This window comes from Lactuca virosa, chromosome 5 (assembly GCF_052849685.1).
Source record: "Lactuca virosa cultivar CGN04683 chromosome 5, Lactuca_virosa_CGN04683_v6, whole genome shotgun sequence".
Taxonomy (NCBI): Eukaryota; Viridiplantae; Streptophyta; class Magnoliopsida; order Asterales; family Asteraceae; genus Lactuca; species Lactuca virosa.
This window is the reverse complement of record NC_136430.1, coordinates 389,461,149-389,533,237: the sequence shown is the minus strand read 5'-3', so window position 1 is coordinate 389,533,237 and position 72,089 is coordinate 389,461,149. Positions and strand designations below refer to the sequence as shown.

At 36.3% G+C, this 72,089-nt stretch overlaps 3 long non-coding RNA genes and 1 pseudogene across 9 annotated transcripts; 2 read left to right on the top strand and 2 right to left on the bottom strand.

The window, feature by feature from the left end:
* Nucleotides 1–26,273: 26,273 nt before the first annotated feature.
* LOC145115819 (uncharacterized) lies at nucleotides 26,274–29,232 on the bottom strand. 6 transcript variants are annotated; one of them, XR_013711716.1, is made up of 9 exons: nucleotides 28,650–29,228; nucleotides 28,174–28,234; nucleotides 28,029–28,049; nucleotides 27,720–27,777; nucleotides 27,507–27,616; nucleotides 27,328–27,431; nucleotides 26,923–27,028; nucleotides 26,762–26,804; nucleotides 26,274–26,667 (listed from the first exon to the last, which is right to left on the bottom strand). It is a non-coding gene; the product is annotated as an uncharacterized LOC145115819 (long non-coding RNA). The 6 variants fall into 6 exon arrangements; XR_013711718.1 differs by lacking the exon at nucleotides 28,029–28,049 and having other exon boundaries at nucleotides 26,274–26,552; nucleotides 26,646–26,667; nucleotides 28,650–29,227; XR_013711719.1 differs by lacking the exon at nucleotides 28,029–28,049 and having other exon boundaries at nucleotides 26,274–26,465; nucleotides 26,646–26,667; nucleotides 28,650–29,227.
* Nucleotides 29,233–39,197: 9,965 nt separating this feature from the next.
* Nucleotides 39,198–39,866, bottom strand: LOC145117730 (uncharacterized). The gene is made up of 2 exons (XR_013712784.1): nucleotides 39,737–39,866; nucleotides 39,198–39,623 (listed from the first exon to the last, which is right to left on the bottom strand). It is a non-coding gene; the product is annotated as an uncharacterized LOC145117730 (long non-coding RNA).
* A 235-nt stretch (nucleotides 39,867–40,101) lies between these two features.
* Nucleotides 40,102–42,619, top strand: LOC145117729 (uncharacterized). Of its 2 annotated transcripts, none has more exons than XR_013712783.1 (3): nucleotides 40,102–40,212; nucleotides 40,700–40,817; nucleotides 41,547–42,619. It is a non-coding gene; the product is annotated as an uncharacterized LOC145117729 (long non-coding RNA). The 2 variants fall into 2 exon arrangements; XR_013712782.1 differs by having other exon boundaries at nucleotides 41,508–42,619.
* Nucleotides 42,620–46,773: 4,154 nt separating this feature from the next.
* On the top strand, nucleotides 46,774–48,291 carry LOC145115361 (anthocyanidin 3-O-glucosyltransferase 2 pseudogene; annotated as a pseudogene).
* Nucleotides 48,292–72,089: the final 23,798 nt, after the last annotated feature.

Genomic DNA, 72,089 nt, shown 5'->3' with positions numbered 1-72,089 from the left:
GCCCTCTGGTTTGCTTCAGCAACCGGATATATCCGAATGGAAGTGGGAGCGGATAACCATGGACTTCATAACCAAGTTACCTAAGACGACAGGTGGACTTGACACCATCTGGGTGATCGTTGACAGGTTGACAAAATACGCACATTTCCTACCAATAAAGGAGACCGACAAGATGGAAAATCTAACAATAACGTACATTAAAGAAATCGTGCGACTGCATGGGCTGCCAATATCTATCATTTCCGACAGAGATAGTAGGTTCACCTCGCGGTTCTGGCAGTCGCTACAAAAGTCCTTGGGAACCAAACTCAACATGAGTACAGCTTATCACCCTCATACTGACGGACAAAGCGAAAGGACCATTCAGACACTCGAAGACATGTTGAGAGCATGTGTGATAGACTTTGGTAAGGACTAGGATACCCACTTACCACTTGCCGAATTTGTTGGATTAGGTGTCTAAGCCCATAACTATAATTGGTATGTACTTGACCCGAGAGTAGCATGGTCCTTTTGGGTTGCCTTCACCAAAGCAATTTGATAGGATGTACTTTTGAGAAAGAGGTTATTTATGATTTATTAATATATATTACAAGTATAAAATATTAATATGAAATCATGTTATTTAATTAGTATTGATCAAGAATTAATTTGGAATTAATTTAGTGATCAAAAGAGACTAATTAAATTTACGGGGACTGATTATGTAAATCAGTGATATATATATATATATATATATATATATATATATATATATATATATATATATATATATAAGGTTTGGTCTATTGATCCATGATGGGCTAAGTTTATGTAAGTATCCACGAAGAGTTAGTCCACATGAGTTATGGATCATAACTCAAGTGTATGGGTTAGGGTTTACCCATGACTCTTGGATTCCTACACTATATATATGACATCCATTTGGCCTAAAAATTATTGTACATGTATTCTTGGAGAAGCATAGCCAAATTTTAGTGCTCCATACTCTCTCTCAAAAGTCATCCATTTGTTCATGGTGTTTGTGAACCATTTGAGGCATCACATTTGAGGTGCTAAGTTCTTAAAGGCCAAAACACAACAAGCTACAACAAGAGGTAATTCTATAACTCACTTTTATGTTGTTTATGTGAATTGTATGCTAGTTGTAGGATTAATGCTTTGGAAACAATATTTCATGTATAATTAGAGAAAACATAGATCTAAAGCATTTAGGGTTGTATGTGTACCATAGGATGTTGTAGTATACTAAAACCTAACAGTGGTATAAAAGACATGGGTTGTTTTCTATTATATTTGATGCTTGGTTATTTTTCAAAGCTAAAAAAAATCGATTTTCTGGACTCTGACTGATGAACTCGCCGATTCCACTGACTGACTCGACGAGTCCACACAGTAAAATGGCAACTCGACGATTCCAGTTCATGTAGTCGTCGAGTAGGTGCTTCTGGTTGCAGAATTTCGATTTTTGGCCAGAATTAGACTAGGATCATTACCACAAAATGTTTTGTATTCATAAAAAATATATTTTCTGATTTGGTAATGATGATCCTCATCCAATTAAAGGATAATTGTCAAATTTTAAGATAATACGATAATTATTTGTATTATTTGATATGAATTGATGTTAGGTCCCAAATCTGTGGGATCTATCTAATGATCAATCAATTGCAATATAAATGAAGAAGAAGAAGATTAAACAACCAAGCTTGCATACAATTCAACTATGAAATGTCGGATACAACTTGGATAGACCGAAAACTTGCTAGAACGACTAAACTTGCCTCTGACAACCTGCCAACAATTTATAGCAATACATATCAGACCGAAAACAGGTTTTCGGTCAAAGCCTGACCGAAAACCTACCTAGACCGAAAACTCATACAAACACAAAAGATGTACAAAATACATTAATAACAGCCCTAAACCATCCATGCATTAATGCCTAGCCCAAACCAAATATATTGGCCCTTCAATCTCCCCCTTAGTTTGGGGCTAGCATTATTCAGTCTTTATCAACCACAAGCACATCTGACGTTCCCATAGCTCCATACCACATCTCCTTCTGTATAATGTCAGCAACCATGGCTGTGTATTCCTTAGCAGCAGGCTCAAGAATATCTTCAGCCACCATGATCTGATGAATAGAAAGTTGATGTATATCCCACTTTCCGAATTGTAGCAAATTGTTTTTGTCATATAAACGAATACATCCATTTTTAAGTTTGATGACAGCAGAAGCTGTAGTTTCATCAAACACCCAGTATAACATGGATTTCAGAGATCCATCTGGATGATTCTGAAGGATAGGAATCTGCTTTACTTGATTGGTTGCGGGCCACATCACAGATCGAAGAGGCTGATTGGTTTTGGGATCTATGACATTTGGATAAATCTTGATGATAGACGATGTTGTTATCATAGAGGGAAAGCCCTTTGCCACTTGACCTTCTAAAAACAACCTGAATTGTGTTGCCTTGGGTTCATTTGCTGGATTTGAAAATGGGGCTTTAGACAATTCCGTAAGATCAACCCTGGTCCAAGAATTGAAATCGTGAGCATCTTTATACAGTTCGGTATTTCCACTCTTCCTTTTAACAATCCACATTTTCAAAGGGTCATGGAATCCCCATGAGACGATCCCGGACCTATCACCATAAATATCTCTGAAGCGATTTTCTCCAATGTCAGTAACGGTGATCTCTGGTCGATTTACGGGAGCATTCTGATCCGAGTTCTTCTTGAACAACAGTTGACCCTTCTCAGCAGCTTTGGCTTGTTTAGCACGTTTTAATTCCACGATATGAGGAGCCTGCACTGGTTCTTTTTCAAAACGGTTGACAAGCCTGGTTGATTTTGTAGGAGGTGGAACTACGGGAGCGTCTTGATTAGGAAGATAGATTCTGGGCTCACTGACGGATGATTTAAACTTGTCACCAAATTCTTCTTCCAACTTCTTCTTTAGATCATAATAACTGGCGGTCAACATACCAAAGTGTGTCTGAAGATCGGTAATCTGCTTTGATTTCTGAGCGTTTTCCTTGAGAAGATCAGCAACTTGATTATTGAGCTTGATGTTCTCAGTTTGAAGATCTGCAACTTTGATATCAAGCTCGATATTTTTCTGGTTTAGCACACTAATCTCCTTTCTCAAATCAGGCACTGAGGCGTCATCATCTCCAGATATATTCTCCTCAAAGGATATACCTTTTTCGCGTGAGGAGTGTGTTGGACTTAAATTCTGAGCCAAATGCATGGCAAGCCTTACAGAGGCAACGTCATGATGAGGCCTTGGAGGAGACAAACTCAAGCCAGCAGATGAGCCACCAACTTCATGAATCGATCTGGGGCCTTCCTGAATGGGCATGGATGAAGAAGAGGTAGCAGTTGTGAGTGGAGGAGTCTCTGTGGTTTAAGTTAGGTCAGGAAAAATAACTCCCACCCTTGGATCAGTTCTTTCTGTTTTCATTGGGGGCTGGGAGGTCAGGTCTGTCTGGGATTCACTCACAATTGGCTCAGATGTAGAAATCACCCTTTCAAGGGGAGGAATCCCTGAAGAGGTGTCCATTTGAATTGAAGAATCAGCCGCTTGAACGGGAACAGGAGGCTCAACTTCTTGATTGTCAACATTTTTCCTTATCTCCGGTGTTGGATTGGCACCATCATCGATATCATTGAAGATGTCGTCGAGATCTTCATTTGACAAAGTGTACTCAAGTCCAGTGAATTGTACAGCAATATCATCTCTGTCATAGCCGAACAGATCAACTCTTTCATTCTCTTCTCCTTCCTCAAATTCGGTGAATTCTTCTGTGGAACCTCCATCAAAATCACTTTGAACTGTCACATTTGTGAAATTATGCTCTTCAGCCACACTGACAGTTTGAGCAGCAGCAGTTTCTTCCTCATGGTCTGAAACATCGATTACATCATCATTTACATTTGCATAATCTGATGATGCATGATTAGTTGAAGTCTGCTCAGGTGACCCATGGGATTCAGAAGAGTCGGTCAGCTCGGCAAATTTTCCAAATTTCTCGAAAGGGTACTTTCCTTGGAACATGATTTTCCCTTTTCGATTTTGCTTCATCAGACTGATTGTGTTTGGTCCAAAAGCCTTCATGTCGAGAATCTCTCCCGTCTTGGCAAGGTCTGGAAAGAGGCAGTTGAGAAAAATCTGGATGAACCGAGGGTAAAGCAGGAATTGGTCCTTCGCCTTCTTTTTTAGATTAGTGACCATTTATTCTAAGATAAATCTTGAGAAGTTGAAGTCGATTCTTGCTGCCAGTGCAATAATAGCTTGAGTATTCCTTGAAGAGATCTCGTCCGCTCCACCCTTACGCCCTGATATACAATTAACAAACACATGAGCCAGAAACCTCCAGTATGGAGGTAGCAGCTTCTTGAGGGTCGGTGGGAAAACGCCTTCAGATCCAATCTTTTCAAGGTACTCATCAACAACTCGCAGATCAATGTCGGTAGGATAAGTAGCCTTGTCATCAATCTTCAATGTGTCTCTGATAAACTGCTCAGTGATGACAATTTTACGTCCTTTGACAGTTGCTTCGATTGTCTGCGCTCCGTTACCTTCATTTCTGATGCTAGCTGAACTCCAGAACTCGTTGATTAAATCCAAGTAGATTATGGGGTTCCAAGTGAGTGCTGAGAAAATGCAGCATTCACGCAACCTGAACATCATTGACTTGAATTCACTGTGTGCCATAGGAGGATCATCAAGCAAAATGGAAACATTGTGACTTTCTGCAACCTTGAAACTTGCCATTTTATCTGCACAAAACAGACCAGATGAGAAATCTTTTGATTAAAATGCATTGATTTTATTTCTCAATTTAATTCCTTTAGTTTAGCCATTTTAATTAATTTTATAAGTCAAAAATTAGGTTCTCGGTCAAGAAAGTCAACCCGAAAACCTAAGGACCAACACACAAGTCAAGACCGAAAGCCAGATTTCACACCGAAAATGAGCTAGACCGAAAGCCAAGAAGAGCAATTCTCAGCTGGACCGAAAGCCGTCTGAGCCGGCTCGACCGAAATCGGCTCGACTTGGACCAAAAGCCGTCTGGACCGAAAACGCCGACAGTTCATATATTTGCGATTTCCCATTGATGTCACGGTCGTTTTTCGAATAAAAATGCATATCAGTGGTCGGAATTGCAATACCTTTGATGATTTGAAGTCGATTGAACCAAAGAACACACCAAAATTTTCGAGATTTTAGAGAGGAAAAAGAGGTTTTCGGTATTCTTGAGAGAAGGGGAACCGAAAATGATTTCATTTTGTTCTTTAAATACCCGGTTCAAGACCTGGTCCAAACCCGGATCCCAAACCCGATTTCCAAATCTTAATGGGCTGCAACATTTTTATTTAAAAATTGGTCCAATACTCAACACTTTATTAAAAATAATACTCTTTGAGGATTAATTCAGAAAAATAAAATAAAATAAAATTTCCTAAGATTTATAAATCCTAAAAGAATTAAAAACAGAGTAAAAATTGAAATAAAATTTTAAATGCTAAAATTTTAATTCAAACCTAAAAGTCAGTCTTTAACTAAAATTAATAATTTTCGTGATTTTGGGATCATAGTTGTTAGACAATCATTTGCCATTTATCAGTACCTCTCCTTTCATGAATAGATCTGGTCGATCACCAGTATTGTGGTCCACTTAAGCACGAAAAATTATGACAAATTATGGACCTGCTATAGATGACAAGACAAGTTGATCCTATGTTCCTAGATAATATTTCCTAAGGAGCATTCATCTGACGACGACCAAGCATATTGTTGTCCACCTAAGTTGAGCAGCGAGATCTACAGACAATCTAGAATTGTTCAGTTTTAGATGTACTAGAACACGTTTCCCGCTTCCTGATATACTCCAATAATCAAGAACTTCCGAGATACTCCTTACTTTAGGTGAGCAGACTATTATTCATAGAGAGGATAGATTTAGATTATTATTAATTATAGTTTTTAGAGGGATTGAGAAGTAGAAGGTTGCATATGCTGTGTACCAGGTCGGATTGTTAATCACACAAAGGAGACAGCATATGGCTAACAGATAGGAAGAATTTTATAGATATAATATGCAGAGAAATAGATTTGCATATGTTGCAGTCCAGGTCGGATCTCTTCCAATCACGTAAAGGAGGCAACATATGACTAACAGTAAGAAAGAAAGAAAATACTTTTCTACAGACCTACTTTATCGGAATTCCCCAGTCGCCCTATCAATACCGGAATTAAGGACAGAATCCGTACATCGAGGAAAAGTTAAACCACAGTTCTAGATACGGGTTCTCTTAATGTGACTGGTGGATTCTCATGTATATCTCCCTGCTCAACCTATCCGAGCGTCGTATTGTTAGGCTAAACGGAACTATCTAGGTCAAGATTTATCAAGTCTCTAGATTCCTTAAGTTCATCTGCACCTAGTCAAGTCCGTTAAATTCTTCGTGCCTACCAGCGCATCGAACACAGAGCCTAGACAATTCAGCTTTGGAACTTTACACAGACTCAGATTGCCCGTTATCACTTGTTGATATCACTTCCCAAACCGTCACTTAACAGAGAAATATTATTATTATATTTTTTTATTTTTCTGATTTTCTATTGTTTTTGGATTTTTAATTTTCTAATGTTTTTTGGATTTTTTAATTTTCTAATTTTTTGTTTGGTTTTTGTTTATTTCTCCCCCTAAATTTGTGCATGGGTGAGAATGAAATAAAAATGCGTAAATTTAACCTAATCTAAACAAAAATTAATCCTCGAAGCGAATCATTTTCAAAAGATTGACCAGCATATCGAATCGAGCTTTGTTGAACGGCTTGGTGAACATGTCTGCCACATTATTAGCAGTGGGGACCTGTTCTAGCCGAATGAGCGAGCGCTCATAACAATCTCGGATAAAATGCACTTTGATATTGATGTGCTTGGTCTTTGAGTGCTGGACCGGATTTTTAGCGATTTGGATCGCAGCCTCATTTTCACAAAATATAGGGGTTTGTTGAAAATTCAAACCGTAGTCCAACAGTTGATGTTGGATCCATATAATTTGAGAACAACAGGCAGATGCAGCGACATATTCCGCTTCTACTGTTGAGGTTGAGACGGTATGCTGCTTCTTACACTGCCATGAGACCAGTCTATCTCCCAGAAATTGGCATCCTCCTGAAGTTGATTTTCTATCAAGCTCGCACCCGCCATAGTTGCTGTCTGCAAAAGCATAAAGGTCAAATTCGGGATTTTTCGGATACCAAAGACCCAGTTTTGGGCAACCTTTGAGATACCGAAAAATCCGTTTAACAGCAATAAGATGAGAAAGTTTAGGATTAGCCTGGTAGCGTACGCATTGACAGACCGCAAACATTACATCTGGGCGACTAGCAGTCAGATACATGAGCGATCCGATCATTGATCGATAGTACGTCTGATCTATGGATTCGCCTTCAAGACTTGGGCTCTATCTGAGAAATAAAGCAGGAGTAGAGACACGTATTGACGTCTCCACTCTGACTTCGCGTTTGAACACCGTCGCCCAGCTGGCCAATGACGTTCTCTATAGGATGGTCGCGCTGAATGCGAGCAGGGATCTCGTGGCTGATGTCATTGATAAAGACTGGAAGATTATGGATGTTAACCACTCCTTCATTTGCTGAATGATCCACGGTAGATGAACTAGGTTCGTTTGTCGGATCTGCTACAAACTCATCAGCGATTCTTTCCGGAAAGAGAAGTTCCATCAGATTTGAAGTTACAGCGGAAGTCTCTTGGTTCATGAACTCTCTTTCCACCGGAGTTAGAGGAGTAGCATCAGCATCAGGAGAAGGTTGTTGAGGGGAGGACTCAGAAGAATCAGTTTGAACAGAGGACACCACCAGAGGATCAGAAGAAACCAATGGTGATATGTAGACAACTTCTTCCTCTTCGTCCTCAAAAATGATTTTCGAACTAGACATAGACCCTGCTTGATTATCCGACGACACATTGAATGATTTGAAAAGAGATGTGTAATCAAATAGCCAATCTGCACTCTAGCGTTTGTCTCATTCTCTTCAAGTCAACGAACATCGAAAGACTCCACAATCTATTTCGTCTTCTTGTTATAAACCCTGTATGCAATACGAGCAGCGTATCCGACAAAATAGCAGTCATTGGCTTTTGCATTGAATTTGGGGTTGGATTCCAAGTGGAGAAGAGTGTAAGGGAAGCCAAATACTCTGAAATGGCTGACAGATGGCTTGTGTCCGTATAGAATTTCGTACGGTGTTTTCATTTTGGCTTTGTTGATCAGCACGCGATTCTGAACATAGCACGTCGTGTTAATCGCCTCCGCCCAAAAGAACACAGGAAGTTTGGAGTCACACAGCATCGTCCTTGCGGCATCTTTAAGAGTTCGATTCCTTCGTTCAGCAACACCGTTTTGTTGTGGTGTGCGAACAGAACTGAATTGACGCACAATCCCTTTCTCAGCGCAAAAATGGTCAAGAACAACGTTCTTGAACTCCGTTCCATTATCAGTACGCAGCGCTTTCACTCGGTTGTTGGTCTGATTCTCTATCATCACAATGAACTTCTTGATGAGGTCAGCGATCCCAGCTTTGTTGGACAGAAAGAAAACCCAAGTGAAACGAGAGTAATCGTCTATCACAACGAGGCAGTATGAATTGCGGTTGATACTGAGAACGTTAACCGGACCAAATAAATCCATATGTAACAACTGGAGCACTTGACTGATGGAGTTAACCTGCTTTGGAAAGTGTGGTTTCCGATGATGTTTTCCTTGAGCACATGAAACACACTTTTCAAACGTAATGAAATCTCTAACAGGCAGACCTCGGACCAATTCTTTCTTTGCAAGCCGATTCAGATTCTTTGTATTTGCGTGACCGAGACGACGATGCCACAACATCGCAGTTTGTTCTGAGACTTTGGAGAATAGGCAAGTGACTTCGTCGGGAATATTGTTGTTCATGTATATGATGTAGGCATTCCCATCCCGCTTAGATTTTACAAGAATCCACTCCTCCGGAATGACAATGCCCCGCTTTAAAATAAGACATTATTTGTCGGTAAAGTGTGTCGAATACCCTTTTTCGCAAATCTGAGAGACGCTCAACAGACTGTGCTTCAATTCAGGAGCATAGTTGACGTTTTCAAAACTAAGCACTCCGTTCGTCACTGTTCCTTTCTGAGTTATTTTTCCACCTTCACCGCCCGCAAACGAGACATAGCCCCCATTAAATGTTTGAATGTCATGCAGTTGGGAGATATCTCCTGTCATGTGCCGGGAGCAGCCACTATCGACATACCAAGGTCTGACGATATTCCTCCGCGACTGTCCCTGCACAAGGAGCGAATTTATTCAGATTTGGAAACTCGGGTCATCACAATCCTGGGTTTACCCTTCACTTTCACAGATTTTTCATTTGATTCTTTCTTTTCATTAGGTTTAGAGGTTAATGGTGACTGATCTGAATTCAATTTTGGTACCCACTTAAAGTTAGGTTTTGAAACTTTGATAGTTTGCTTCGAGCCGGTGGATCTTCTACTCAAAGAGTTTGAAGATCCGGTCCTGCCCTTTGACAACATCGACTTAGGATTAGCCTGAGTTGATTTTGGCAAACTATTATTGAATTTATGGAAAAACCTATTTATTCTTTTGAAAATTGGCCATTTTCTTGTTTGGATTTATGCTCAAGTCACCATCCCGAGAATGAATTCTGGGGGATTTTCTAGTTAAAGATCGTCCCCGAAATTCATTCTCTCCTCTTTTTGATGTGTGAGATACAAATATCCGGTTTAAACAGTTTCTTGCAATGTGTCCAGCAGTGCCACGGTTAAAACAGATTTGTTTATTATCATTGGTTTTGACACTGCTTTTGACAGATTTCTTTCTTTTGTTTTTATTTCTACCACTTTCACATTTGCAAGAACAATCACAGGATTTTGAAGCAAATGTGGAAGGTGTAGAAACATTTGAATCATACAAAGATACATTCTCAGACAAAGCATTATCAGTTGCAATCTTATCATCAGAAAAAACAATACCACCAGACACAAAATTGTTTAAATTCGAATTTAATGCAGACTCATTACACAGACTGACACCAAACTTTGACACATCATCATTATTAGACTTAAGAACATCAGACTTTTCATCTCTCTGCTCCCCCTGAGATATGGACTTATCTGCACTCAAATTTGAAACGTTAGTATCCAAAACCTTTTCGTTTGAACATGTAACTTGTTCAGAAGCAGGTTTTCCATATACAAGAAAAGGTTATCGATCTATTTCTTCCTGAGATAATGGAATAGCGGTATATTTGTGATTGTAAGGAGGAGGGACACTCTCAAAACCTAGTCCTACTTTCTTTTGGTTTCCACAAGTGACATCCTTCCACTGCATTTGGTTTTCTATCATTTTTGCAACAACTTCGCTTGACCCATCAAATTTTTTAAAACTGAATTCAGCATTTTCAAAACGTGTTTTCAATGAGTCAAGTTCAGCAGTCACAGCTTCAAATTTTCGTTTGATATGGTCATAGTTCTCACATTTGTTGCTATAATCCTCTTGTAATTTCCTAAAGTCCTTTATTTTATTTTCTAGTTGAGTCTTTAAGGGTTTTTGGTTTTTCCTAAGTGTGTATCCCTCATATTTTAAGTCCTCGTTCTCTCTCTTGATTAACTCTATTGATTCTCGCAAAAATTTCATAGTTTTAGCACAAGATGGAGAGCAACCAGATTCACTTACCTCGGGCTTAGATGGCTCAGAAGTAGTTTGCACCATGAAGGCAAACTGGAGGTTCATCATATCTTCTTCGGGATCTATCTCCGCCTCTTTCTCTTTGCAATCCTCGATCTGGGCCAAATAAGTATTTTCAGGTCCTGAAATATTCAGGGCCTGAATTTGATCTTCCCAATCAAAGGATTGAGCCACCATTGCTAGATTTGCAGATTGATTGGTTGATGAGGATCCTCTGCTGTTGCTGTGGACATAGGTAACTGGCACCACGGTTCGATCAGCATTTTCCCTTCTGTCAGGCTTTGGACATTCCCTAGCAAAGTGCTCTGGCTCATGGCAATTGTAGCAGCGAAGTTTGCCTTTGTTGAATCCGACCTTTTTGTCGGAATTCACACTCCAGTTGTTTTTGCCAGTTTTCTTAGAAAACTGCTTTGCCCTGAACACAGCCATGGCCATCTGCCAGGTTATATCCATCTCTTCTACATCTTCAGGATGAATCTGATCAAGGTCGACAAACGAAAGTTGTGGGGAGAGTTCTCCAGCCACAAAAGCATTGTAGCAATTTACCAAACCCGTGGCAAGAGCCATATTTTCTTCTTTTTCTTTCATGGTTGACATCTGAGAACTGAAACCATGAGACTGAGGAGGTACAACATTAGATGAGCCAACACTGGGATTAACTTGTTGAGAAGTGATCTGAGGTTGAGAGACTTGAACTTGTTGCATGGAAGGGATAACATAGGATGTAGGTTGAATCGGTTGATGAGTCATGAAAGGTTGAACTTGTGAAACATGTGGAGTTGGAGTAACTTGAGGAGCTTGCGCAACAGTGAAGCTTGAAAATGCATTGTTGTTTGTGGCTTGGATCCCTAGATTTGCAGTGGAATAAGAATTAACATGATTAATCTCCCTCTGCTTGTCATCAATATTACAAGCCTTGATGATAGCCATAGTTTCTGCCAGACTCAGCCTGTTTAAGTCTTTTGTTTTCTTTAACACTGAGACATTCATATCCCAGGATTTTGGAAGGGAGTTTAACAACTTCTTGTTGATTTCTGATCTTGTTACCGAAACACCTGCAGAACTTATTTCTGTGGTGAGAGTAATGAACCTCTGGAGCTGGTTCTCAAGAGTTTCGCCCAGGACATAGTTGAACATGTTGAACTTTTGTCGAAGCATGTCCTGACGACTCTGCTTCATATCCTCATTACCCTCATAAACTTCTATTAGTGCTTCCCAAAGTGCTTTCGCAGATGTATACTCACGGAAACCCTGAGCGATTTCTGGAGATAATGCCATTGTAAGCGTAGCAAGGGCTTTCTCCTGCTCTTCGACCTTTTCGAAATCCTCATCCGTATAATTTTCAATCTGTTTGTCGACAATTGTGTCATCTACTGTAGTAGTAATTCGAATTGGTCCCCTAAGTATACTGCGCCAAATCTTGAAGTCTTTCATTTTAATATACTTCTCGATCCGGTATTTCCATTCCGGAAAGCCTTCAGCATTTAAAGTCGGGGAATTCGAGAAGTTGTTCCCATGATGGTGTCAAGTTCCTGATGTACTGTCATGCTTTGAGAATCCATTTTTTTTTTATGATTTTGTTTGGAAAATTAAATTGAAAGAAAAATAAAAATGATCAAAGACAGGTTTTCGGTGAAAAAGTTAGACCGAAAACTAGAATCAAGTGAGTTTTCGGTTTCCTAAGATTGATGAAAGGTTTTCGGTAATTGTAAGATGTTTGGATTTTCGGTTTCTGAAGAATGCTTGGGTTTTCGGTTTCTGAAGAATGAACAAAAATAGTTTTCGGTGTCTGAAGATGAACCGAAAATTGAGGATTTTTCAGTGAAAACGTTGATTCTTGATCTGATCACTATTTTTCGCACAGCCAAAACTTCCAAAAATGCTTCCAAATACACAGATCTGAACAGAATACAAATGACAATGAGTTTTCGGTGTAGATTCAACCGAAAACTATAAGAATTCAATCACAAACTTAAATCTGATGCAGATCTTGATTTTAATTAAAGCAAACAACGATCCAGTCTTCAAACTAGAGCAGATTCGAACTTGCCAATGAACCGAAAATAAAGATCACGAGAATGTTGATGAACCGAAAACAGAAAACACAATTGATTGACACTAGAAGTGCTCTGATACCAATTGTTAGGTCCCAAATCTGTGGGATCTATCTAATGATTAATCAATTGCAATAGAAATGAAGAAGAAGAAGATTATACAACCAAGCTTGCATACAATTCAACTATGAAATGTCGGATACAACTTGGATAGACCGAAAACTTGCTAGAACGACTAAACTTGCCTCTGACAACCTGACAACAATTTATAGCAATACACATCAGACCGAAAACAGGTTTTCGGTCAAAGCCTGGCCGAAAACCTACCTAGACCGAAAACTCATACAAACACAAAAGATGTCCAAAACACATTAATAACAGCCCTAAACCATCCATGCATTAATGCCTAGCCCAAACCAAATATATTGGCCCTTCAATTGCCTTGCTTTATGAGTTAATTTAGATCATAAAAAATTATATGATAATTTTGCTTGGTAAAATTGATCTTAAATGTTTTAAAGTCTTCCATAACTTGTCCTCAAGTTATGGAACGTGAAAAGTTTTTTCATAAAAATCACATTAACTCATAAGTTATGGCAAACCAAAAGTTTTGAAGAGTTTCAAAACTTGCCCTCAAGTTTTGAAATTTGTAAAGTCTCACAAATGTAAAATTTAATTCCAAACCCTAGAATTTTAAAAGTTAAAATTCAACATTTGGGTTCATAACCTAAAAAATTAATTAAATAGTCTTTAATTTTGAATTTTTATGATTTAGAACCTTGATGATTTGAATAGTTCAAATTACACCTTATGGACTTTATTAAATTAATTAAAGTGTTTAATTAAAAGAGATTAATAATTTCATAATGACATGGTTTAAGTTTAATTAAATTAAGAGTATAATTCATTAATAGATTAAACCATCTAGTATTTTAATTAAATTAAGGGTGTATTTTAAAAGTTTAAAATACACCCTTATACTATTATAATATTAAAAGTTTAATAACTATATATATATATATATATATATATATATATATATATATATATATATATATATATATGTATAAGACAAGTCAGTCTTACCGTTAGTAGGCCTCATTCACGAAGTCAATCTATAAAGGGGTATAAGGTTACTGCCTATAAAATGGTGGTTTAAAGGGTGTCCACTCTCACCCACCGCTTCCTTGATTGGTGGAGGGTCGTTAGCCGAACGGGGAGGATAGGACATTCTCATTAAAAGTATAATGAATATTTTTAAATAACTAAATGTCTTACAAATTCCCAATCTTAGTTACTTAGGAAAAATGTGAATTTGATGCTAATCCATGAAATTGCACTTTGCACCTTGCCAAGTCGTTAGTGGAGCGTGTGTGGTTAACCGGCATACTAACTTGGACTAACAAGGGTGGTAAAGGGTAGCTCAATGTTTTTCATAGATCAATGGAGCGTGTGTGGTTAACCAACACACTGATTAGGTGATAAATGACATCGAGAATACCAAGCTAATTTGCATGGTTATTCACACCTTATTTGTGATCCTCGGTATCCCAGTCACAAACTTGAAGGGCATAATTGAGATTAAACATGTCATTGAAAAGTTCAATGAATCTCAAAGGATCTAGGAATTTTAATTCATTTAAAACCTAAAGTTCATTTTCGTTTTTCATGGTGGAAATTGGTAAATCGTCATTTACCTACCTTCAAATATTTTGCAATTGGATTACAGCATCCCTCTTCCAAATTGTAAAATATTGTGTTGGGTCGTAGCCTTAATATTTCATTTTGGGTGTTATATTAAGGACTTAAATCAACTAATATGAATTTCTCCCTTGTAGATGTCTAGTTCTGACAACTATGGTCTACCTTATCCTTTTGGAAAAAGTTTTCCTCTTGAAGATGATGTTCCACGATTGGATAGTGGAAATGGAAATCATGTTTCACTTCCTCCTCCTCCTCTAATAAATTCTCCCTAACCCACAAGTTCAAAGACTTGAAAAGTTCAAGGTCACTCAAGCCCTATTGGCTAGCAAACACCAAGATGGAAGGTATGTGTGTACTCACGTCTTGGAGATGAAGTCACATATTGATAGGCTGAGAGTATTCGGTGTCGTTGTCTCGAGGAAGTTGGTTGTTGACTGGGTTCTTCATTCACTTCCTGAGTCATATAGTGAGTTCATTAAAGATTACTATATGACAGAGCACGACATGACCCTTATCGATCTTACCTATTTGCTAATTGCGGCTGAATCAACAATGATTTGGGACAATGGTAAAGCAAACTTGATTGGAAGATCGACTCCCCAAACTTCCATGAACATTGACAATAGCAGCATTGGAAGTCCAGAAAAGCTTTCTCTTCCCAATGGAAAGGGATCGGCCATGGTCAAGTCATTTGACAAAATGGTAAAGAGAAAGGCTAAGTCTGAGATAGTCCCGTGTACCATTCCCAAAGAGTCCATTTGTTTCTATTGCCAAGAGAAGTGGCATTGGTTGCGAAGCTGCCATATTTACCTGAAAGATCGCAAGGATGGTAAAGTCAAAATGTTTGACTCTACTTCAGGAAAGTCCACTATCTAACTCTATTAAGTTCCTATTTGGAGATTCTTAATACATGATGTAATGTAATTACATTTTGATGTTTTGTAGAATCGAAGAAAAGAAAAGAAGCTTAAAGGAAGAGTAAGCTGATTCTGATCGTGAAGAGATGGATTTCGATCGCATGGTTCGATGATCAGAATTTTGAGTTGCTGCTTAAGAGTTATGATAGATTGCTTAGGAATAGATAACAACATACTTTTCATATGTATTTGCAATGTAAGGATAAGTTTTCCGCAATTTTATAAACAAAAGAAAATTTTTGTTTTTATTTTAAGATTCCTTACAATGGCATTTGTGAAAATTGTTGTTTATATGTTTCCGTTGATAGCAATATTGGAAAATGGATTTGATTCTTTCATTTGTGGTAGAGTCAAAATTTACCAAATAAGGAAAGATTCTCATCATCCAAGTTTCAATTGGATAGAAACTTGGAATCATGGAAGATGTATTGCATGATGAATGAGAACCTTCATCTTTGGGAAATTAAGACTAATTGCTTGTTCACATGTATATGTGAGTCAAGTGAAGGACTAGGGGATCAGGTACACTTGGTTGTGCGCAGGTCAGGTCCACCACAAAGAACGATAAGACTATTCGTAATGATTTACTAAAGTTTAGTAAATATGGTTATACTTAAAAGATTAAGTATAATTCTGAATCGTTGAAAAAGTTTCAATTTATAGCAGAACGAATAATAAGAATCAAATTAGGCAGAAAGATAAAAGTTTCTCCAATCTGAAAAGAAGGGAGAGTACTTGAGTATCGCATTTTATGATTATCTTAGTGATTATGAAACCATATCATAATTCATCATCTAAGGACATCTTAGTGCATTTTTATGGCTAAGAAGAGGAATCGTGAATTATTGAAATGGTTAAATCAAAAGGTGAATCATACTTCGTTCAAAAATTGAGTCTTAGAGTAACACTCCGAGATCGAGCCTTGAGTGACAAAATCTTAAGAAAGGTTTATAACACTTGTCAAATGTAGAGTAAAATGTTTTCTACTCTTGGAGATTTGAAATTGGTAAGTTGTGATGTTTTGGATAAAACAAAGACCAACTAAGACCAAGTGTGTGAAATGTTTGTCTTGATAAGAAACCGCACTAACTATTGAATATTTGTTTGCCAAGAATGTTTCTTGACAAAGATAATCTTATATGTCAAAAGGTCAGTGGGAGTCTTAAAGATCTTGGAAAAATTTCAGGAACTAATCAAGAGTAACCTGTTGTTAAACACCGGCACACGACTTGAGGTTTGTAACCTATCGTGTTGACATATTCTAGTTTCTATGCCTATTCCAGTTAAAGTTGATTATGCATGTGAGTTCTATGAGTTCTCAATTGTTTGCATAACAACCTGGAAGCAATGACAGGCCCTTGTGCTGCCAGGTGGCAAGAAATTAAGATTGAACAAGTTCAGTGTGACAACCGTCAAAATTCGACTCGGTTCTAGATTTGAATAAACTTAGTTGCACGTATAGGCACGACACATACTAGACTTAGTAACTAGAAGTTAAGATATAACCTATTAGAAACTTGGAAATAATTAGAAACAATGGATAATGTGGTTGGATTTCACATTGGTATGTGAATTCTACAACTAGTTAACTGTAGTGACTATCCACACTCGGGTCATTCCTTGACTTGAACACCATTTCATCAATCATATAAACCCATAATGCACTTGACCTAATAGTAGAAATTAGGTCAAAGTCTCATAGAAACTTAAGTCAAAGTTGAAGACTAGGACTAGTATACTTGATTCCTCAATTTCGCTTGAATTTCAGAATCACTACATAGAATGCCAATAAAACGGTAAAAATAAATTACAAACATTATTTCTAATTTGAATAAGAGTTATGAAACTCAAAAATAATTTAAAAAGTCTCACAATTTAATTAATTTTGATATCCAAATATTTATTAAATCTCAAGACCCTAAAAGCCATAAAAACTCATATTTATAAACTTTAACCTTAAAAATTCTATAAAAATAATTATGAAACTTATAATATGATCTTATAATAATTAAAATTATGACAATGCATTTAAGGAAAATAAAATTTAAGTCATTAACAATTACCCTAAATTTATAAGTCAAAAATCAAGGTTTCATGAGCAAAAACTTGGTTAGGGTGTATATTTTATAAAAAGTTTGATATTTTTATAAAAGAATTGAATTTTTTTATAAAATTAAAAGAGAGGGAGGGAATTTTACACTCAAAACCGTCCACCCTCTTCCCAAGACACTTCTCTTCCCAAAACACATAATCACTCCTCTCTCACACTCCATCTCCTTCACTTCTCTCTCTCTCTCTACACTCTCTCTCACACTCCACCATTTACCACACTCAAACTCTCTCTTTCTCTCTCTAAAACCACGAAATTCTCCAGCCAAGAACATCTCTTAACCTTCAAATCTTCATCTTCTAGGGTTGTTCTTCATGGTAATCACGAAAATCCTTCAATCTCCTTCACTTTTCTTTCTAGTTTTAAAGGTTTTTCTTGCACTTGTCCTTCTTCTACACCATTCTTTGTGAACATTCATGATCATAGCCATGAATGTCGAGTTTGATGATGATGGTGGTAGTGTTTCACCCAAGAACAACATGCATGTTGTTTGATGGTGAAATCCAAGGACCAAAACCTATGTCAAACCCTAAAATACGGATTTTTACAAGTTTTAGAGGTTCATCTACCTTATGCATTCAAGTTTTTCCTTGAAAAACATCACTATGAACAAAATATATCCATGAATGGTCTTCAAACAAACATGCATGTGATTATCTTCAAGCTTAGAAGCTAGATCATCAAAGTATGTTGTTAAAAGCTTTCAAATATGTTCATGAAGGATTTATTTCCAAATAAATATCTAAAACTCCTTTTCTGACCAAATCCGATTCTTCCCAAATTCCCACCAACAAAATGAGATGTTCTGAAAATGTTCAGAAAATAATTCATTTTCCTCAAATTATTATAATTATTGCAATAATATAGGGTAATAAATCATATAAAATACTTTATGGAGTCTATAAATCCTAGGTAAATTCGTGGATGACCCCTATGCTAAATAATGACTTATCATTAAGTTTCATCGATTTTTGTTACTGTTTAGAGTGGTTTTGAATTTTCCTTTTGTTTAGCCCCAATAAATCATAAATCCACTTTAGACAATTTGAAAAGGCTATATAAGAATTTTCGCAGCTCATACCCTATGTTTAAGACTTAGAAAAATATTTTCAGAATTTTTCATAATGCATTCCTATTTTTCCCCGATTTTTGTATTTATAATGGACTAATAATGGGAAAAATATTTGTACTCATCCAAAATTCATGAAAATTTACCAGAACACCTTATAATATATTAGGATGCTACATAAAATTTTGATGATTTTTCTCTTCTGTATGCTATTTTTCTTCTATTTTCCCAAGATTAAATACACTTAAATCCATTTTTTATTAGAATAAATGCACAAAAATCATAAAATTGGGTTAAACAGTTTATAAATCCATTTTTATATTTTTCCCAGCTTAATAATGTCTAATAACAGTATTATAAAAAGTTTGGGTAATTTTAGAAACTGTTTTCTATTTATCTCCATTTTTATTAGAATAAATGCACAAAAATCATAAAATTGGGTTAAACAGATTATAAATCCATTTTTATATTTTTCCCAGCTTAAGTATGTGTAATGGCAGTAATATAAGATGTTTGGGGAATTTTCTTAACTGATTACTATTTTTCATGAATTTTTATCTATTTAGAGAATTAAATATAAGGAAAATGGTTATACATATCTATAATCCATGAAAATTTATCTAGAAGCCTTTTAATGTAGTTAGACCCAAAATCTGAAGTTTGGTAATATTTACTAACTATTTAGTATTTTTCATGATTTTATGGTTATTCAAGAAACTAAAATCGTGAAAAATAGTTAGACAAATCAAAAATTCAAAAAAATTTGTCTTAAGGTCTTTGACTTCAATTAAAACTGAAATGCAAAGTTTGGGAAATTTTAGAACTAAACTGATTTAGTTTTTGAATATTAAATCATTGGAACACCTCTTAAAATGTTAAATATTAGCATTTCAATAATGTGAATTTTCCAATTTAATTTTTTATATAACAATTGATTCATTGAAATTTAATTTTCACATAAAAATGTTTGTAACTTATCAATATTAAATTTTGACACAATATTAGCATAATTCTATTGTAGTAGTAAGTATACTAGTGTTAGATTTCGATTAGATACTCACTAGCGAATACCATTATTGTAGGAATCGGTAGTGGTACAGGTGGAACGTAGTTCAAGGCAGCATTTGCATCATCTCAATGCATTGTGAGTATTCACGCACTCCCCTATTTTCGGTTTTTAAATGTTTTGGGGTGGAAAAGCATGTCCGAAAAACTATTTATTGTTTGTTGTATTTAAATTGATTCGTATCAAACTCGATTGCTATATTTTGCTATAATTTGCTATATTCTGCTATGTATGTCTATGCAACACGGAACATGAGAACTTATCGTCTTAAGTCCCTTCCCTTACACTTTACTCCAACCATTAACTCTTTGAGCCAATGATCATTATGGATAGCGCTTTTAGGAATTGACAACTCCTCACTCGCCCGATTGCTGGAGTGCATGATACCATATAATCTATGGAACGATAAGCATAGATCTTGATAGGGCATCAGTCATAGGCTTGGTTGGGAACTCATTGTTTGCTCATACACATACAAACTTGTTACTTATTATAGCAACACACTTGTTTATTAATTATAGCAATGAACTTTGTTTCTCATTATAGCAACGAAATTTTATTACTGGAAACTTATTTACTTGTCTTAACAATAAATTTGTTTGCTCCTTGTAGCAACAAACTTGATTGCTCATTATAGCAATGAAACTTGTTTACTCGTTTTAGCAACGAACTTTATTTCCATAAGGATATGAACGTTGCATCTCATTTAGGCAACGTAACTTTATTTCTCACGATGGCAACAAACTTTGCTTATACAAACTTATTTACTCATTTTTGCAATATATTTTTATTTATGGAAAACTCTATCAAAACTTTGATTTTGATTCATGAAACTTATATTATTTTTAATTTGTGAGTACTCACCAACTATTTTTATAGTTGATGCTCGTTTTACATGCTTTTTCAGGAATCATCGAGTAAGTGGCACTTAGGGACACATCACTTTTAGAAGCATTCGCATGTGTTGTATTTAAATTTTCATTTTAATTTCTTTTAAAAGTTGTTCAAACCCATTGTAAATTTGTAATGATTTTTAATACTATTGTTGGTGTTGTCTTTTAACTTTTGGTATGAAACCCTTTATACTGCCACGCCTCGTGTTTCCGCTTTAGCGGGGTGTGACATTCAGTCCATATAAGTTTGGATTTGTCACTAACCTTGTCTTGTGATTATGGTTATGACAAATTCACATGGATAGGAACACATACGCCTTAAAATCTAAGTGTCATAAGGTTTCTCTCCAATTCATGAAAATGATTGTGAGGAAACGCTTTCACTAAGTAGATTTTAAATAGTTAGCAATTGTGATATTTGCATTCTCAAATTCGATTATGATTACGGCATCATTCTTCATAGTTCGGATTGTGAGAAATGGCAAAAGGTATATACATTTGAAACTTATTGTTGTAAGCTATAAAATTGTTTAGACACACATGTGAGCTATCTAAGGAAAGGTGTATGAGTTTGAGAAGCCTAGATAAAGTCTTATCGAAGCATCTCGTATCAGAAATCTGGATTTTGGTAAGGAAGTCAATAAGTATTGATTTCTAGAAGTCCAGCTGATTTCTGGGTACATGTCAAAGTTAGTGGGAGCATAAGTGTTATGCTAGTAAGAATGTAATTATTATGCTAGTGGGAGCACAATTATTACGTTAAGTACTGCGAGTTAGCAATGTTAATTATAGAAAACAAAAGTTTCAATTCGCAAAGTTGCAGGGTTTGAAAAGGTGTTTTGCTAATAATTAAGGGAGAGGAAGTCATACTTCATTTCAAATCTAAAAGCTTAGATTGAGATTTTAATCAAATTTAGTCAAGAACATATATGAATGTTATGTTGAAATGATTCAACATAAGAAAATTCTATATATGGAAATGTTATAGCAAGAGACTGGTATAGTATCATGTCCTTATGTGAAACATTATGTATCGTATCCCATATGTTTCAGGTATGGGATCAATGACATATGCTATAATATTAATATGTTCTAATTTTCCAAATGCATAGGGCATTAAGAGGGAAAAGGGACTACAACGAGATTTGGCTAAAGTTGTTGAGCAATTGTCGAGGACAATCTGAGGTTTACCAAAGATTGGTTGCTCAATGATAGTTGGAAGCATAGTGTAAACTTTGGAAGGACCATATTGACATATTCTGAAAAGATGCAACTCTTGTACAGAAGTGATAATCAAAATGGGAATATGGAAATTTTTCCATAAAGTGGAAGTTATTCTTTAAATTTGTGTAAGATTAGAAAACTTAATGCAAGAAGGATGTTCAAAGGAATGTACTTTGAATGTGAGACTTCGTTTCCATGGAATTGCTCTCCATTGGAATACTTTGTAATGTCTGTTGCCAAGTCTCTGTGACTTTTGTGCATACTCATTACAAGAGGATCATTGCATATAAGTTTAGAATTTAATAGATTAAAGTAAATGACAATAATTTGGTATTCTTACATTTACGGTAAGGATCTGGAATTGTGAAATGAGCATCATTGAAATGTTGTCAATTAATCTATTTCACAAAGAAAGGACCATAGGAAAACATAGTGTGCATGCTTGGAGCATGGCATGACTATTGTTTTAATTCAAGTATCAAGTTGATTAATCGAAGCATTATACAATGAATAATGTGTAATCAATATGGTGATTAAATAATAAGTGTTTTATTTATATTCATAAGTTCTGAGACCATATTGGATTCGATTATTCTTGTGTTTCACTTTGCATGTTTTGACTTCCCGAATAAATAGGTTATTTAAACCATCCATAGTCGATCATACTTTGGAAGTAGGTATTGAAGCTAGACTGTCATGAATGGGTTTGTAGATTGTCTAAAGGCGTTTAGACACAACACAAGTTTGTTGCAGTGTTCATGAGTACTCCTGTAATAAGATTTGAGTATTGGATTAAACTCACGCTCATCTGAATCACTTCATGGATTTTATCACGGGTGATTGTGAGACGATAATATCTTATATTCTTGAAACCAAAACATATGAGTTGTAATTTACAAGTCGGTTGCACATTGACATATGTAAACGCACCAGTAACTTGGTGTTATAAAACATATTGTTGTGTGTGATTTGATGAGTAAGTACAAGCAAGCATTTGAGTCGAAGTTTATCCATTCCTTTTTCCCTTAGAGGGATAAAAGCGATATCTGTGGGCCCCTCGATGATTTAGTGATGACAACCCTAAGTGTTTGGCCAAGCCTGGACTGATTTGATTTATTCAATTATTCGGACGTCGTAAATCAGAAATCGGGAAACAACAGATGGAAAGAGAGAATGATTATAATCCATGTGTCAGTCCATATGATATCTTGTAGAATGGAGGAATATATGATCCTTATCTAATGGATTCGTCATTGACTAGGTCAGAGTTCGAAAGTGGTTTTTAAGAGCTACGATTGCTCGTCGGGTTGTGGAGTCGTACTTGCAATAATAGTTATTAGACTTATTCAAGTGGGAGACTGTTGGATTAGGTGTTTAAGCCCATAACTATAAAAAGTATGTACTTGACCCGAGACTAGCATGGTCCATTTGGGTTGCCTTCACCAGAGCAATTTGATAGGATGGACTTTTGAGAAAGAGGTTATTTATGATTTATTAATATATTACAAGTATAATATATTAATATGAAGTCATGTTATTTAATTAGTATTGATCAAGAATTAATTTAGTGATCAAAAGAGACTAATTAAATTTACTGGGACTGATTATGTAAATCAGTGATACATATAAGGTTTGGGCTACTAATCCATGATGGGCTAAGTTTATGTAAGTATCCATGAAGAGTTAGTCTACATGAGTTATGGATCATAACCCAAGTGTATGGATTAGGGTTTACCCATGACTCTTGGATTCCTACACTATATATATGACACCCCTTTGGCCTAAAATTGGTTGTACATGTATTCTTGGAGAAGCATAGACGGATTTTAGTGCTCCATACTCTCTCTCAAAAGTCATCCATTTGTTCATGGTGTTTGTGAACCATTTGAGGCATCACATTTGAGGTGATAAGTTCTTAAAGGCCAAAACACAACAAGCTACAACAAGAGGTAATTCTATAACGCACTTTTATGTTGTTTATGTCAATTGTATGCTAGTTGTTGGATTAATGCTTTGGAAACAATACTGCATGTATAATTAGAGAAAACTTAGATCCAAAGCATTTATGGTTATATGTGCACCATAGGATGTTGTAGTATACTAAAACCCAACAAAATTCTCATACAATAACAGCTATCACACTAGCGTCAAAGTCTCGACATTCGAAGCCCTCTACGGACGCAAATGCGGATCCCCTATGTGTTGGGCTAAGGTGGGTGACACACAGCTGGTGAAAAGACGAGCGCCTGATAGCACACTTACCGGCCCGGAGATCATACGAGAAACTACAGAAAAGATCGTTAAGATCCGTGAGCGAGTAAAGGCATCCCGGGATCGGCAAAAGAGCTATGTTGATAAGCGACGAAAACCCCTGGAATTCCAGGTCGGTGACCGCGTTCTGTTGAAGGTCTCACCCTGGAAAGGAATGATACGATTCGGAAAGCGTGGGACGCTGAATCCTAGGTATATCGGTCCATTTGAGATTCTTGCTAGAATCGGCCCGGTGGCGTACAAACTACGACTACCACAAGAACTCGGCAACGTACATCCCGTCTTCCATGTGTCAAATTTGAAGAAGTGTCTGTCTGACGAAACTCTTGTGGTCCCACTCGATGAAATCGAGGTAAACGAGAATCGACACTTCATAGAGGAACCGGTGGAAATAATGGATACGAAAGTCAAGAGGACGAAATAAAGCCGCATACCCATAGTGAAGATCCGATGGAACGTCAGGCGAGGACCTGAATTCACTTGGGAACAAGAAGATCAAATGAAACATAAGTACCCACAACTTTTCCACTAGTTGCTAGGACCCGTCCAAAATTCTAATTTTGGGACGAAATTCCCTCTAACGGTGGATGATGTGACAACTGGCAAATTTCGTGTTAAGCAAGGTTTAAAATGTAGTGATGTATAAGTACAACCACAATGTAACCGTGTAGTAATAAAACTTGGAAATCGAAAAGGGCATTATATATATATATATATATATATATATATATATATATATATAGGGAAAAGTGAATATACATTACAGCCCCACCTATGCTTAAGTACTAAACCTTATGAAAATACATTGTTTTACTATATAAAGATTGCAATTAGGCGATTCACGATTAACACTTGAAGATGTAGATTCATCATGTACACAATAGTTTTGATAAGGAAGCAAGAACATTGATTATCTTCGACCTTCGTGGCGATGGAAAACAATACTATTTACTAGGGTGAAGTGATAAACGATAATGGAGGAAAGAAAACAAGGATGATAAAACAATAATGGAGGGAAGAAATGTTATTGGGGACGATATATTTACCAAGTGAAAACCAAATCGAATATAATTACTAAGTTAAAACGATATATTTTAGAGGTTTAGTACCTAAGCTTAGGTGGGGCTGTAATGTATATTCCCTATATATATATATATATATATATATATATATATATATATATATATATATATATATATATATATATATATATATACTTTGAAAATCATGTTTGTAGTAAACACTTCAAAGCAAGCAAAGCCAAATTGTTGGAACATAAAATCATAAATTTAAAACATTGTTTTATAGTTTTTGGCCTAGTACCCCACCCACCTTGAGATTTCGGTTGTAAGGAGGCCGAAATCACCCACCTAGAACACCCTAGGCCGAAAACACCAACCTAGAACACCACTAAGGCCAAAATCTCTAAACCAAGACCACTAGGACCGAAATCACTTGGCCAAACCATGCCTAGGACCGAAATCACATGTGATTTCGGTCATAGTAGGGCTTTTAGGGGTTTCAGTCAAGATAGAGGAAGAAATAAGGATAGTTGACTTTAAGAAGTGATGTTCCACCCTTTTCCCATGCAGATTAATACCCAACGAATATCCGAGCTTATAACCACCAGTTAACTAGGTAAATATCACTTCACCGTTCCTTTCTTATACACGACCGTAAAGAATCAAAAACCCCCACCATCATTATCTTCTTTCATCTTCATCACTTTCTTCTCTCAAGAACAAGAGCAAAAATCCTCCAAGATCATCACCTTCAAGTTGATCCTTAGATTTTGGTAACCATTTTCGTAACCCTCTAGTGTTTCTATACATTTCTATGTAAATCTCATCATCTTTACACACATTATTATGTGTTAAATCCTTAAGATAATACCATTTCCAAGAAATTCATAAACCTCATCCAAGAGTTTAGGCTTGGAAATCCTTCACATCACCACTCCAAACAACCCACAAAACCACTCAAGATGAGTTCATACCCCCACTTTGTCGAGATTTCCATGTTTTAGGGGGGGGAGGGGGGAGGGGGGGAATACAAGTCAAAATTGGTTTATTATACAAACTAGTGTAGGTGCCCATGCTTTGCATGGGTTAAAAAGGTGTTTGTTTTTTTTATTAAATGTGTGTACGTAAGGTAAGTAGATAGTGTTCCATAACACCGAATCAGTAACAAATACATCCCATTGAATCACTAATAAGTTTCATAGCAAATTTACAATGTATAAAGAAACCCAATCAACCAATCACAACTACGCCAATCAATATTGAGTTCATTCAACTATGAGTTGATTTGGGTTTGGAAAAGTTCAATCAAGTAAATACAAAAGAGCGAGGGGGGAAATGTAATCATTTTCTGCTAGAAACCAAATTACAATAGACAAGTTAAAAACTTTCATAACAGGAACACAATTGTCAATTAACCTTGTATATATTCAATTTTCTAATAACAAAGTCAATTAGAAATTGATGTTAGGTGAGGAATGATTTTTAAAGATTAATAATTGATGTATGAAATGGTAGAATGGATACATACCTCAAAAACGTTTGGACCGGACCTAACAAACAAACACATACGCACAAAGGTCATTGTTGGTTGCATTTTCCAACTGATTATGAATGAAAAACAATAATTGTGTATAACTTTCTTACCTCTCGGACAACAGAATGATCAACAGAAACCATCAATCTTTAGCTATAATTTTGTTCCCATATGCATCGGATTCATCAAATACAAATGACCAATTAGTTATATACCACCACTTTTGACAAATGAAATACATGTATTTCAGTGAAGGAAAAGAATCAAGAACCTTTTTTTGTACTGATTGCATCTTTTAATACACCACCTGAAAGTCATGACCATTTGAACATAAGGTTCTTTAAGTTGAGCCTTCTAAGACCTTGACAAATCTGCCCCTGAAATTATTAATGATAGTTATAATGCATTTCTTTTGGTGATAAAGCCTTCATTGCAGCATAGAAGGAACCAACCTACAGGGGCAAGACTGGAAATGCATTAATAATTTATTACAATCAGTAGTTTTATAAGCTTTGATATTGCAAAAAGGATAACAAAATTCTTATTTTTTTTACAGAAAATTGGACATTAATTAAAACTTGTTCGTAGTCTGAGACGATTTCTTCAGTAATGAACTTCTATATTACATTATGTTTTAATAAACATACAATATAAAAAAGTGATACATTTTGTTTACCTTGTCAAGAGTTTGAGTGATAAGACATAAGATGGAGGAGCAACCAACTTAATTTTTAAAAGACAATCCTGATTCCCAACAGCTTCAGCCTTCCACATAACATCCTACAAAAATTATAAATTAGTATCAAAATTGGAAGTTATTGAAAGATAAAAGATCAAAAAATGAGACTAAGACACCTTAATGTGAAAAACTCCATCAAACTGAAAGCATTTCATCTCAATATCTGCCCGAATCTTCAAAGGCTATGGATTCATTATCTAATGCTCCAAAAAGTATATAGTAGTCACTACAAAAAAATTTAAGTAGCTCAATCGATAAAATGATGAAAATACAAAGTATCATCAAGCGTTATAGGAGTAGAACAGATCCAAGGAAACAATTAATCATACCATACAATTAGCCTGCATGAACCATCATTAAATCAATTTAAAACTCCTTCCATATGACCTGAATTAGGCAGCCAATGAATCAGAATTTCAAAAACTAAACAACTTTTATATAATTCACTGCCAGTGACTGCAGTTGATTTATTTATTTTGTTCCAGTCAAGGCAACAACTAATCTTTTCGCACGCTAAATTGCCACCTACAAGTTTCTATAAATAAAGTGACTTCATTACAAACACATTTCTACCAACATAACCGTTGAGTTGAAAAATAATTAAAATAAATAATAAGATTAACATGTGTATCTGTTACCGGATTATCCAAGAAACATATCTTCAGAAAGGCATGACCATTAATAAAAAAGCAAATAAAAAGGTTCAGAAACCCCAAAATAAGTTAGCAAAGATATAAATAAACCAACAAATAGGAATAATCAAGAAAGTTAACTTCTTAATACCTCAGGTCGACCATCTTCCTTTTTCTTTTTGTACTGATTGTATCTTTTAATACACCAAAGCCTGCAACAAAGGAAAAATGAAATAGTTAAATGAAAACTTCATTGAAAAGTTATACCTGATGTAGCATCTATTAAATAGTTCATGTATACTACAAGAAAGAAAACTTCAATGAAAAACAAATGAGAAGTAATATGATATATGTGGGCATTACTGGACATATACTGGATATACACATATTTGCAATTTAAAAATGTGAAATTTTGACCTGAAGTAGATACTAGAGAAAGTAAGAAACATAAACAGGACATATCCTTGGTAGTAGTAATTTTATGGTTAATCACTTTGTCATACATAAAGAAAGATGCCCAGTACAGTAGAAAAAAAAACATCCGTTCATTGATTGGGATAAACAAAACATACAAAAGAAAAGCTACCCCATGTTATCTAATTCTGTAAATAAAAAACAGTGAATTACCGTGAGTGTTCTTCAGCTGAGTTGGACCCATTGGTGGCTTATTTACAGAAATATTTTAAAATTTAGCTGACAGTAGGTATATGGGATTTGGCTGGCGATAGAAGGAGATGTTAGCGGAGGCAGCAAGCGTTTGGAGATGGTGGCAACGGATCCTGAAGCGGTGATGGTAAATATAAGCAGATGGGGTCAAGGCGGTTGTGACAGAGGTGGTGGCCCCGTGTCGATTTAGGGTTTGCAATAGAGATTGTGAGAGACAGGGAAAGAAGGATCAGGGGTAAAATGCTTTTAAAGGGAGAGAAATGAAGAGGCAGGAGCAATCGAAAGCGGGAGATGAAGGGGCTCGATCACATACCTGGTGGGTGGTCAAATGATTTACAGATGAGAGTGGAGATGGAGACGTAGACAATGGAAATGAAGTTTAGGGCTTTTGCACGGTCCCGTCGATGGCTGAGTCGGATTTTGGTCACCGTCCCTTTTCTTCTCCACGCAACAGAAAGGAATATAAGAAGAGGCGGTGGATCGGTGGAGTTAACCCCATGGCGGTGTCCAGAAGGAGGAAACGCATTAAAGTAACCGAGTTGAGTAAACAAACCTGATGAACAGTAACCCGAGTAAGGTACTGTTCATAAGGATGTTGAGAATTAATTATATACTAGCAAAGATCTCGCGGCTACGCCGCTTTTGGGGTAATATGGGGAAAATCGACAAACTTTAAAAAATACGTGCTGAAAGTGTAAATCACCGCAAATAGGAGAGAAAGTCGACAACTCCTAAAATTAGATGTCCAAAGTGTACGACAACCAAAAGAAGGGACACTGGTGGAGAAAATCCAAAAATGTTGTGGCAATAATGTGAAAGTTGCCAAAGTTGAGAAAATATGGTGGCAAAATTCTAAAGGAGGTTTTTTGTGTTTTTTATGTCAAAATGTAAAAGTTTTGACTATAAGGACGAAAAGTGTCAATTTCATTAAAGATTTGTGGCAAAAACACCAAAATATAAAACTTTTCACTGCAATGACGAAAAGTGTCAAAGTTACTAAAGATTTGTGGCAAAACCCTAAAAACACAAAAACTTAATCAAAACACAAAATTGTAAAAGTTTTCACTTTAAGGACTAAAAGTGTCAAATTCACTAAACATTTGTGGCAAAAACCTAAAGATTGAGAATTAATTATATATATAATACTTGCATGTTTTACCTTTATGTTGAGATATAATTCATTATATGCACAAGATATCATTATCACTGGCCTTTATACAAATATTTATGATATATTCGTTAAGAAATGCAAAACCACAAGAACAAAACATATTCTATGCTATAAAGATCATAATAAAAAAATTATGGTTTGTAAAACTATATGATTTTAGAAACTTTTTACTAAAATATAGTTTTCTAACAAAAAGGGGTACCTTGTAGTCCTTTTACTACTTTGGTGGGTTACAACCCAAAAATATTATGTTGACTATAAATTTTGGATAGAAGATAATAATTTTATATTTATATAAGGGATTATATAAATAGTTTCAACAACAAACAGGATAAACTATAACTGGTATAGTTTGGGAGTTACAAAACTACGCACTACATTACAAAATAAATATATATAATTATTTAAAGGTATAATTATTTCATTTACAAGAAAACGATTTTTCAGTACAATAGACGTAAACCGGTTGATACTAGTTGTGAGACATTCAGCTTCACCGTACCTACCAGAGTACACATTAAGTCCTGCATTATAACCAGAGTCTCTTGGAGGGAGAGCGTGACACTTGTGTATAGATCTATACGGGATTGACAACCCCGCACCTCAATTGTTAGCTACAGTTAGACCGGCCAGTCTAGGGTGACAAATGTCGTAATAGTTCTGACGCCTGAAGAATGTCGTTTAGGCCAACTAGTCGCATTAGTATGGTTATAATAACTCAAATAGAGTATTGACAAAACATTTGGTTTATGGGCTAGCGTACACTCAAATAGTCTACACAAAAAGATAAATCTTACTAAAACTATTTTCTAGTACCGCATCACTTACATTTTAGTCTTGGGTTAAGACTTACAATGAGATTAACATACAATCAAGCAGTTTTATATAAAGATATAACTTACTAATACTACTCTCCGTTACAGCTTTACTTACATTTTTTTAGTCTTTGGATTAAGACTCACAATTCATTTTAAAGAAAATATTGGATTTTCTGGAAGTATACACTATCATTTTACGCGAAACAAGTACAAACTCCTTCTCATACAAAACGCTTATGAACTCACCAACTTAATTGTTGACACTTTTCAAAATCACTTGTATTCTCAGGAAACAAGTACAAACTCCTTCTCATACAAAACGCTTATGAACTCACCAACTTAATTGTTGACACTTTTCAAAATCACTTGTATTCTCAGGAAATCAGTAAACAGGTAACCACAAGAGTTTTTTGTGGATGGGACGTCGTCACATCTCGTTATTTATTTTTGTCATACACATTTGATATCATGTAAACGATCTTTTTGAGAACAAAAATGTAAACTTATTTAATATTCAATGCAATGGTTGTGATGCTTTATTGCTATTATTCAATTGTTATGATACTGTACATGAAGTGATCCGCTCCTAGACGTTTTTGCCGTTCTGGTTTGGAGTGATAAAACATTCATCCAACATAGATACAAGAACACATATAATATGCACACATAGCACGTAATTTATATTGAATACTTCATATCTATGTTTAAGATGAAAGTAAATATGCACTCACTTGTTAAGGTGGTGATTCCGAACTCAGACAGCGCTTCGCTTCTATTAAATTACTTTCCTTTGACAAAACCTAGTACCATTACCACTAAATTTTAGTCTAATATTTACCATGAGTAATTATTAGTCTTAGTATTATTATCTTGACTAAATTACACGAATGATCCCTATGGTTTAGGGTAATTTGCATGCTTGGTCTCTAACGTAATTTTTTTAACTCGGAAGGTCCCTACTGTTTGTTTTTGATACGCGCTTGGTCTCTGTCTTATCTAAAAGACTATTTTGCCCTCGATTTTATAATTTATTTAAATAAACACACCCCACCCCCAACTCCTTCACCTTACCTTACCTACCTCATCATTTTTTTAAATCGTAGTCTTTTTAGGTAAGACAGGGACCATGCGTGTATCAAAAACAAACAGTAGGGACCTTCCGAGTTAAAAAAGTAAGTTATAGACCAAACGCGCAAATTTTCCCAAACCATAGGGACCATTCGTGTAATTTACTCTATTATCTTTATATAAGCGTTAAACAATACTTCTCAACCACTATGTACAGACAGGGCCAGACATGAAACACCGAAGGGCAAGATCATTTTAGCATTATAGCACTTCTAAAATCCAACAACCCAGGCAGCCCTTCAAATCGGATTCCCCGTACCGTGAGTTGTTAAAAAGATATTATAACGACACTTATATAAGTCATAATACTAGCTTATATGTTGATTATAAGTTCATATTAACAATACTAAATTTAAACATAAGCTATACTTGAAGTAGGGTAAGCATATCTCACTTACTGGGGATTTGGCTATGAACCGGGCTCTACGGGGGCAGAACTTCCGAGCCGAAAATCTCTTTTCTCGGAGCCTGCTGGTGCTCCGGGGCTTTCCTCTAGCACCTTGAGGTTACTAGGGCTTTAGGAGGGTTTTGGACTTTTAGGAGGTTTAGAGAGAAGTTAGAGTGAGAGGGAAGTGGGTTTTGGTGTGAGAAATGATGGTGATATCGCAAGGTATTTATAGGCTGAAATACAGCTCAACTCGTCGAGTTTTGGCCTCAAACTCGTCGAGTTGGTGCCATATGTCACCGTCTGGTGCCAAGACTTGGGGAGAAAGCAATGGCCCAGATCTAGCCACGTCACCCTATTCGCAACAGCACACTCTCGACTTCTAAACTCCGTAACTTTCGTATACGAGATCCATTTTCAATGTTTTTTATATCCACGCGTAGGTATTGACAAGATATACATCTCTCTTTTTGACTCCGTCGGCTAATTCTCGACTGATTTTAAATTTAACAGTATGAGAAGATTACACTGTTAAATTACCGTGTAAAATTCATAACTTCTACATACGGACTCCATTTTCGTCTTTCTTTTTATCATTGAACTCCTATTAATGAGATATTCAATTCTTATTTAGGTTGCGTCCCCCAAAAATCGATCGATCTAAAATTCGAATTCCAGGTTGTGCACTACTATGCCGAATCTTAGAAAAATCATAACTTCCTCATACGAAGTCAGATTTGGGTGTTCTTTTTATACATGCTCTTGGTTTAATGTGTAATAAAACTCTCATTTAGATCTCTAAGGCTAAAAAGTAGTTTATCAAAAATTTACTTTTTACGTTATGCGGTGCTATGTCGGTTTAGCAGTAAAACTTCGACATGTCATAACTTCTTCATTATAACTCGGATTTCGACGTTCTTTATATCTCCAGAATCCTTGTCACGACCACTACACCTTTCTTCATAGATATTGGGTTCATCTTTTATTTTATTTTTGACGCTTATTTTCATTATTAACTTATTATATGTTATAAACAAGTTTAATGCACATAAATTCACATAATTCACATAATATTCAAATAATTCCCTTTTATTACTTCAAAGTACGTTACAATGGTTGACCCTAACTATTACATCATCACACCAATTCTTAGCCTAGAAACACAGGCGTTACAGAAGACCATGTACTCGATTCATCCCAATAGCACTAAGATGTATAGGGATTTGAAACCTTACTACTAGTGGCCGACGATGAAGCTCGATGTTGCAAAGTATGTGGCAGAGTGTGTAACATGTGCGAGAGTTAAGGCATAGCATTAGAAACCATATGGGAGTTTAGAACCTTTACATGTACCCATGACTAATTGGGAAGACATCACCATGGATTTTGTGACTAAACTGCCCAGGATGAAGAACGGTCACGACATGATTTTGGTAGTCGTGGATCGGTTCACAAAGACTGCATACTTCATAGTAGCTAATGAGAGGTAGTCTATGGATAAGCTTGGAAATGCTTACGTGAAGGAGGTAGTAAGACTTCATGGTGTTCCTTTAACGATTGTATCAGATCGTGATAGTCGTTTCACATCAAGGTTTTGGAGGAGTCTATAAGAAGAAATGGGTACAAAGTTATGTTTAAGTACAGCCTACCATCCGCAGACTGATAGCCAGAGCGAAAGAACAATTCAAACACTGGAAGATATGCTAAGAGCATGTGCGCTGGAATTTCAAGGTAAATAAGATTACCATTTACCTCTGGTAGAGTTTTCCTACAACAATAGTTACCATTCGAGCATCAAGATGACACCTTATCAAGCCTTGTACAGACAGAAGTGTCGTACATCGTCTTGTTGGCTTGAGGTTGGAGAAAAGCAGTTTATGGGCCTCGAAATAGTCCATCAGACTGCTGAAAAGTTGAAAGTGATTAGAGAAAGGATGTCAGCAGCTCAAGATCGCCAAAAGAGCTATGTTGACAAGAAGCGACGACCGATGACATTCGAAGTTAGAGATTCGGTTTTACTCAAAGTCTCATCATGGAAGGGACTTATAAGATTTAGAAAGAGAGGAAAGTTGAGTCCAAGATTTATTGGGCCATTCAAGGTTTTTCAGAGGATTGGGAACCAAGCTTACAAGCTGGAATTACATGAAGAACTTGATGGTATTCATAACACTTTCCATGTGTGTTATTTGAGGAAATTTACGGGAGAAGTTCCCTATATAATTCCACTTTCGGAGTTAAGGATGGATGAAAATAAGAGGTTAATCGAAGAACCTGAGGAGATTATTGACTGTTAGACAAAGAAGTTGTGATGTAATATGGTCGAATTAGTGCTTGTGTGATGGAAACATATGAATGGGCCAAACCTCATCTGGGAAACAGAGAGTGACATGATGAGTCTCTATCCACATCTGTTTGCTGATGCATGATTCCGGGACGGAATCATCCTAAGGAGGAGAGAATTGTAACGCCCGCGTTTCTGACTAATCATTAATATTTGATGTAATAATTAGGGTCGACAATTGTAACCTACTTTGAAGTAATAAAGAAGAATTATTTGACTATTATGTGAACTATGTGATTTTATGTGCATTATAATTGCTATTTACGATATAATAGATTAAGAATAAAATGTGACAAAAATAAAATAATAGATAGACCCAATATCTATAAAGAAAGTTGTATTGGTCGTGACAAGGATTCCAGCGATATAAAGAACGTTAAAATCCGACTTATAACGAAAAAGTTATGACTTGTCGAAGTTTCGCGACAAAACCAGCACGACGCTGTGTGGCGTGAAAAGTGAGTTTACGATAAACTACTTTTTAGCCTTAGCGATCTAAACGAAAGTCGTAGTATACGTTAAGCCGAGAGCGTGCATCAAAATAACTTCCAAATCTGACTTCGTATGAGGGAGTTATGATTTTTCTAAGATGTAGCATAGCAGTGCACAACCTAGAATTCGAATTTTAGATCGACCGAAGACACACAAAAATGGACGTCGGATGACAAAGTTATGAATTTTTAACAGACTTTACCTGTCTAAGCCTGTTAAAATATAACATTAAAAATAAAGTCAAAATTAGTCGACGGAGTCTAAAAGAAAGTTGTAGATTACGCCGCCACCTATGCGTAGATATAAAGAACGTCGAAAACGGATCTCGTATGCGAAAGTTACGGAATTTAGAAGTCGGAAATAGGCTGATGCGAGGAGGGTGGCATGGCTTAATCTGGACCATTGCTTGCTCCCCATGGCCTCGCTTCAGATGATTGATAGCAGCCCCTCATACGCGCAGCGTACTGAGTACGTGCAACGTACTCCGAGGAGTACGCCCAACGTAGTCCGAGGAGTCTGCCTATGAATAAGATGCAAGGTTCTTCACATTTCTTCACACCTAAGCCTTCATTTTTCTCTCAAACATCTCTCTAAACCCCTCCCAACCCCTAGTACTTACCAAGTGCTCAGAGGCGAGTCCTGGAGCGCCAGAAGGCTCTGAGAAGAACAGCTTTCGGCTCAGAAGTTCTGCCCCGGCAGAGCCCAATTCCTAGTTAACTCCATTGTAAGTGAGTTATGCTTACCATTCTTTAAGTATAGCTTATGTTTAAGTTCAATATCGTTATTATGAACCTATAAACAATATATGTATTATAAAATATAATATACAAAGTGTTATTATAATATCTTTTAACTACTCACGGTATGAGGAATCCGATTTGAAGGGCTGCTTGGGTTCTTGGATTTCAAAAGTGGTTAAATGCCAAAATGGTCATGCCCTCTGGTGTTTCATGTCTAGCCCCTGTCTGTACATAGTGGTTGAAAAGTATTGTTTAACACTTATAGAACAATATCACTCGTAAATAGTCACAATAAATATTAGACTAAAATCTAGCGGTAATGATACTAGGTTTCACCGAAGGAAAATAGAATTGTTAGAAGCGAAGCGCTGCCCGAATTTGAAATCATCATTTTAACAAGTGAGTGCATAGTTACTTTCATCTTACACATAGATATGAAGTATTTAATATAAGTCACATGCTATGTGTCCATATTATCTGTGTTCCTGATATCTATGCTAGATGAACAAAATATACATATTTTATTCGATTTAAACTCTATACGTATTTTATACCTATAATTATGATGGGTAAAGATGCGTAGATTAAAGATTAGATGAGATGAGAGATGAAAGATGAGATGAAAGATGATATAGATGATGAAAGGTGAAAGATGATAAGAAGGATTGACCCAAGCGATGACCCAGTCATCTAGTAGGCTCGCAACCTGCCGGTGTTGTGAACGATATGTTCATCAGATGTACTCTAAAAACCCATTGACATGTATTGTGGGTGGACTCCCTAAAATAATATTGTCAATAAAAGAGATAAACCCTGGCAACTATGGACTTAGTGCCTAATAAATAACATCGGAAACTATGGACTTAGTGCCTGTTATATAAACCCTAGCAGCGATGGACTTCGTGCTTGTTACTTAGGTCAATCCTTAAGAATAAATATTGAGGAATAGATTATTCTTAGGGAAGATACTTAAGAATAAAGAAGATAAGGGGGATGGGTAATTGGGTTAATTGTTTGATGATGAAACATAATAACATTATTATTGTGGGTTGAAAACCCTATCTACTTAGGTTTCCCAATCTGATCCACTTAGTTTATTTGTATCACAGATATCGATACGAAGCTACATTACACTGAGAGATTAAAGGAGATGTAAATCACTAGTGTAAATGAATGTAATGTCATACCCCCAAACCAGAATGGCGGAAACGTTCGGGGGCGGAGGACGTCATGTACAGTATCATAACAATGTGCAATAGTAAACAAGCAACAACATCATCCATTGCATTAATAATATAATTTAATACAAGTGTGTTCTGTGTATAGTTTGAAAGACACCAAAATATGAATCAAAATAAAAGACGAGTCTCGAATGTGCTCCGTCTTCTCAAAAACTGGTCTAGTGTACCTGTTTACTTGTGACCTGAGAATACAAGTTATTTTGAAAAAGTAGATCAACATTTAAGCTGGTGTGTTCATAAGTATTTGAGTGTCAAATGTTTGTATAAGTTTGATGAAAGTGGTTGTAAATGTTTGATGTAAATGTTTGTAAGTGTTTGATGTAAATGTTTGTTTCTCCTAGAAAATCCTATATTTTCTACTTATAAAGAAATGTAGTCTTCTACCAAGAACCGACTGTTTTGTATGTTTGTTCTTTTGTAAAAGTGAGTGTTTTTCCCAAGTATGACTATCATTACCAAAAAATAGTTTACATTACCGTTTATGTGAGAAGATCACAATATGAATGTAATGGGAAAATGACGATGTACAGTAGTATTGTATATAGTAACTACAGATGTACTAACTAACTTAAACCAATTTTTTAATTAAGGTAAAATGTGATGAGATTATAACCATACTTGATTGACTAGTAAACACGACGATTAAAGACATCGAAATGGTATGACATTCGTCACCCGTAGACCTGCAGGTCCCACTGTAGCTAGCAGCAAGGTGTAGGATGGTCAATCCTGTATAGATCTATACACAAATTCACGCTCTCCCTCTAGGAGAGTCTGGTTACAAAACGGGACACAACAGTATATTGCCATGCCAAGAAGTAGTGGCTCACATTAATGTTATATTGTTCTTGAATTTGTATAGTATGTTCTCTCTGTTCTAGTGTATAATATGTTCTTTCTGTTTCTCGTTATACTATGTTTGAACTGACTCATGTATGAACTGACTCTTGTATGCTTCATTTTTCTAGAAATAGTGAGTAGTCAACCTCTAAACTATACCTATTATAGTTTACTAGTACTGTTGGTTGAATGACTGATCATGTTTGAACACCTTTGCTACCCAAAGGTACTGAACTGATTGGAAGAACTTTTTATATCTACATACATATACATAATATATAACTAAGATTCAAACGACACTCAGACAAACAAACGATACCCTAAGTCCACAACCAAACTAGGAACAGGAAATAAAGAGAGTCATCAGTCCTAAGCCCTTTCAACCTTATTTATATAACTATATCTATATAGACATGATTTTGACAATATATAAGTTTAAAAGATTTTGATAAAGAGTTTAGCATATAAAAGAGTTTTAACCATTTGAATGGTTATTGATGACTTGATGTCAGTTTATGTGATATCCCGAAATTTTGGTCAAAGATTGTGAACTGTCAAGTTCACAGTAAGTCTCTTTGTAGTTTGAATCATTGAGTTTTGGTGAATCTAATACAAAATAAATGAGTTATTTCAACTATTATAAGATACCAGATGATATTATACTTCCAAATGTGTAAATTGATAAACCAATCAAACGGCTCAAACTGCAATCATAGGAATGCATCTGAAAAACTGAAAATTTGTGTTAAGCAGTTGTGAGCAATACAAACATTCTAGTCTCGTAGTACACGTTTCCTTGATTCCGAAAATATAAAGAACGTCCAAAACGGAGTTCGTATGCAAATGATACGACCGTTTTAAGAATCCAAATTCAGTATAATATTGATTTCTTAAAAACCACTAAAATCGTTTCTATCCATTGAGGAACTTGCACACCTGAAATAGAGATTCTGAAAGCATTTTTGGACTCAGGCTATAGCCTATATTTAAATTCATATTTGAAATATTTTTGATAAAAGAATATATATTTATAAAAGTCAAAAAAATCATACGTTGTGAACCAGATTCGTGGAAATCTCACATTCGTGGAACATCATAGAATCACGCCGAAATCAGCATCAAACCTCAATTTATAAATTTTAACATTTTCTTGTTTTGTTATTGGAAATTCATTTTCGATATAAATTACACAAAATACATAAGGAAATTTATTATTTATCAATATACACACACATACAATTAAAAGGTATATTAAATCTATTAAAAATATATCCATACCAATCAATAAATTCATACATAAATATATATTTATTTAAAGCAAATACACATACATTAAATACATTATATAAAATATTAAAAATCAAACTTATACTTTTTCAATTAAAATGACAGCACATTTGTGGTTCCTTCTAAATTATATTTTGTACAAATAAACACTCTAAGGGGAAATACATTCTTGCACTTCACGATACTTTCTCCCCACGTTTTATTTTTGCCTGCATACAGCTCACACACAACTATGAGGAAAACACTGTCTGGTATTACTTCTACTCTTCAACTACTGATCTACAAACAATCAAACAACCATTAAACTTTTGATCATAAAAATTGATCAGATTCAAAGAAAAATTTAAGGACTCTTCCTGTTTCCCTTCTTTTTCAATCCCCGTTTTCATCTCCTGTTGAACATCAAACCCAACACACATCCATGTTCTTCCTTTCTGCATTCGTTCCCAGCCAAGAACACAAGAACATTCTTGTTCTTGATTTCATGTATACCTGCAAATGAGAAATTCAACCACTAATTGATATGGCTTCATCTGCTTTCCATGGCAATTCCAAGCAACAAACACACATCCTAAATATCCCATCGAGTGAATCAAGAGGATTACCTGTTGATGATCGATGGCCATAAGTAAACCATTGAACCATTTCTGCTCCTTGTTTACTTTCAAACGAAGCAGTCAAACATTTTGCTGTTGCTGATTCCTCTTCAATCGAGACTTTTCCTCTTTCCCGTCGACCTTCACCACCGAATCCCCACCAGCTTGCAATGTCCAGACCTCACACCTCACAGCCGGAAGAGACGAAGAAGACTTCGCTGCTTCTTCACGCCTTCCATCTCTTCGGACCCCATCGACCCTCATTGCTGCCCTACCCCCATCCCGTTCTTTCTTCTTCTCGTCAAGACCCGGAGACACCTCTCTCATCACCGATCGAACCTTCTCCCTCGCACCTAGCAGCCGACCAAGAAGCAGCGGACGTCCGACCCTCCTCCGTCTGCTGCTGTCGCAGAGCCACCCTCCGCCGCTATCTCCGCTTGTTGTCATTGCTATGGAACCCCGACCAGCCACCACTTGATGATATTGTGAGTATTCGATCGACCACCACCATCATGTAATTTCTATTAATTGGATGTCCATTCGACTGCTCCAGTCGGAATCGTGAGACCTAGGTCGTGGTCTCGTCCCCAAATTGTTTGAACTGCAAAAGAAATTGCGACTGGTTTAGAAGAGGGAACTGTTCAAACTTCGATTCCATTTATTTAAATCTGACCTTGAAGATGTTGAGTTCACGAGAATGACCCCTCCTTTGGATTAATTCAATTATTAAGTCCAAACTCCCTTTGGATTTATCCATAAATAGTCCCTCCACTAAGAAACCATAACCCACCTAGTCCTGGAACCCCAAGTCAGCTTTAAAATGTACATTATCAACCCCTGTCTTGAGAATAATTCTCAATATCAGTCCCTAAAGTATGATTTTGACAAAATCAAACCCTAGAGTTTATTTATTCAAAGAAAGACCACCATATACTTAATAATTAATACCAAAACTACCATTTGGTTTATTAGGAAACATAAATATACTCGGTGGTTCGTTTTAAGAACGAGAAATGTCACGTGACAAATCTCACGACAAGTTTCCCAAAGAAAATCCGAATACCGTACGAATCAAACTCACGCTTCAAGGGTGAGTGCTTACGGTCCCTTTTCAATATTTTAATTATTTCGGGGGGGGGGGGGGGGGGGGAATACATGTGCCTATATGTTTTGTTTATACAAATATATTATCTTTTATACGAAAATACAATAAACATAGTTTATAAAAATATTATTATTTAACAATTTACCATATTGTTAAAAATAAACTAGTAAAAACTTTCCGTATACATGTTATGATTATTTTATCGTGAAATAACAATTTCACACAACAAATACTACACGATACAAAGTTTTATGATTTTTATATTATAACAAGTACGTTATGAAACTGTGTAGTATTTCAATGGTTCAAGATATTACTATGCATGTATATTTATATGTTTATATGCATAAAGTTTATACATGTACACATGTTCATTAATTTGAAACATTTATTTTTAGTCTTATATGATATGCATACTATCAGTTTACAGTATTTAAAAGTTTCAAGGACTTCTATACATGAATACTTTTATGCATAAGGCTTTACACACTTATACAAGATCGTTATGTTGAACTACATTTCTCTATAAAAGCGAGTAATTTATACATTTATAAATACGGCAACCATACTCGGCTTTTACGAATGCTATACTACAAGATTCATTATGCCTGGCACTTAATCTTAATTAAGTTAGGGCTGAGAGTTATTCACAAATTTTCATTAATGGTTTTTTAGTGAGACACTACTATTCATTAGTTGAGTTTAATTACTTAGCATGCCCCACACTGCTATAATCGTTAATCTTTGGAGCGAGGTACATATGTATAGATCTATATGGGGTCGACAACCCCACCTGCGGTTGCTAGCTACAACCATCGACTGATCAATCGTAGCAGGTGCTATGTGTCTACGATCGTTACTACGACGTCCAATGAAGCGTCGTAAGGAGGGGTACTTTTCGTCCATAGCTCGATTATAGAACTCACTAAAAACATTAACACGAGTCTCTCTCTCTCTCTCTCTCTCTCTCTCTCTCTCTTACTACAACCATAGGTTTGGTTGCCTTCAAGTACATTTTTAAGTATGGAAATTACTTATACAAAACATTTATTTTGACCTATAAGAAGTCATTACAAGTACATTTTTAAGTATGAAAATTACTTATGCAAAGCATTCATTTTGACTTTTAAGAATTCATTACAAGTACATTTTTAAGTATGGAAATTACTTATACAAAGCATTCATTTTGACTTTTAAGAAGTCATTACAAGTATATTTTTAAGTATAGAAATTACTTATACAAAACATTCATTTTGACTTTTAAGAAGTCACTACAAGTACATTTTAAGTATGGAAATTACTTATACAAAACATTCATTTTGACTTTCAATAAGTCATTACAAGTACATTTTTAAGTATGTAAGTTACTTATACAAAGCATTCATTTTGACTTTCAATGAGTGATTACAAGTACATGTTAAAAGCATGAATTTACTTATATCAAAATACATTCTTGGCTTTTAAAGACTCTTTGCAAATACTGTTTTTAACTATCGTTATAGTTATACATACAAAGTTAATACTTTTTAAAATTATTAAAACTATTATTGCGTTAGCAGAAAACCTGTGACACTCACCAACCTTTGTGTTGACTTTCAAAACTACATGTATTCTCAGGAAACTACTAAACAGACATTCAAGACAGATTGGATTACAGGTGACCAAGTTTATTTGTTGTTGTATCATATGCCTACCTGTTAAGGCAATTCATGTATTATTATTATTTGTAAAAACCTTGTATTCAAATATCAAGATGGAACATGAATGCTATTTTGTTTATTGTTGTACTTGTGTTGTATATTCAATTTGCCTGTGATCCATGAACTAAGTCGCATAGCCCGACATATTCCGCCGCCTCAGCCGGGGGTGTAACAGTTTATAAAATGTTTTGAAATAGTTTGTTTGATAACACAGTTTTGAAGTATAAGAAATCCTCTTGTTTGATAGTTATAAATCACATGTGATTGATACTATAACTATAATGTTTTCTACTTGTATCCCCCCATAAAAGCATTTAAAATCATTTAAAAGATAAGTTTAGGGGTATGAACTCACCTGTAGTGAGTTATTCGAATGTAAGATCGATATAGGATGCTAAGTGTCAAGTGAAGTCTCGGGCACAAACGGGTCCTATTAAGCATATAATGACACATATATGTATATAACTAGTGTATATAACAACTAATCATGTTAGGGAACAACCTTAGGGACTAGGAAACACTTGGAATGAAGTGTTACAATCACATATGATTGTACAAAAGGGTGTTCACTGCCACACAAGGATGTGTTCACGGCCAAGGAGTGTTCACGGCCAAGGAATTTATGGCCATACATGAACAAGCTAGGGTTTACGGCCATGACTTGAAGGGTTCACGGCCATGACATGAACTAAGAAAGGTTTACAGCCACGAATTGAAGGGTTCACGACTATGACATGAACTAAGAAGGGTTTACGTCCATATGAAGAGTTTACGGCTGTAAACTCTTGATGTTCTTGCTAAAATGGTTGATTCTTGGATGCTAATCATGTGCTTCTAATGGATAACAAGTATATGGAAAAGATACTTATGATTTAGAAGCTTGAAGGGGTGATTACGGTCCAAAGAACTAGTGTGTGTTCTTGGTGTTCTTGATGATTTGAAGATCTAACCCCAAAAAGAGATGAATTCACGGATGAAATCATAGAGTTTTACTAGATCAAGAAGGATATCAACTAATAAATGAAAGAATCACTTACAAATGTGAAGAGAAATGGAAGTGTTCTTGATGATACTTGAGAGAGAAATGAGTGTTCTTGACTTGAAGATGTGAGAAGTGAAGAAAAATGAAGGAAAATCATACTTAAGGAGTAGAGTTCACGGCTAACAAGAGTTTACGGTCGTAAACTCTAGTTTGTGGCCGTAAACTCCTTGTGATGGAGTTTTCCGGCTTAAATGCTACACAATGAACTCTAGTAGATACTTCCTAACACCCAATCCTTGAATATACTAGGCTTAGAACACTCAAACAGACCCTTAACAAAGCTAAAAGATAGCAGAAACCAGTCTGACTGATGATTGAATTGAATGGCTTTACAAGATAGAAATTTCGGGTTGTCACATGTAAGGTCTGTTTATGTTTATGTTTCTGTATTGACGATGACATCCCAAAGTTTTACTATAAACAAAATACATTTCTTCGGAAATGCTTTGATAATATATTTATCATTTTTTCTGGGAACAAATTCCGCAATATTATTCTTTAAAATGAATACTCTGATTTTCAAATAAGCATAAATAAAATTTTAAAATGACCGTGAATTTGAGGATGTCACATAATATAATAAATTATCGTTCTATATCCTAATATCATTTCTAACTATTTCTGGTTATGAGAGAAACCTAAAAAGGACTTTGCTACCAATTACAAGTATATATAGGGGTGACAATTGTTGACACGACACGATAAAAATACACGGCACGAAACGGAATTGGGACGAAACTGAAATTCGAACTCATGTTCGTGTCGTGTTCGTGTTAAGTTTAAAATACACGATGTCGTGTCGTGTCGTGTTTAAAATTCGACACGAAATTGATACGATTTAGCATTTATTTGTCGTGTTTTCTGTATTATGTATGATTAAATATTGATTAAGTAAACTAATTTTTTTATTATGTTATCTTTGTCGTGTCGTGTCGTGTTTGTCATTTTTTAATCGGTTCGTTTTCGTGTTAGGTAAAAAAAAACACGACATCGTGTCGTGTCGTGTTCGTGTTACATAAAACCTTGTCGTGTCGTGTCATGTCAGACAAAAACACTACACAATAGCCCGATTTGCCACCCCTACAAGTATATATCAATTTAGTTATGAGCTTAGACACCTTAATCCAACATTGGATACAGGGGATTACATTATACAATACCTTGATTGAAGAACACAAGAATATTTGATCACTTAGCTAAAGGTTGTTTCATATGAGTACAACAGCTTCCTTAGAAGCCATACTCCTTGCTATGTTAGAATAATCAGACCATAATGTTTTTGTAAATTGTGCAAGTAGATTGTCGGAAGTATGCCCATGGTTATAACAAGTTGTTGATATTACTATTAATAACAGGTTCCTTTTAGGTTACACACAAAAAAACATCTAAGAATAAAATGACAATAGAGATGATGGGGATCTAGCTTGTTAACTTATTAGTCAATAGTTATTTAATGTGAAGCTTTTACATCTCAAGGTTTTAAAGTGAAAGTATTTGAAATTCAAATACTTAAGGATAATTCCTTAATTATCAAGTAAATATCCACCAACCCTAACTATATATAAGGGAAGACAAAACCAGCCCCTAGTCCCTTTTCGCATCCTTCGTCTCGGTTGTTTAAGTGTCATTCACAAGAAAGAAGAGGGTGTCAAATATTACAGATCTTTTTGTTGGGTGGGACTATAAGCAATTGCAAAAATCGGTCTAGATGACCAATTAATCACAATCGGGTAGGGGCCGAGATACCTAATTAGGAATCAGCCAAAAAATCAGAATCGGTTAAACTCAGTCAAAATCGGTAAAAATTGGAAAAATTCGGAATCGGTCAAAATCAGAAGAAATCGGTAAAAATCAGAAAAAGTCAGAAATTTTTACTTTTTTAGAAAAAATATATAATTGTTATTGATATTCATCTATTTTGTAATAATATTTAGTAAACCTGTTATATTTTTTATATATATTATTTTCCTAAAATTAATTTCATATAATTTATCCAATTCAAGTTCTCCAGCCTAGACCAAATACTTGCTAGGCACTAGTCGGCCGCCCTGAGAACGCTTAATGAGTTTTGTGACTATAAGTGTGTCCCAATAATAATTTAAACAAAAAATGTTATTTATAAAAATATATAATTGGTCCCATATATATATATATATATATATATATATATATATATATATATATATATATATATATATATATATATATATATATGAGTAAATTACATGAATGGACACTATGGTTTGGGTAATTTGCATGTTTGGTCCCTAATTTATTTTTTTTAACTCAGAAAGTTTTGTTTGTTTTTGTTACGCGTTTGGTCATTATTATTTGTTTTTGTTACGCGTTTGGTCATTGTCTTATATAAAAAGACTATTATTTAAATCGAAAAAAATGATGGGATAGGTAAGGTAAGGTGATGGTGGTGAGGTTGGGGGTGTGTTTATTTAAATAAATTAAAAAATTAGGTGAAAAATAGTCTTTTTAGATAAGACAAGGACCAAACGCGTAACAAAAACAAAAATTAGAGACCTTCCGAGTTAAGAAAAATAAGTTAAGGATCAAACGTACAAATTAACCTAAACCATAGGGAAATTTAATTTATATATATATATATATATATATATATATATATATATATATATATATATATATATCAATTAGAAAATTTAGATATTTTTATTTTTTCACTTTTTATAATTTTGTTCTATATGATGGCGCCCTTAATTTATGTTCACAGATTATGGATGCTCTAGCAACATCCACAATATTGAGAGTTTTTTTAAAGCAATTTTAGTCATGTTATAGCCATATCACCAACCAACAAAATAAACTTAACAAATCTTCATAATATGAGAATTTTTTTCACATAGTTTTTTTATGGGTCCTTGCAAATTCAATTACATATAAAAAGTGAATAAACTAATATTATTTTTGAAAAATAAAAACTCTACTTATAGAACTTCTTAATTAATATTATCATTGGAAAAACTTTGTTTTAAAAAAATCTTCTACGTAGGCTTTAAAATTTTTAAAGACTTTATCTGAAAATGTTTTTGAAAAAGTTCAAAACCTTAAACACATATTGTATGTGCACTAGATTGCTACGCGTTCCTGCTTCTACCAATGAAACAATATCATGAATATCATCGACACTGGCATATATAAACATAAACTTCAAGCAGATCAACCAAAACAAATGGCGAGCACAATTGCAGAGCTGGTATTCATCCATGCACCTGGGGTTGGTCATGTCATGTCCACCATGGAGATCGCAAAACTACTCGTGAGTCGAGATCACCACCTCTCTATCACCGTTCTTGTAATAAAACCGCTTCCTAATCCAATCTTCGGTTCTGGCTCAGCTATCACCACATACATCAATTCGTTATCTAAAAACGCCATGGATCGCATATCCTTCATTCAACTCCATCAAGACGAAACCCCACCAGTTATGGACTCGAAAGCTCCGGTGGCTTCCACTCAAGCATTTATCAATAGTCATTGTAAATACGTAAGAGACGTCGTGGCCGATATGATAAATAAACCCGGTTCAGGTCGGGTCGCAGGGTTCGTCGTTGACATGTTTTGCACGGCGATGATAGATGTTGCTAATGAGTTTAATGTTCCCACCTATGTGTTCTTCACTTCTAATGCTAGTTTTCTTGGATTTATGTTCTATATCCAGACAATCTATGATGATCAGAATGAAGATATTCTTGAACTAAGCAGCAGCTCAGATTCCATGATATCAATTCCGAGTTTTGTCAAACCGGTGCCCACGAAGGTCTTTCCAGCCACGATCCTGAGTAGAGAAGGGCTGGAGATTTTTCTGTTCTGTGCTCGGAAACTTAGAGAGGCGAAAGCCATCATGGTCAATACATTCATGGAACTGGAAACACACGCGATCAAGTCATTAATGGAAGACAGAACCATTCCGCCAGTGTATGCAGTGGGCCCAATACTCAACCTAGAAGGTGCTGCCGGAAACATGTCGGAAAATGATGTCATTAGGTGGTTGGACAGTCAACCTCCTTCTTCCGTGGTGTTCTTGTGTTTCGGGAGTATGAGATGTTTTGAGGAGGTCCAAGTAAAGGAGATAGCACATGCTTTAGAGAGGAGTGGCTACCGTTTTGTTTGGTCCCTCCGTCGACCTCCGACTGATCAAACAACAAGAGCCCCAACTGATTATGAGGATCCAGCAACCATATTGCCGGAAGGATTCCTAGAACGCACTGCCGGAATCGGAAAAGTGACAGGGCGGGTCCCACAGGTAGCTTTGTTGGCTCATCATGCAGTAAGGGGGTTCGTATCTCATTGTGGGTGGAACTCTTTGTTGGAGAGTTTGTGGTTCGGTGTACCGTCGGCGACATGGCCTATCTACGCCGAACAGCAGATTAATGCGTTTGAAATGGTGGTGGAGCTCGGATTGGCGGTGGAGATAAAATTGGATTATAAAAAGGATATGTTTAATCACGAGGTGGATGAGGTGATAGTCATGGCGGAGGAGATAGAAAGAGGAATAAGACGACTGATGGAGGATAACGACGTTAGAACCAAGGTTAAAGAGATGAGCGAGAAGAGCAGAGCGGCCGTGATAAAGGGTGGTTCTTCGTATGCATCTGTTGACTATCTTATTCAAGACTTTGTAAGAAACATCTTCTGAGTTTCACTTTCTTCCTTTATTGTGTTGCTCCACTTTCATTCTACAGTTATGACAAAAACTATTCTTGAACATCTTGATTTTGAAATAATATATATATATATATATATATATATATATATATATATATATATATATATATATATATATATATATATATATATAGAGAGAGAGAGAGAGAGAGAGAGAGAGAGAGAGAGAGAGAGAGAGAGAGAGAGAGAGAAAGTAGTATGTTCAAATGAGAACATTTCTTATTTTGAGAACAATGGAGAACAATTTTCAGCCATACATTTTTTAGAACAGAATATTCATTATTAGTTTTTTTTAAAAAAATATCCCATCTAGATCAACTACCACCAAATTCACGACATTAATTTATCAAACACCACTTGAAGCATCTTTACCAAGGCTACCGGACCGTCGTCGGCCGTCAGACGCCGGACCACCGCCGGAACAATTTTATCTCCACCATTCCACTGTCGGACCAACTGATTGTTGTCTTTTCATTCCTTTCAGATCTGCAACACCACCTCCTACCGTCAAAATCCATTTTCATCTGCCTCTCATCTTCTAGAACCATCACTAGATCTTGTTACATTGGATCCTGCCATCAGATCTCGTTTCCTCTCTCTCTCTCTCTCTCTCTCTCTCTCGTTCTAACCTTTTACAGCGACAAGAGCAAACTTGTTTATCAAATTTCAACTCAAACGATCCACCATCTGCTTTACGAACATAAACTGAATCACTGATCCTCGTGTAGTGAAGAAAATTCTTAATTCTAATGCAGGGAAATAACAACAACATTCATATAGAAGTATTTCTATTTCTTCAATTAGAAACCTACTTCCTAGATCCAGATATGTAAACCACAAGATGACTTCAAACCCTAAGCTATCTCGATTCACCTAAAAAATCTTCCAATCGAGGTTAATAGACCTCTTCGAGTTTCTGAAAGAGTTGTTAAACGTCTTAAATTGCAAGTAGCAAAAAAGAAATACTTTAGTTCGAAGGAATAATTACCATGGATATAAATTTCTTAGAGGAAGGTGTGAGTGAAATTGTTAAATCTGGAATTTCTATTCCCAGATCTAAGTTGAAATCGATGTAGATGTGACCTTGAATCTTTTTTTGAAGCGTTCAAACATGGAGAAATGGATATGGAAGTGGAAAACGAAAAATATTGTCACAACTGGAAATTTCCAAGTCTAGAAACCAAGCCAAAAGAGTCCCGTACATGTAATAGTTGTATCTATGCTAATATTATATCTTGGTAATGTAATGTTTTTGAGAATTATACTACCCTAAAGCCTCCTAAGTTGATGAAAACAATAAGAAGTTTAAGTTACGTCAAATATAAATCACATAAACAACAAAACACACTTATTAAAGCTTTCTATACATCAAGACCATGAACACTTCCCTAGGAAGCATCCATGGTCATGAACTATCCCTAGAAATCAATGGTTGGCCGTGAACACACCCAAGAACTCACTAAGGCCATAAACCCCCTCAAACGACCACACATTGGCCGTGAACACCAACCTAGGCCACTTTAAGGTTGTGAACAACATAAGGAACCCCCCTTAGACCGTAAACCACCTTAGTGGACCTTCCTTTGACCGTGAACCTTGGTTTAAGGTCCATCTAGACTGTGAACTCCTTCCAAGTTAAGTATGTTCACGGTGGTTATGAGCTGTAATGCGTAGATTTCCAATACACATCTCAGTAATTCATGCATTATCCAACAATAATCAAAGCAAACATCTAATCATTTCCTTATCCCATATTAGAGACCGTGAACCCACTCCCTCAATTCACAACTTCATTTCCACATTCTATAAACTCTCTCAAGGCTTCACCCAAGTTCCAGGAACCATTTTCTTCATCAATCCTTCTAAGTGCTTGTAAGTGTTTCATGCCTAGTAAATGTTTCATACAAGTTAGTTATTTTAAACTCCAACTCACACATAAATTAATGTGTTCATAATCTTATACTAGCTAAAATCCTCAAGAGGTTCATCCCACACTTCAAGTGTTCTAGGCTCTAACTCCCCATCTCATCTTTTCAACTACACTATCTTCTACCCAATGTGAGCTTCATACCCCTCTTTTTGATGTTTTCATGGTTTTGGGGGAGGATACAAGTCAAGGTTTTGTTTAAATCTTGATATATTTGCTTGTTATACATGTATGCCTAGTTATATATGTGCTAAATCTTTGAAAACTCAATATGAAATAGTCCTAGAATTCGAAATTTTGTGCAAGTTTCAAGTATTAGAACCATAATATACAAATGATGTATAGAATCAAAAACTAGTATGTTACAATATATGACTTACAAATTCTTATGACAAAAACTCTAAGGATTTCCTAAAAAATTGCTTAAAACAAATTGTTGGACAAAATATTTGAAAGTGGTTAGAAAATGGAAATAATGATATTTTCGGGGGACCATTTTCGGCCATATAAATATACAAGGACTATTTTGGATTATGAGATAAATTTGGGAAAGCATTGGACATCTCAATTTTTAAAGGACCAAAAATGAAATTTTTGGATAAACAAGAGCCTTTTTGAATATTTCTCAAATATAAGTCTAAAATGAACATTTTAGAAGAAATGGACCATTTTCACACATTTCACCAAGTTTTGAACCACTTATGACACCTTTTGGCAAATATGGGTCTTATTTGATACCTTATAAAAAGAAGGTCCATTTTTGCCAATACCGATAATATTGGGTCATTTTTGATAATTATGATTCCAAGTAGATTATCCTCAATAAACGAAAACGATAGATCTAGTCAACGAGTACAACTAATGTTTACTTTTATTTAATAAATAATGGATATTCACGATTTGCTCAAAAACTTGTTAGTATTCTAGTCAGACGAATCTCCAAAGTACCTATATATATATATATATATATATATATATATATATATATATATATATATATATATATATATTAGTGTACGCCTAAAGTCCTGTAAAGAGCTATAACCAGAGTCTCCTGGAGGGAGAGCGGAAATTTATGTATAGATCTATACGGGGTTGACACCCCACACCTTCGTTGTTCGCTACAGCTAGACCGGCCAGTCTAGGGTGACAAATGTCTTTAAACGAACTCGGGTGCCTGAGAAACGCCAAGACAGGTATCTGTCATATTAGTATGGTTATAATGACTCACTTAGAATATAACAGTGAATTGTTTAGAAATAAACATTTGTTACACCTTTCGACTATAATAACGATTGTTTGGATACTTTAAACGAAGCTTTACCACACAAGTATTAGGGTTTTAATACTACTATTTTACACATTCAGAAAATATAGGATTTTCTAGGAAAAACAATTGTATACGATTTCGAAAACGATAAACTAACACACACAAGCAACTATACTTGATTGAAAACGAGACTTACAACTATTTTGATAAGAAAATATTGGATTTTCTGGTTTTCCAACTATCACAGATTTTTATACAAAATGCTTATGAACTCACCAACATCTTTTATGTTGACACTTTTCAAACGGCTTGTATTCTCAGGAAATCAGTAAGCAGGTTTGTGAGCCGCGGATGCTGAATTATTTTGATGTAGTTTGGAACTTACTCACCATTGTTTCTTTTGTGTAATTCAAAAACATAAACATTATGTAAAACAATGTAAGTTTGATATATTGATGTATGATGTTTGGATTTGCTATGTTTCATTTATATTCAATTGTTATGATACTGCACAATGGAGTCACCCGCCTCCAGACGTTTCCGCCGTCTGGTCTGAGGGTGTGACAAATATCGAAAGTAATTAGGGAGTATTCCCAAAGGAGATTGGATTTCCTTAGCTTTATGAGTCTTGAGAAGGAATTATCAAGAATATTTTACGTAGCCTCCAATTCTACAATTAAAGGTAAACTTATTTAAATTTGATTGGAAATATATGATTAAAAAAATGAAAAGGTGAACAAGTCAGAAGCTAAAGCTTCTTTTTCTGCTTCTACGATTAATGCTCCAAAAGTTTTTTGCTCATTTAGTTAGATTTCAAAAGGTCATCTTTGAGTGGTGGAATTAAAATTATACCTTTGCAAGATATGCAAAAAAAGTTGAAATGCCTTTTTCTAGTTTATTGATTGGTAGTGGACCAAATTATTCAATTATTCAACTTTATTATGGATTCTTCACCTATAAACCACTTTCATTCCATATTGTTTGTTATTTCTTATGCTATTAACTCATTAACTTTTTCAATAACTCTTTATATGACAACTACTTATTAACACCTAATATATTTTATAAATATTTACATTTAAGTGTGGTGACTTTTTTTAAACAATTTTAATTTTTTAAACATTAAGCCATTTTAATGCATACCAAAATAAAAAACGGGGTAGTAAATCGTATGTGATTAAATTTATAAAATCACATGTGCTTAAATACAATATATATATATATATATATATGATTAAATATATAAAATCACATATGATTAAATACAAAAAAAAATTGAATCGATAAATCATATCTGATTAAGTAATATATAATTATATACATATAATCACATTTGATTAAATCACATGTAATTAGATAATATGTGATTAGATATATAAAATCATATGTGATTAAATACAAATAGTCACATGTGATTAATTATATGATTTAATCATATATGATTAAATAAATATAATCACATTTGATTTAATCGCATATGATACATATATATCTAATCACATATGATTTCTCGTGTAATTAATCACATGTTATTTAATATATTTAGTCATATATGATTATATACATAGAAACAACTACTTCCCACCCACCACCCACCACTTACCACTACCCACTACCAACCACCCAAGATTAATTTTTGCATTCTCGATCAAATAAATTTTTTTCACGTGTTTTAAACCATATATGATTAAATACATGAGAACTACTATCGAATCAGATGTGATTAAAATGGATGGTGGGTAGTGGTAGGTAGTGGGTAGTAGGTTTAATCACATTTGATTATATATATTTAATCACATTTGATTATATGTATTTAATCACATGTGATTCAATAGTTGGTCTTGTGTATTTAATCATATGTGATTATATGTATTTAATCACATATGATTTATGTGGACAAGATTCGTTTTCACATTCTCGATTCAATAGTTGTTCTCATGTATTTAATCATTTGTGATTATATGTATCTAATCACATATGATTGTATTATTTAATCACATGTGAGTATATGTATTTAATCACATGTGATTATATGTATTTAATCACATGATTTATATGCACAAGATTAATTTTCGTGTTATCAATTTAATAATTGTTCTTTATCCACATTAATCATATGTGATTAAATACATATAATCACATGTGATTAAATACATAAGAAAAATTAAATCCATCATTTGATTATATGTATCTAATCACATATGATTTATGTATCTAATCATATATGATTTATGTGGACAAGTTTTATTTTTTCATTCTCGATTCAATAGTTGTTCTTGTATTTAGTGACATCTGATTATACGTATCTAATCACATATGATTTATATGAAAAATATTCATTTTTCATTTTCGATTCAATATGTGTTTTCGTGTATTTAATCACATGTGATTATAAGTATCTAACCATATAAGATTTATGTATGCAAGGTATGTCTTTGTATTCTTTATTCAGAAGTTGTTATTCTTCCACATTAACCATATGTGATTAAATACATGAGAAAATTTTTGAGTCGGAAATTTGAAAACGAATCGTATCTATATAAATAATATGTTATTAGATACATATAATCAAATTTGATTATATGTATTTAATCACATGTGATTATACGTATTTAATCACATATGATTTATGTAAATAAATACATATAATCATATATTATTTATGTTATTATATGCATTTGACCACATTTGGTGGTAGTGGTTGTTGGTATTGGATGGTGGTGGGTGGCAAGTGGTCATAGATGGTAGGTGGTGGTGGGTAATGGGTGGGGGTGATGGTGGAGATGGTAGGTCGTGGATGGTGGGTGGTAATGATGTTGGGTGAAGGGTAGTGGTTAGTAATAGGTGGTAGGTGGGTGGTAAAAATGTGTTGGGTAATGTTAGGTGGTGGGTGGTGGGTGGTGGTGGGTGATAATGGCGATTTTTGGTGGTGGGTGTGACAACCCGAATCTTTTTCTGTCAATGTTAGCCCGATTCCATTAATAAAATTTGAATTTTATTTAGTTCCGTCAAATTCTTATGATTTGGAAAATCATTTAAGTTATATAATTGAAATTTCTTTTATGAGTCGGAACCAAAATCACGCGAAAACCCGAGTTTCCTTCGAAAATCAATGAAAATCCGGCCTGACTGGTGTTCACGGCCGTGAACCCGATCACGGCCGTAAACTCGTTTACGGCTGGTGATAAGTGGCCCCCACCACCGACCATACACCCAGCCTATAAATACGGGACTCCCACCTTCATTTGAACTTTTCTGGCCGAAAACTCTCCCACACACACACACACACACTCTCTCTCTCTCTCTCTAACCCCACAACCGGAAACACTAAAATACCCTATGTTCTTCCAAAAATCATCAAGAATCACCTTGGGGTGTTGTTGTGGAGCATCTAAAACACATTTTTCATCGAATCCAGTATACTCGTTCTTGAGTTTACGGCCGTACACACTTCAAAACTTCAAACCTTCAAGGGCCGCAAACCGTTTACGGCCGTACACCCTTCAAATCTTCATATTTCGTTCAAGAACACCGTTCACGGCCGTAAACCCTTCAAGGGGGTGTTCACGGCCGAGAACAGTTTACGACCATAATCCCTTAACGACCGCAAACCCTTCTTAAGTGGTGAACTTGGTTGAAAACACGCTTTCCCCGATTCAATCGAGTTCCGGTAACATTCCTAAACCGAAAACAAGTGTTTTTCTAACACTATAAATAATGGTTTCGCTAATAAAATACAATTATGTATTCAATTGTTGATTAGGATCCCGTTAAGTACCGCGTGCATCCACCCAAGGGTCTTCACTCCCAGTTTCGCTGTCCGACTATTCACACGACCAACAGTGAGTTCATATCCCTATGCTTTTATGGTCTTTAATGTTTTCAGAGGGGAATACAAGCCAAACACAAATGATTTTGTGAATTTATACAAAGAGATTTCAACACATTTAAAACTGATGCAATTGATACAATCTTACAATTTCCGCATTTTTATAAAATGTTTAGATATTTTATCCCTTTTGTAACATGTTGAGCATAAGGATGTTTTCAACTTACAGTCAAAATTGCATAGTTTTCAGATCAATACATAAACCAATTACGTGATATACATGCAAACCATAATAGGTATAGTTTGGGGTTTCAATATACAGTAATACAAAGTCAAGGCTTATACACTGCTAAGCATATAAACTATGACATACTTAGTTTATGATATACTCGGGTAACAAAGATACTTTATCACATAATTATTTAAGTATAATTATTACTCTATAAAGTATACTCACGAATTTAAACACAATAGATCAATACAGAACTGCATGTAAACTAGATTATACAAAATTATGAGACTCTAGGTCAAACTTGTACCCTTTGGTGTACTGAACTAAATCCTATCATAGTATAACCCGAGTCTCCTGGAGGTAGAGCATGAGATTTGTGAATAGATCTATTCGGGACTGACAATCCCACACCTGAACTGCTAGCTACAGTTAGGCAGGCATGCCTGGGGTGACAAATATCATATATCCGACACTTGAAGAACGTCTTAATGGTCACTAGGTCATATCAAGCATGGTTATACGACTCACAATAGTATAAACTAACCTTATTGTTTACAAGATTTCATTCTTCTTTAGTTTTATTTTCATTAATAAAACTAGTTCATAATACAACTAGAGGATTCCAGGGATTTCAACTCATAGTTTTATTTTAAGCAATGAAACTACTATACATACTGGTGGTAACCAGGGTTTTCAAACAGAACATTCTATACATTACTGGTGATAGCCAGGGTTTTCATACAAAGGGTTTTTCATTCAAAACAACGATATACAATACAGCTGGTGGTAACCAGACATACAAACTAATGCATTATACACTACTACAGAACAGAGTAACAAACTCATACATTAGAAAATATTGGATTTTCTTGGGATGCATAAAAACATTTTACAGATTCAATGACAGGTTTTCATTACAAAAACATGCTTATGAACTCAGCAGCTTAATGCTGATACTCTTTTCAAAACGACTTGTATTCTCAGGAAATCAGCAGACAGGTACCTCAGCAGACTTTGAGAAGACGGAGCATATAGAGTCACGTCTTTATTTTGCTACTTTTGATGTATATAAATATAAATCAAACAGATGTAAATACCTTTTTATATATTTAATGTAATGGTTGTGTTTACTTTGATTACTATGATGCAATTGTTGTGATACTACATATGACGTCATTCACCCCCGAACGTTTTCGTCGTTCCGGTTTGGGGGTGTGACAGATTGGTATCAGAGCTATTGTTTATAGTGAACTAAGTATACCGAACCTTACATGGGTATACAACTATAAACACTAAAGGGCCGAAGCGCTCTGAAACTAAAAGTATACTTTAAAATTTTAAGTATTTTGCAAAAAGTATACAAGTATACATATGTACAAGAAGTTATAACATAGTAATAACTACATAAAAGTATTTAGGGCGAGTTGGACACTGCGGTTAAACGTGGATAGTTATGTAGTCATATGTGGGGCCAATATAACCTGATCAACAATATTTGTCTGAGATATGGCCAACATGTGTTTGGGAGTGACTGTGGTGTTGCGACAAGTCTAAAACTCACCAAATCCTATGCTAATGAAAACACATAGTTAAAATACTATAGGAGTATTTTATGGTTCTATAACACTGCACAGAGTCATCACTAGTAGTACAAATCCTTATAAACGAAAGACCTGCAATTCCTTGTTAGTGTTAGTAGCTATCATTATAGGTCTTTATTATCGTTGTAGGATTAAGATATATCTTACTCGAAAATATTCGATTCATGATCATATAGGAGGCTTATCGTCATTTTCCCCTTGTATCTTTTTAGAGAAAAGATGCCTCCCAGAAAGAGACCCAACAGGAAGAACAACGACCCTCCGCCGCCACCACCTCCTCAGTTCGATCCTGCCATGTTCCAGGCAGCAGTTACAACTGCTGTGGCTGCCGCGATGACACAAATAAACTCTGATGGTGCTAGCGGATCAGGAAGTGGTACCCATTCCCAGAATCTTGACGGCAATCAGGGACACCCGAAGGAGTGTTCCTATAAAGACTTCATGAATGCCAAGCCTAAATCTTTTGATGGTAATGGAGGAGTCATTGCCCTAACCCGATGGTTCGAGAAAATAAAATCAATTTTTGAGATTTGTGCATGTTCTGAGGCAAACAAGGTGAAGTTTGCAGCCTGCACCTTCACCGACAGAGCATTGACTTGGTGGAATAGCCGGGTCAAATCCCTAACTCTGCCAGTAGCAAATGCCATGGGTTGGGAAAGCTTAAAAGAGCTTATGCTTGCTGAGTACTACCCAAGGAGCGAGATGCAGAAGTTGGAACACGAGTTTTGGAACCTGAAGATGAAGGGTTCTGACATTGCCACCTATACAGCTAGATTCTGCGATCTGGCTCTTCTCTGTCCGGGGATGGTCATCCCGGAAAGCAAGAAGATAGAGATATACATTTGGGGATTGACGCCCCCAACTCAAGGAAATGTTTTGGCTGCTAAACCTCTCACATTTGACAGCGCCAAGTGCCTGGCGCAGACCCTGATAGATCATGGGATTGATCTTGATGAAGTGGCGGCGGCTCCTGAACAACCAAAGGCGAGTGGTGGGAAGAAGAAGTTTTGGAACAAGCGAAAGGGCCAGTCTTCGGAGGAGCCCTCCAAGAAACAACAAGTAGTGGCAGTTCATGCTGCTACCACTCCTGTCGCTGTTCCTGCAGCTCAAGCACCTGCCAGTAGATATGCTGGTACTCTTCCAAGGTGCGACAAGTGCAACTTTCATCATCACGGACCCTGTCGTGATTTGCAATGTAACAGCTGTGGCAAGAAGGGGCACACAACTCGATTTTGCAAGACACCAGCCCAACCAACCAATCAGGCTCCTGGAGAGGGCGTTGGTCAAGCATGTTATGGCTGTGGATAGATCGGGCACTTCAAGAGAAATTTCCCCAAGGCAACAACAGTTGGCAACACAGTGAGAGTGCTAGCGATGGGCCAGGAGGAGGCAGTTGCTGATCCCACCGTTGTTACGGGTACGTTCCTCCTCGACAACTCTAATACATGCATTCTTTTCGATTCTGGTGCGGAGAGAAGTTTTGTTAGTCATGCATTTAAGCATCTACTCCAGCATAAACCCCAACCTTTAACCGAAACATTTACCATTGAGATGGCTAACGGAGAGAAATAGAGCACTAACGACGTATTCATAGGCTGTACCCTTACCCTAAACGACCATTCCTTCCCAATCGACCTTATGCCAGTTTCCATAAAAAATGTCGATGTCATCATCGGCATGGATTGGTTGAGCCCCAATCGTGCTGATATCCTTTGCTATGAAAAAGCCATTCGTCTCAATTGGCCGTCGGGCGAAGCTCTCATAATCTATGGTGATATACTCAGCTCAAACCTTTGTATCATTTCATGCATCAAAGCCCAAAAATATTTGCGAAAGGAGTGTCATGCATTCCTAACCCATGTCGTTAATGACAAACAGGAAGTTAAAGACCTCGAGAGCATCCCCGAAGTCTGCAACTTTCCTGATGTCTTCCCCAAAGATCTTTCCGGAATCCCTCCTGAGAGCCAAGTTGAGTTTCGAATCAATTTAATTCCCGGAGCTACCCCCATAGCTAAATCCCCATACCGTCTAGTGCCGGCAGAAATACAAGAGTTATCCAGCTAGCTCAATGAACTACTCAGCAAAGGATTCATAAGACCAAGTTCCTCACCCTGGGGAGCCCCGATCTTGTTTGTGAAGAAGAAAGATGGATCCTTTCGGATGTGCATAGATTATCGTGAACTGAACAAGCTTACCATCAAAAACCTTTATCCCCTACCCAGAATCGACGACCACTTCGATCAAATCCAAGGAGTCGGTTATTTCTCAAAAATAGACCTGAGATCATGGTACCATCAGTTGCGAGTCCATGAGAGTGATGTTCCCAAGACAACATTCTGAACTCGTTATGGTCACTATGAGTTTGTAGTTATGCCCTTTGATCTAACCAACACACCTAATGTATTCATGGATCTGATGAATCGAGTGTGTCGCCCTTTCCTAGACAAGTTCGTGATAGTGTTCATTGATGATATACTTTTATACTCTCAGAATGAGGAAGATCATAGATAGCACTTGAGGCTAGTGTTAGAAACACTAAGGGCGGAGAAACTATATGCACAATTCTCTAAGTGTGAATTCTGGATCAGAAAAGTAACTTTCCTTGGTCACGTGGTTAGCGAGGAAGGCATACACGTGGACCCTTCCAAAATCAAGGCGATTGAGAATTGGTCAGCACCGAAGACACCCATAGAAATTCGTGAATTCTTGGGTCTCGCTGGCTATTATCGCAGGTTTATCCAGAATTTCTCCATGATTGCTAAGCCCTTAAACACCCTGAATCAGAAAGGTGTAACCTTTAGTTGGGGAGAAAATCAAGACACTGCGTTTCAAACATTAAAGCAGGCCCTATGTAGAGCACATATCCTGTCTCTGCCTGAAGGGACGGAGGACTTCGTTGTCTATTGCGATGCATCCAATCAGGGCCTAGGCTGTGTGCTCATGCAACGAGGAAAGGTTATTTCCTATGCCTCGAGACAACTGAAAGCACACGAAGTTAATTATACAACTCACGATTTGGAGTTGGGAGCAGTGGTCTTTGTGTTAAAGATCTGGAGACATTATCTATACGGAACCAAGTGCACTGTCTTCACCGACCATAAGAGCCTACAACATATCTTTGATCAGAAAGAGTTGAACATGAGGCAATGGAGATGGGTAGAGCTACTTAGTGATTAAGAGTGCGAAATACGTTATCATCCCAGCAAGGCCAATGTAGTAGCGGATGCCCTCAACCGGAAGGAGTATTCAGGTCATAGAGTGAAGGCACTGGCAATGACCATCCATTCTCATCTGTCCGCTCAAATCAGAGAGGCTCAGCCGGAAGCCTTAAAACCATAGAACATGTCGGATGAAGCCTTGAGGGGAATGGAAAAGAACTTGGAGATCAGAGGAGACGCAGTTTACTATTTCATGAACCGGATCTGGACCCCAAAGTTCGGCGGTTACATGGAGGTTGTCATGAACGAAGATCACAAGAATAGATACTCCGTTCACCCAGGTTCGGATAAGATGTACCTGGATCTCAAAAAGCTCTATTGGTCGCCAAACATGAAAGCAGAGATCGCTACCTTCGTGGGCAAGTGCCTGACTTGCGCCAAGGTGAAGGTGGAATATCAAAAGCCCTCAGGTCTACTTCAGCAGCCAAAAATACCTGAGTGGAAGTGGGAAAGGATTGCGATGGATTTCATCACTAAGTTGCCCAAGTCTCCGAGTGGGTACGATGCCATCTGGGTAATTGTCGATCGACTGACTAAATCCACCCACTTCCTGCCAATCAAAGAGACATCCAGGATGGAGAGACTTACACGAATCTACATCCAAGAGATAGTTCGTCTACATGGTGTACCTGTGTCCATTATCTCCGATCGGGATAGCAGATTCACCTCGAGATTTTGGCAGTCACTGCAGAAGGCTCTTGGAACTAAGCTGGATATGAGCACAGCTTACCATCCACAGACAGACGGGCATAGTGAGAGGACCATTCATACATTAGAAGACATGTTGAGAGCATGTGTCATAGACTTTTGTAAGTCGTGGGACACCCATTTGCCCTTGGTCGAGTTCTCCTACAACAACAGCTACCATACCAGCATCAAGGCTGCGTCGTTTGAAGCCCTCTATGGCCGTTAGTGCAGATCCCCTCTGTGTTGGGCTGAGGTGGGTGACACGCAGTTAGCTAAAGGTCAAGTCCCCGATAGCACTCTCACATGCCCAGAGATCATCCGTGAAACCACAGAAAAGATCGTAGAACGACTAAAAGCTTCAAGAGATAGACAAAAGAGCTATGCCGATAAGAGACGAAAACCTTTCGAGTTCCAGGTTGGTGATCGTGTTCTTCTGAAGGTCTCACCCTGGAAAGGCATGATACGCTTTGGAAAGCGTGGAAAGCTGAATCTGAGATACATAGGACCATTCGAGATCCTCGCTAGGATCGGTCTCGTAGCTTACAAACTTCGTTTACCCCAAGAGCTTAGCAATATCCATCCCGTCTTCTACGTCTCGAACCTTAAAAAGTGTTTATCCGACGAAACACTTGTGATCCCTCTAGATAAGATCGAGATCAATGAAAACCTTAATTTCGTGGAAGAGCCAGTCGAAATCATGGATCGAGAAGTCAAAAGTACGAAACAAAGTCACATACCGATAGTGAAGGTCCGCTGGAATGCCAAGCGGGGACCTGAATTCACTTGGGAGCGAGAGGATTCAATGCAATAGAAGTACCCTTATCTTTTTCCGAGTCCATGATTTGTATACAATGTTTAAATTTCGGGATGAAATTCCCTCTATCGAGGGGATGATGTGACAACCCGAATCTTTTTACGTCAATGCTAGCCCGATTCCGCTAATAAAATTTGAATTTTATTTAGTTCTGTAAAATTCTTATGATTTGGAAAATCATTTAAGTTATATAATTGAAATTTCTTTAATGATTCAGAACCAAAATCACGCGAAAACCTGAGTTTCCTTCAAAAATCAATGAAAATCCGGCCTGACTGGTGTTCACGGTCGTGAACCCGATCACGGCCGTAAACTCATTTACGGCTGGTGACAGGTGGCCTCCACCACCAACCATACACCCAGCCTATAAATACGGGACTCCCACCTTCATTTGAACTTTTCTGGCCGAAAACTCTCCCACACTCTCTCTCTAACCCCTCAACTACAAACACTAAAATACCCTCCTTTCTTCCAAAAATCATCAAGAATCACTTTGGGGTGTTGTTGTGGAGCATCTAAAATGCATTTTCATCGAATCCAACATAGTTGTTCTTGAGTTTACGGCCGTACACGCTTTAAAACTTCAAACCTTCAAGGGCCGCAAACCGTTTATGGTCGTACACCCTTCAAATCTTCAAATTTCGTTCAAGAACACCGTTCACGGCCGTAAACCCTTCAAGGGGGTGTTCACGACCGAGAACAGTTTACAACCATAATCCCTTCACGACCGCAAACCCTTCTTAAGCGGTGAACTTGGTTGAAAACACGTTTTCCCCGATTCAATCGAGTTCCGGTAACATTCCTAAACCGAAAACAAGTGTTTTTCTAACACTATAAATAATGGTTTCGCTAATAAAATACAATTATGTATTCAATTGTTGATTAGGATCCCGTTAAGTACCGTGTGCATCCACCCAAGGGTCTTCACTCCCAGTTTCGCTGTCCGACTATTCACACGACCAACAGTGAGTTCATACCCCTATGCTTTTTTATGGTTTTTAATGTTTTCAAGGGGAATACAAGCCAAACACAAATAATTTTGTGAATTTATACAAAGAGATTTCAACACATTTAAAACTGATGCAATTGATAAAATCTTACAGTTTCCACATGTTTATAAAATGTTTAGATATTTTATCCCTTTTGTAACATGCTGAGCATAAGGGACGTTTTCAACTTACAGTCAAAATTGCATAGTTTTCAGATCAATACATAAACCAATTACATGATATTCATGCAAACTAATAGGTATAGTTTGGGGTTTCAATATACAGTAATACAAATTCAAGGTTTATACACTGCTAAGCATATAAACTATGACATACTTAGTTTATGATATACTCGGGTAACAAAGATACTTTATCACATAATTATTTAAGTATAATTATTACTCTATAAAGTATACTCACGGATTTAAACACAATAGATTAATGCAGAACTGCATGTAAACTAGATTATACAGAATTGTAAGACTCTACTTCAAACTTGTACCCTTTGGTGTACTGAACTAAATCATATCATAGTATAACCAGAGTCTCCTGGAGGGAGACCGTGAGATTTGTGAATAGATCTATTCGGGATTGACAATCTCACACCTGAACTGCTAGCTACAGTTAGGCAGGCATGCCTGGGGTGACAAATATCATATATCCGACACTTGAAGAACGTCGTAAAGGTCACTAGGTCATATCAAGCATGGTTATACGACTCACAATAGTATAAACTAACCTTATTGTTTACAAGATTTCATTATTCTTTAGTTTTATTTTCATTAATAAAACTAGTTCATAATACAACTAGAGGATTTGTCACACCCCTAAACCAAGGATGGCGGAAACGTCCGGGGGTGGAGGACTTCATGTATAGTATCACAACAACGAGTATAATAGTGCCCAAAGTGAATACAACCATCATAAATATAATTGAAAAAGTTATACAATAGTATGTGTTTACATGTTTCCAAACAATTACACTTATGATGACAAAAATGAAATGTTTGACGATTTAACGTCCCATCCTCAAAAGCGGTTGATTTCCTGTTATCACTGAATTCCTGAGAATACAAGTAGTTTGAAAAAGTGTCAACAATTAAGTTGGTGAGTTCATAAGAGTTTTGTTTGAGAAAGAAACCGTTTTCCTTGTAAAAGCGACAAAGTATGTTTCCAGAAAATTCAATATTTTCTTTATTAAGTAAAATGAATGCTTCTATGTTATGCGATAATGAACCCTAGAGGTACCCATAGATTCCTTCTATAATCGCCCAGTGTATATAAGTTATATAAAATTTAAGTTGAATAAACCGTTGAATATAATGGGTCTGCCCTAGGTCCACAACCAAACAAGGAACAGGAGATGAGGCGGGCCCACCAATTCTAGGTCGATTGTGACTAGATTCTTATATAACTCTATCATATACACTTAACAATTGTAGCTGAAGTCTAACAATTCTAGCTTTATGTAGTTTTAATAGAAATAGGTTCCAAAGAAAATCCTATATTTTCCTTATAAAAGTTAGGTAGTCCTAAATCCCAGTACCGAAAATAAACAAGTATTTTCCATACTTAAAGATATAAAAGCGATTTTAAATCGGTATAAAACCCTTTTTAAAGTTGGGTGGTCCTAAATCTTAGGACCGAAAACAAACAAGTATTTTCCATACTTAAAGATATAAAAGCGATTTTAAATCGGCATAAAATCTTTTTTAAACTTGGGTGGTCCTAACTCCTAGGACCGAAAACAAACAAGTATTTTCCATACTTAAAGATATAAAAGCGATTTTAAATCGGCATAAAATCCTTTTTAAAGTTGGGTGGTCCTAACTCCTAGGACCGAAAACAAACAAGTATTTTCCATACTTAAAGATATAAAAGCGATTTTAAATCGGCATAAAACCCTTTTTAAAGTCAGGTGGTCCTAGATCCCAGGACCGAAGACAAGTGTTTTTCCATACTTAAAGATATTTCCTGTGAGTTAAATCGACATAACTCGCTAATTTAAAAGTAAGAACCCGTAAATCTTATGATTTGTTAATACCACATGTGAGTTATTGTAAACATGCTAAGACCCAGACGGCCTTGTAATACGACGTTCTTCAGGCGTCGGAAACGAAATGACATTTGTCACCACAGACCTGCCGGTCTAGCTGTTGCAAGCAGCTCAGGTGCGGGCTTGTCAGACCCAATATAGATCTATACACAACTATCACGCTCTCCCTACAAGAGACTCTGGTTACAATTTACAGGACTTTTGATTTTGTTACCATGAAGGTAACACGAAGGGAATATCTCACAAATTTATTCATTAACAAATTTACGTGAACTGAACTGAAAACCTTTGGTAAATATGTTTGAAATGTAAATGATACATAAACTATACCTATTATAGTTTATCCAAACGTTTGTAATGTAAAAGAACTCTTTTATGAAAATACATTAGTACTATGAATCCATAAACTATGCTTACTATAGCTTATTATATGTGTTCTAAATGAATGAAGAATCTTATCATGAATGACTAAATTTCAGTTTATAATGATAAACTAACAAGAAAACACATTCAATATTTAGAACTTATTGTTATACACTTTGCTCAACATAATACAAAGTGTTATGAAAGTTATAAGCTGTTAACTAGTTTTTAAGCTTTCTGCACTGTTTTTAGAAAAATCATAGAAAAATCATACGAAGTCAAAAACTGAATCCGTAAATTCTGAGAGTTCATAAAATGTGTCTAGTTTATTCATAATTTTTATTATGATTTTTACAAGTCTTTAACTTGTGTTAAAATGTTCATATTCACAGACTGGTCCGAATTCGTTTCTGAAATGTTAGGCAGTTTTGTAAAAATCACCATAAATCGTAGCAAAATCGTATAGAGATGTGCAAGTAGTCATTTTAAAGGTATGAACCTGAACTATTTTCATATTAAACAGTTTTGAAAGATATTAAGTTTAAGACAGTAAACACAGTCCGTGAATAAGACTCAACTTTTCTGATGAAAGTTGTTGTTTGAATTTATTTAAGTTTTTGGTATTTTTAACTTGTATTCCCCCCCTGAAAACTGAAGAAAACATGAAAATGTAAGGGTATGAACTCACCTTGAGTGATGACTTGAAGAGTGGAAGGTCGAAGACGAGGAGTATCAAGTCAAGACCACTTGATGAACACGTGAGAGTTTGGATGATCCTAAGAACGATTTTTGGTGTTATGATATGAGTCAATGATCCAAGAGTGTTATGAAATTTATGGAATGACACTTGAGTTTAGATGGAATACTTACTAAAAAGTGCTGTAGCAACTCAAGAACACTTGCACAAGGTGGTGGAAAGTAGAGAGAAAGAAGCTTTCTTGAGATGATATGAGAAGTGTGAAAGTGAAGGATTTATCAAAGTGAACCAAGAAATCCTCCAGGTATTTCTTTATGTAAATGTTGCTGGAGCAACTTGCAAGATTGAAGGGATGTTTACCTTGGTTTGTGTGATGTGGATAGGGTTGGACTATTGAGAGGAGGACACATGGAAGGCAAGTGGGCACACTTGACCCACTTGTGGGGGGAAATATCTCCTTAATATAAACTAATGATTTTTAATTAATAAATACTAAAAAATAATTAAAATAAGAGTTCTGGGGTTTTAAAATGGTAAAATATGGATTTGGGTGAAAATCTCACGTTAAAATCATGAAAAACGGGCTTAAAACGAAGTCGTGGTCGAAAACCGGGTGAAAAATGGAAAAATCCGAAGTCAGGGCTTGGTTTTGAAGTGGATCCGAAGGGAAGGAAGACCGCGGTTCGGAGGCTGCGGTTCGCTTGGCTGCGGTCGGCTCGGCGGCGGTCCGGCTTGGTTGCGGTCGGATTGGCTGCGGTCCGGTTGCGGCTAGGTGGCTGCGGTCTTCAGCAGCCTTGGTCCTTAGTAGTCCCACTCCGGTCCAAGTAAGGTTTGGTCCCTATAGAGGGACTCCGGTTCAAGTAGGGTTTGGCCCCTATAGAGGGACTCCGGTTCAAGTAGGCTATTTTCCAAGGTATCTTCCCGTTTCGCATGGTTTTTCACCAAGTCAAGTGTCGGGATGCCCCAAATGATTACAAAAAGATCAAAAGAGGTTTTGAGAGAGATTTGGGAGAGATTTCACATACTTGGAGAGATTTGGCAAATTTAGAGAGATTTGGGAGAGATTTCACATACTTGGAGAGATTTCACATTCTTGGAGAGATTTGGGAGAGATTTCACATACTTGGAGAGATTTCACATTCTTGGAGAGATTTCACTTACTTGGAGAGATTTGGGAGAGATTTCACTTACTTGGAGAGATTTCACATTCTTAGAGAGATTTGGGAGAGATTTCACATACTTGGAGAGATTTCACATACTTGGAGAGATTTCACATACTTAGAGAGATTTGGGAGAGATTTCACATACTTGGAGATATTTGGGAGAGATTTCACATAGTTTGAGAGATTTGGGAGAGATTTCACATACTTGGAGAGATTTCACATACTTAGAGAGATTTGGGAGAGATTTCACATACTTAGAGAGATTTGGGAGAGATTTCGCATTCTTGGAGAGATTCCACATACTTAGAGAGATTTCACATAATTAGAAAGATTTGGGAGAGATTTCGCATTCTTGGAGAGATTCCACATACTTAGAGAGATTTGGGAGAGATTCCACATACTTAGAGAGATTTGGGAGAGGTTTTAATCTTAGCCTTTATTATTGTATAATCTCGTAATGCAAGGTTCGTGAACCCCGTTATGTTTCGTTAATGGTCGTTTTAAGTCCCCGAAAGGGTCCTTAGTCGTGTTTTGATGCGTTTAACTCCCTCTTTAGGGTTTTTACATTGTTAACACATAGATTCTTCGAGACACTTGAATTTTTGACATACAAATGCACATTTTTATACATAGAATAACTTTTTAACATACAAGTATTAGTTAAGTTTGACCGGTTCGACTTGTTGACTTTGACTTGAATTTGACGGTTGTCACATTATCCGCCCGTTAGAAGGAATTTCGTCCCGAAATTTGCATTTTGAGTGGGACTTCAAGGGTCAGGGAAAAGATGTGGGTATTTTTGTTTCATTTGGTCTTCGCGTTCCCAGGTGAACTCGGGTCCTTGTTTCACGATCCAACAGACCTTCACAACAGGGATGCGTCTTTGGTTTCGTCGGTAGGTATCACAAGAGTCTCGTCGGACATGCCTTCCTTTAAATTGACGCGTGGATGGTTGGATGTACGTTATTAGGTTCTTAGGGCAGTCGGAGTTTGTATACTACTGAGCCAATCCTAGCAAGGATTTCGAATGTCCCGATGTACCTTGGGTTTAGTTTCCCATGTTTACCAAAACATATCATTCCTCTCAATGGTGAGGCCTTCAGTAGAACTCGGTCACCAACTTGTAATTCCGAGGGTTTGCGTCCCTTATCTGTGTAGTTCTTTTGTCGGCTTCGAGATGCTCTCAGTCTTTCTTGAATCTATACTAAGTCGTAAGTAATAACTTCCCCTCGGAGCGCTGCATAGGGTCTGCTTTAGTGTTTCTCGTTTGATTAGGTTGGTAGGGAGCATATGGGTTCGGTTTACGAGACTAGACTTATTTGGATGGTAGAACGTTCATTCACACTCCTGGATAGCCTTGTCACATACTTAGAGAGATTTGAGGACAAGTTTTGAAACTATTCAAAACTTTTCATTTCATAACTTATGAATTAAAGGTTCATAAAAATGAAGACTCTTCATTTCCATGTAACTTATGTGTTTTAAGTGTGTGTTTAAAAGAAGTGACCTTTGGATATCCATAACTTGAGGACAAATTATGGACTCCATTAAAACACATAAATGATCAAGAATTAATCCTAAACAATTCAGCAAATAATTCCTATCATCTTCTAAATTCATAAGAACATGAACATGATCATCAAAGTTTCAAGAATTATATGAACACATACAAAGCATGAAATTTTGATATAAGCTATTGTAAATGGATTAGAACAACCATTACACCAACTAAAACAAGTTTTAAAACACCAAAACAGTTTAGGGTAATGTTTCTAGTCCATTTCCAGCAGCAAAAGTCGAAAATCTGCATTCTGAGGCTCCTACTCGCCGAGTGCACGAACCTACTCGGCGAGTAGGATGAGTTTACACATGAACTCGGCGAGTCCCCCCATGGACTCGGCGAGTTCATCAGTCAGACAGCAAAAAATCGACTTTTTATCACTATTTTGCATCAAGTATCAAACAAACAAGCCTAGGCTCTGATACCACTGTTGGGTTTTGAGCATTCTAACACTTCCTAAGTGTACATGCAACCCTATTAAACATTGGATCTATGTTTGTCTAAGATACATGCAAAATATTATTTTCCAAGGTTTATAACCTATCTAGCATGGTATGGGGTACTTTTAACCATAAAAGAACTAGATGAATTACATACCTTTTGTTGATTGTTGATTCCTTGGAGTTTGAGAGCCAAGCACCAATAATGTGAATGCCTCAAATGGAAATCACAAATCACCACAAACTTGGAAAATGTATGAGAGAGTATACTAACTCTTGATTTTGGCCACCACACTTACACACACATTAATGTCTTTTTCATGCAACATAAGCTTGTTTATATAATGTACATGGTTAGGGTGAAACCCTAATAACCCATGTCTTTTCCTCTTCCAAGGATCCATGGGTAAAAGCTCCATGGATCATCCATGGACTTCCATATAAGCTTAGCCCATTCCAAATGAGTGTTAGCCCACACCATATAAATATAATAGCCCATGATTTAATTAGTCTTCCTTTTAATCACTAAATCAATTCATAATTAATTCAAGATTAAAACTAATTAAATAACATGACTATATATTAATATATTATAACTTATAATATATTAATAAATCATAAGTATACAATTCTCATAAAATTATCCATAACTAGTTCGGGTGAAGTGCAACCCAAATGGACCATGCCGGGTCGGGTCAAGTATATACCAAATAAGTTATGGACTTAGACACCTTATCCAACAGACTCCCACTTGGATAAGTCTAATAACTGTATTTGCCTATATTACTTCAGGAACCAACCGGCAATCGTAGCTCTCGAAAACTCTTGTGAACTATGAAGCGCCATTTTAGATAAGTGATCATATAATCCTCTGCTCTCATGATATCAGCCGGACAAATACATGGAACAATGTCTTACTTATTGTCTAGCAGTTGTTTCTCGATTTCCGATTTGTTTGACAAAGAACTTAACTGAACACATCAATTTAGTTCTGACCGGGCCCGGTACATGGGTCAACACAAAATCATCGAGGGGCCCAGATATCGCTTCTATTTCTAGAAGGAACAGATAAACTTCGACTCATATGCTTGTTCTACTACTTATTGAATTGCACACAAAGGCACGTTTTATAACATCAAGTTACTGACGCGTTTACGTGCAATCAATGCACAACCAACTCATAGGTAACAACTCATATCTCTAGGTTTGAAGACTTATATGATATTACCGTCTCACGATCACTCGAGATAAATTCCATGAAGTGATACAAGTGAGCGTGGGTTTATTACAATACTCATAACTTATGAGTACTCATGAATGTTGTAGCAACCATTGCTATGGCTAAACACCTTTAGTCATCTACAATCCCAATTTATGACAATCTTGATTCATACCTACTTCCGACGTATGACCGATTGTGGAGGTTTGAATAAATTAATTATTCTGGAAGTCAAAACATGCAAAACTGAAACAATAGTAAATAATTGACAATGATAGTAACACTTTACTCATAAATAAATCACACATTTTATTCATCATCAAATGTCGATTACATTTTACAAGTTTCAGAAAAATTATCTAATCTATAAAACTAATATCGTCCCTCAGCCCGATGCGCCTCGCATGCTGTAAATGCTTAACCCTCGTCAGTCCCTTCGTAAGGGGATCCGCAGGGTTCTCATCTGACGATACCCTCTTTGCCACGAGGAGTCCCTCTTCTATCTTGTGTCTTATGAAGTGATATTTTCTGTCAATGTGTCGGGATCTGCCATGATCTCTTGGTTCCTTGGCTAAGGCAACCGCACTATTGCTGTCACAGAAAATCTCCATAGGCTCCTTAATAGCTGGTACAACTCCAAGGTCTCCGATGAAGTTCCTCAGCCATATCGCCTCCTTTGCCGCTTCACTCGCTGCTATGTACTCTGATTCACAAGTCGAATCAGCTACAGTCTCCTGTTTGGAACTCTTCCAAGTGATTGCCCCTCCATTTAAGGTAAAGACCCAGCCCGACTGAGAGCGGAAGTTATCCCTATCAGTCTGAAAGCTAGCATCACTATACCCTACTACTCTCAAGTCATCACTCCCACCAAGGGTAAGGATCCAATCCTTAGTCCTCCGCAGGTACTTGAGAATATTCTTTACCGCAGTCCAATGAGCCTTGCCAGGGTTCCCTGATATCTGCTGACCATGCTCAAAGCGAAGGCCACATCAGGACGAGTACAAGTCATAGCATACATGATCGAACCAACAGCGGAAGCATAAGGTAATCGAATCATCTCAGCTATCTCATCTTCTGTACTCGGGCTCTGAGCCTTGCTCAGTTTGGCATTGCTTTGGATCGGTAATTCTCCTTTCTTGGAATTCTGCATGTTGAACCTTTTCAACACCTTATCGAAGTAGATACTCTGACTAAGTCCAATTAGTCTTTTACTCCTTTCTCTTAATATCCTTATCCCTAGGATATAGGTAGCTTCTCCAAGGTCCTTCATAGCAAAGCACTTCCCAAGCCAGGACTTAACCTCCTGCAAGGTTGGGATGTCATTTCCTATGAGTAGTATGTCATCCACATACAGTACCAAAAAACTAACTATACTCCCACTAGCTCTGACATACACGCAGGACTCATCTTCACTTCTTGAGAAACCAAACTCTTTGACCTTCTCATCGAAACAAAGATTCCAACTTCGAGATGCTTGTTTTAATCCATAAATGGATTTCTCAAGCTTGCACACTCTATTGGGGTACTCTGCACTGACAAAACCTTCTGGCTGATTCATGTAAACATCCTCAGCCAACTTTCCGTTAAGGAAAGCGGTTTTGACATCCATTTGCCATATTTCATAATCATGAAATGCAGCAATGGCTAGCATAACCCTAATAGACTTAATCTTTGCTACTGGTGAAAAGGTTTCATCATAATCAATTCCCTGAGTCTGAGTAAACCCCTTCGCAACCAGTCGAGCCTTATAAGTG